This window comes from Benincasa hispida, chromosome 9, assembly GCF_027475165.1.
Source record: "Benincasa hispida cultivar pf3 chromosome 9, pf3_genome.v1.1, whole genome shotgun sequence".
In the NCBI taxonomy this organism is placed as follows: Eukaryota; Viridiplantae; Streptophyta; class Magnoliopsida; order Cucurbitales; family Cucurbitaceae; genus Benincasa; species Benincasa hispida.
The window spans coordinates 25,379,952-25,452,040 of NC_143486.1; the positions used below are offsets into that span (position 1 = coordinate 25,379,952).

The 72,089-nt window shown below is 36.9% G+C and overlaps 1 protein-coding gene across 1 annotated transcript; it reads right to left on the reverse strand.

Moving 5' to 3' along the window:
• Positions 1–26,245: 26,245 nt before the first annotated feature.
• On the reverse strand, positions 26,246–41,302 carry UVH6 (RAD3-like DNA-binding helicase protein). Its single transcript, XM_039042410.2, has 12 exons — positions 40,486–41,302; positions 39,852–40,132; positions 39,431–39,513; positions 38,938–39,341; positions 35,821–36,014; positions 35,453–35,633; positions 35,226–35,350; positions 28,793–28,882; positions 28,539–28,617; positions 28,379–28,455; positions 27,077–27,185; positions 26,246–26,692 (listed from the first exon to the last, which is right to left on the reverse strand). The coding sequence occupies exons 1-12, from the start codon at positions 41,017–41,019 to the stop codon at positions 26,573–26,575; spliced, it is 2,277 nt and encodes a 758-aa protein (XP_038898338.2). The 5' UTR covers positions 41,020–41,302; the 3' UTR covers positions 26,246–26,572.
• Positions 41,303–72,089: the final 30,787 nt, after the last annotated feature.

The following is a 72,089-nucleotide window of genomic DNA, read 5'->3' on the forward strand; positions in this document are numbered from 1 at the left end:
CTACTCATTGGGAATGATGTGGGTTTTCTGACAGATGTTAAGAAATGGCTAGCCACCCAATTCTAAATGAAAGATTTGGGAGAGATGCAGTAGGTTCTTGTTGGGATTGGTGTCTTAATTCCCCTGGAGTCTCGTTGTTTTGTAAAGATACACATTGTTCAATGAATAAAATAAGTGTTATTTAATTCTTGCATTTACTCATATCCAATAAACAAAGCTCATTGGTTATCTTATGTGAACTTAAGCATATATATGTGATATACAAATGGATCATTCCTTAAGTGATAACTTAAATAGGTCTGTAGTATAAAGATTAAGGTGGGATACCTGATCCTGGTGACACTACGGATACGGCCTGCTTTGTAGAGGTTTGCAAATGTTGTAAACTACTACAGATGGTAGATCTTGACGATTCATGTGGAGATGTGGAGCGGGGGTGTCCTATACAAAGAGTTTGTATAAGACCCAGACCACGAGATGACTAGACACTGTATATAACGTCATTGATACTAGAGACTTACATCTCACCTAAACGACCATAGGTGACATGACCTCAATCCTGAGTGTTTTGGGAACTCTTTCCTTTGAGAACGGTCCTTTGATTAGTATAGGTGAGAGTGGCCAGATTGTCAACTCAACATGCCTACCTTTTTGGGGACTTGTCTAATCTAGGAGCTAGGAACTCAATCCACAAGATGAAACTCACTTCTTTCCCGAAGTAGAGATAAGTAGAAAGATTACTCCCTTAAAGGCTGATTTTGGAACTTGAACATAGTGGCCACAGCTTCTCTTTGGAAGAGAAAACTTAGTCATAGTAGGACTATGACTTATGTTCATTAGAGGGATCACTGGTACTTAAGGAGACAGATGTTATTACAGGGGCATAACGGGTATTGGCCCATCTGTACTTACGAGCGATCTATGAAGGATTGTCACACTGCTGATTGGTTAAAATAGACACATAATATATCTGTGGTAAGGAGAGTTCAGCTGTCAGTCTTTAGTGGAGTGCCTAACAATTAACGGATGATGGATCCCATGACTAAAGAGTTTAGTCAGATATTCACGTACCGTTGGAGCTTCGAGCTACAGGTCCATGCGGTCCCCTTGGTAGCTCAATGGATTCAGTTGAGGATCAGTTCTTGGTATTGATTTGAAATGTTCAAATTGACAAGAGGTATTTGATTATATATGATATAATCAGTATGATGTATGAGATACATCTAGCAGACGATTGATGTAAATTAGATTTATATTAAGTACCATAGAATAGAAAAAGAACTACGGTTTGTATGTTTCATGAAATGAAATATTAAAACTATAGGTTATAAATATAGTATGATAAGTTGGTTATCATTTATATTTATATAATATTAATTATTGGATAATTAATTCTTTTTCTTTAATAACCAAGTGAGTGAGTGTTTATTGAATCATGGTAACTGTGAGTTTAAAAGGAAAGTGGTTTTCCTATTTTGAAAATTGAGTTTTTACAAAAGATTGAAAAGTTTTTAGTTTTCTCTCCATGCAAAAGAAACTCACGGGTTCGTCAAATAAATATAGACGATCACTTGCCCTAAGTAAACGATCGCTTAGCTAGTGCCTCCGCATCGCATACATGCGATAGAATAGTTAGTTACTAAGTGATAACAGGCAGAAATGCACGTTATCATAGTGCTAAGTTCTTAAACAATGATTGGATTGCATTGATAAAATATGTTACTTTGCGTTCATTAAGCATCAATTTCATAATATTGCAGTCGCATGCGTTCAGTGCATTAGAACGGTTGATTTTTGTATTTTTGGGCAGAATATGCGTTAACGCAATGCAAGAATTGCGATCATGGGAATCATTGGTCGAGCGAAACTTCACCGCAAGGATTTGCGTTGATTGTGCTCACAAACTCATTGGTCGAGCACAACTTCACTGCAAGGCTTTGCGTTTCGCCGCAACTTGGTCAGCGCAACATGGTGGGCGCATATGGGTGAAAGGCCAATTAAGCGTGATGAGACAGAAAGCTGATGACAGTCAAATCCAAATTAAGTTGACAGCCGATAATGGTCACAAAGTACATTCACCTTTATCGGTGACAATTATTCGGTGCATCAATTAGGAATTAAAGTTGTCCCATCTGTAGTCGCCTTTCACCATGGATGCTCTATAAATACCAAGGCCATTCTTCAGAGAAGGGGTTCACGAGTTCAACAGTTAGAGATTTCATACTTCAGTTCACACGCTTTTGTTTCTAGTTTTCTTTCATTTTAAGGCAGACGCGAGGGAGGAATTTATGTCAGCAGATCGTTCCGGTAAGCTTGGGAGAGCGCTGGAAGCTTCATGGACAGAGAGAGGTCTGACGCCTACGGAAGCAAAAACATATTTAGAATAGAATAGAGATTTCATTGTAAAAGCCTCGGTCAGCAAGGAATTGCTACCAGACTCTCTACCTTCAACTTCCATTTTCATTTTGTACTCAACTCATTTATAAAAATGGAATTTCCTTCTCTATATTTGTTCACTCTTGTTTATTCACGCATGAGTAGCTAAATCAGTTGAAAGGGTTGAGAAGCATTTAGCTAGCACAACTAGGGAATCTTTACTCTTTGCGATTATCTTGTTTTATGTATCCTTCATTCGTCCATTAGAGATACTCGGGAGGGTAGTCTAAGGACAGGATCTAGACTTGGGAAGGTCAGGTTAAAATCTAGACTTTGAAAAGCCAGATTAGAACGCGTAAACAAGAGATAGGCGCTTAGAAATGAGTACTATTCGTTATTAATGCATTGCATGCATCCTAGAGATAGGATATGATTGTATGCGGTCACCTTGCTTTCGTGCATTTTGCATCAATGCATAGGACAAGAGTAGAGACTTAGGAATAAGCTCTATGGACACTTTTGCATTCAACACATGCGTCCTAGACTTAGGAGCATCGCATTTACATTGGAAAATGACTTGCTGTGCATGGTTGTAACATGATCGCATAGTCTGACGCATTCCGAAGTAATGCTAGCTAAATATTTTCTCAACCCATTCATCGCATACTCATTGCATCTATCACACAACTGTCTTTTCTCAAATCCGCCGCATTTATTTATTTTCATCAATGCAAACAATAAACCCAAACAATCAATTTATTTACTCGGTTACCGCAAGGTTTTCATAAAAGTTACCAATGCAATCTGTTTTCAAAAGTCCCTGTGTTCGACCCTGAACTTACCAGGAAACTCAGAGAAATTTACACTTGGATTTCGCTGGGGAAACTTGAGTGCACAATGCAATTTCATCAATGCATATCATCCATATTTCCATTTCATAAAATCAAACATCACTAAGCGATGAAGCTTGCTAACTACACGATCATCTAGCGTGCGCCTTCTACTAAACGACGAGCATCGCATGCTCCCACTACGATCGTCTACCTCCAGCACCTACGCGATCACGCAACCAACGCTACGCGATTGAGTAAACAATTTACCCCATCGCTTAGCATTAACTAAACGATCGTTTAGAAAATATTACATGATCGTCTAGATAAAAAAAAATCTAAACGATCGCTTAGTTAAATCCCAATAATCGTTTACCTGAGGCAACACGATCCAACCAACGTTTGGTCTTCTTTTTCGTTGAGAACTGCACCGTCCTGCACCGAAGCTTCATCACGAATGACTCGACGAGCTCAAACGTTTTGAATTACAAACTCGATTGCAAAGTTAATTTTGTCCAAAAACACAGGGGCCCTTACAATTAACACTTCGTAAAATCGAAAGAATAAGAAGGCAATTTAAACCCGAAACATTCATCATATTCATCCATAAATGCAGAAAATGGTTAACCACAAATGCAGAAACCCACTGCAACTGAAAAATGCGTTGAATTCAGATCTGTAATTTAGAATATCAGAGAACCTGGCTCTGATACTAATTAAAGAAAATCATATTCGAGATTTTCATGAGCAGCAGAACAAGATTATTCCAAATCACAATCATAAATAAACAATAGATTTACAGTCGACTTCAAACAAACGATTATACAATTTATACAGAGAAATTACAACATGAATAAACTCAAATGAACAAGATAGGAACTCTACGAACATTTGAAGCCTCGTCTCCACGCTCCATTGCGTGACCACTCGAACAACAGCGATCACGAACGCTCGATCTACACAACCGCAGCACAGTATGAACTCTTTGCACTCGTCCTCAATGATCTCCTCGATCACGAACTCCTCCGCAACACGAACGGCCTCCAAAAAACTTCGACGGTGTCGAGTTGAGTATGACACCACCAACAAGGAGACCTTGGTATTCTCGGTGTGAGAATTCAGATGGTGGGTTCTTTTCAGACTTGGAATGAGGCAGATGAAGGAGGAAACACCGATCGCGTACACGACTGGATAAGTGGGAGATGGCGGAGACCTATCGTATAGGTCGATGCCCAATCGTTTAGATAAAGCTAAGCGATCTTCTAGCAAAAGCTATGTGATCATTTAGATCATCGTTTAGCTCGATCTATCGCCTATAGACACTACACAATCGTTTACTTAAGGCAAGTGATCATCTAGCAAAACTATGCGATCATTTAGTAAATACTGCATGATCGTTTAGCTCGCCACTACACGATCGTTTAGCTCGCCCAGCCGTTATTTAGTAAATCTTTATTTATCTAGATGATCATGTAGTATTTTCTAAACGATCGTTTAGCTAATGCTAAGCGATGGGGTAAATCGTTGACTCAATCGCATAGTATTGGTTGCACGATCGCGTAGGCACTAGAGGTAGACGATCGTAGTGGGAGCATGCGATGCTTGTCATTTAGTAGAAGGTGCACGCTAGATGATCGTGTAGTTAGCAAGCTTCATCACTTAGTAACTACCTATGCGACTGCGCGTATGCGATATGGAGGCACTAGCTAAGCGATCGCTTAGGCGATGGTGCTTCATGGCATCGTAGTTGCTTGGACGATCGCGGAAGGCAGGCACTATACAGAATGCGCTTAGCAATCGTGTACTTTAGGCTTCATCTCTTAGTAAAGATACACGATTGTGTAGTAATAGCTAAACGATCGTTTGGATTTTTCTATACGATCGTAGCTTTGGGAGCGCTAGTAAGCAATAGAACGAAGTGTTTGTTATATCGTGTAGACAATCGCGGGGTGCTTAGTACACGATTGTTGGAGAAACGATGCTTTGCTGAGCGGTTCAAGACTCGGTTTGCCTATTTGAACCGGAGACTCCTTGACTTTGTAATAGTTAGATTTCCTTTTTGTGTTTTAAGGAAATTTTACCCAGTTCATCAACTTTTATTGCTTATACATGTGATGTATGGTGCGTATATGCCAAAATTTTTGTCATATAGTTAAAAACTCACCTTAGGTTGTGCAATTATTCATGCATCATGTATTATAAATGTTATAATCAAGCATGAAGAAATTACTTGAAAGCATGTGCATGCATCATGAAATATAAGAGTTATATTCTCATGCATCGAACATTATCATGCATCATCCTTTTATTATAAATTTTATAGTCTAAGGGTGAATGGAAGCATATTTTGCTTGTTTCATTGTTGTTTTGTATAAGTGTTATATAAAAGAAGAATCAATGAATGGACAATACATTGAGCATGACATTTAGGCTGTTTATAATCATTCTGAATACCTTGCATGTGTTAGCTTAGCATTGTGGTTGTTTCCGTTTATAAGTGTTATAAAGGAAATTAGACCTAAAAACAATAATTCAAAGTTGCATGCGGACTTAGGGTGAACTCATGTTATTTTAAAAGGGTTTTAAACTTGGATTGAGATAGACCTAAGTTTGTACACTCGCTAAATTGTTGTTCTCTAAATAAGCATATGTGGACATGGACAATGATGAATGTGAATCATACAAGCTCATGTTGCTATAAACTTGATGACTTTGAAGGATGGAGATGGAGTGTGGATGTTGTGTTATGCTTATTTACACTTTATGCGATACTACTTCTAGATGTATGTGTTACTAATGAAATGCTTGTAGTATGCTATGCGTTGTTACAAGTTTCCTTGCGCTGAAATCAAGTATAATTCCAATGCAAGTTTCTCAGAGTAATCCGAGGTCGAACATAGGGATTGTTGTCGTTAATGTGTTACATTGGTGATATATGCAACTGGTGTTTTTACAATTAATAAAGATTGTGTTTGTATAGGAAAGTGAATTGCGGTAAAGTAAAATTGTGTAGATAAACTAAAGTTGCAGTAATAAAATAAAGTGCGATAAAAATAAACCTAAGTTAACGTGATGCAAGATACAAGATACATGATATACATGATGTTGAGTTCGAGACTGACTGTGAAGTTTATACAAAGGATCGTGGTATGCAATGGCAAGGCTTAATGGGTGAATCAGAAAGGGAAAGAATAATTAGTGCAAACATCGCAAGTTTGTTAATTACGTTAAAGATATAACTAAGGTTCCTCTTTCCCTTGGTGTACACCTTTCAGTGATCGGCCGCGTTCCCATATCTCTATGGTGAAACAGGGATGAACGTGGTGAATGCAAGGTTGCTTCCATCTCTGGAAGTACTTCTCGCTTTAGTGAACGCATTCTTCCAACCCTCTCCCGATAGGCGGAATGGCATCTTCACTTATGCTCTCACAGGTGAAGATGCCGTCTAGCATGTTTTGACTAAACTTAATTATTTCCTTAACCCAATTAATTCATTTGCTCAATTATTGCTAATTATCCAAGGGATTAAGAAAACATTGTGAAGAAAGTGAAATATGGATGAACGGAAATAGGCAAAGAGATGGAAATGAAAATGATCATAACATTTAATTATAGAATTAAGCGTCTGATACATGGTGTGAATGATAGACTTATAAGATTGATACAAGATGATAAAGAGATAGAAACAAATACAGAAGAGTGTCAACGTCTTGACATAGATCTGGACGGGGGATTTGTTTGCCGGCGTGTGGAGTGGATGAAGAGAAGAGCTTCCCTCTCAAGCTTGCTCGTCCGGTAGAAGTGACCTTCGTACAAAGCTTCAACGGCGGGGATCGGAAGGATTCTTGCCCTGAGACTCACCTCTCGGCCTTGTCTTTTAATTCTTCTCGGATCTACTCTGATTAGTTGCTCAACTAGTCTCTCTCTCATATCAGTATATACACTTTTCTCTGTATTCAAGCATATCTTTTTAGTGGAATGGCCGGAGCTATTTATAGGCTTTGACTCTCTACATTGTGGTCCCCACTTTATTGTTAAGGCAGTTCCTGAAATGGTGGAGTGAATATACCTTTTGTAATGCAATGAATCCCATCTGAAATGCACAACGGTCAGCTATACACGCGTCAGAATCCTCCGCATTTGCGTTGCTCTTTACATCTTCGATCATTTGTCCGCATGTGGTGTTGTTTTTTTATTACCGTATGCGGTTGAGATTTCGTTAATCGCTTAGCTCTTGATCGATTGTCGCATGCGCCATCATTGCGTTGATCGTCTATTCATTCCTGAATGATGGGCGCAATGCGACATAAATGCGTTGTTCTTTTTATCTTGAGCCTTGAACGCATGCGGTGACTTGATTTCATACAAAATAGACTTGAAATATTCTTTTCTACCATCGCAATGGTGTCAGTGGGTGTATGGACGAAAATTCATAATTCTTACATTTCTTAACTAATTTCTATACAATTGACGCAACTTTCCTTTCTTTTGGCCACAATATCTATAAAACAGTATAAATAACTTGTATTTCTACAAGTTATCAAAGTTCAAGTGGTTCTAAAGAGTTTAGTAACCTAGATTAATCTTTTAAAATCGGTTTAATAGGATTAAATTGGTTGAATAAAAGATTAAATTTGTTGTAAACCTATCTATAAGGGACCTTTTATCTAAAGTGGGTTTTGGCTAGGCTGGGGTTCTTAAGTTAACAGAAATGTAACACCCCTACCTTGGAACCTACCTGGAAAGGTGAATTAGATAGATTTTCAACAAGCATGACATTTTGGTCAAAGATTCTGTTAAAGAGATTAATGGATGATGATCAAAAGTTGTTCAACTATCCAAGGTAAATGTTACTCTTGGGAAAACTTAAAAGTCACGTAGGTAAATACTTAGCCGTGTTTTTTCTAAGTAAGCTAAACCCTAGGTTTTAAAATATTCAGTGGGAGGAAGAGGCTTATAAGATATGTCAATGATTCCACTCACATTTCTCCCTGTATGTTCACACTATGAGATTCATGCTTGGCCTCGTGGTGCCCAGAATGCATCCCCCTTCGGATGGTGTTTGCATGATTCAATATCAAGGTGGACGGAGAGAGTATTTATACTAAGTGGGTGAAATATGTGTGTCAACACGTCCTATGGTCTCCGACATTGGTTCACACCATGAGATCATTCTGTACGCCCTTGTGTCACCTTGGAGAATCCCCCTTCGATGGGTTTTATGCAATTGGTCAATATCAAGGTGAACTCCAGAAATGGATAGGGTCGCTTTAGGGATTAACTAGGAGAAATTTAAATCCTATGTTGAAGAAAAAGGAAATTTCTAAGTTTTGAATAGATTTTCCTTGAGTAGCTTTAATTGATAAAAATTGACTAAGTGTTGGACTAGGCATTTCTATGCATTGGCCATAAGATCTTGGAAAGATTACTTGGGTAAAGGGAAAAAATTGGAAATTTGGCTAAGTATAGAATGTTGTATGGTATATGTTGGTGAAGGAAGATGGTTGTGTGGGATGTTTTGGAAGGGACCAATGCATTGGAAGAGGTTGTGTTGATGCGTTGGAAGGGTTGTTGATAGGCATGCGGCTGAAGGAAGGAAAATGGAAGTGATGCGTTCAAGGGTTGGATGGCACAAGGGTAGGCGAGGACACGGGCAAGGCATGTGGTATGCGTCGAGCACCCATGCACAGCGCGCAACCCATGCGTTGAGCAGGCCAAGCGCTGCCAAACGCCCAGGCATGCGTCGATGCACCCAGACCATGTGTCGAGCGGTGCCGAACACTACCAAGCGCTGCCAAGCAAGCCAAGCGCCCATGTGCTGAGCGCTACCGATCACCCATGCGTCGAGCACTATCGAACGCTGTCGAGCGCGCATGCATCGTTGCTCAGCTCTCATGCTACACGCCCATGCGTTGGTGACCAGCGCCCATGCCAAGCACCATGCATCGATGTCAAACGAGCAATGTATTGATGCCGAGCGAACTGTGCGTCGAGGACGAGCGACCATCCTATGCATTGGTGATGGCTAGCTCTTGCGATGGCTAAGTTGGATTGCGATGGTAGTGAGATGGCTTGCACAATGGATACGTTGGACAAAGGCCATGCGATGAGCTAGGTAGGACGCGTTGGATGTGTTGGATGCGATGGATGCGTTGGAAGCATTGGACGTTGGATGTGTTGGTGATGTACTATGTGTTGATGGCCTACTATGCATTGATAGCTTAATATGCGTTGAACATCCAAGAAGTTTGTGCACGCATATGAAGGATGAACTCATGGAGGATGTCATCCAGACATGTGGCTTGTTAGAAAGAATTCTTAAACCTTAAGTAAAAAAGGTGGCAGCATAAGAAGACATACTAAGTCAAGGGCCATGCGTTAGTGAAAGGAGAAGAAGACACATTGGGTTTTGCTGATGCAAGATTACATTGATGATGTAAGGAAGAGACATTTGGTCATACATCCAAGTAGAAGGTGTCGGCCATGGAACGATCTTGGACGGCTATAAATAGAGCCAAAGACTTCATATGAAAACTTAAATTCTCTTCAAAATACATAAAGAATAGTGTATGGGGAGGAAACCATGCGTTGGTAGCAAGACCATGCGTTGGTCAAGAAGTTCCAAGAGGAGAGATGTTGTCTAGCAGAAAAGACAGGAAGTAGCATCAACTTGGAAAGAGAAGTTCTCCTAATTTACTCGTGCGTTTGATGTGATTCCAAAGCCATCTGAAATATAAAAGAGTTTAGTTTTCATGGTGGGCTGCAGGAGAAGAAGCTCCAAGGAATCGGGCTGGAAGATGAGAAAAAGACAAAAGGGTCAGGCTGTCGAGGAAGCTGGACCAGTATTGATGTTTTGAAGATTCCGGCTAAATCACGAGAAGTTATGAGCTAAAATTTTATGGTAAGCTTTTTGAGACATTTTAGAACGTGTTTACAGAAGGAAGTATCTGAAAATAAGGTCTAAAACTATGAGTAATCTAAGGTGACATTTGAATCTAGAATTTAGGATTCAAAAGGAAAACCAAGAAAACCTAAGGAACTTCAGAAAGGAAAGTTCCTAACCAACCAAGGTGAGTGGTTATTGTGTGTTGTATTGTTGATATAATTACTATATATAGGTAAATATATATAGGGGATAATGTTAAATTGGCATAATCAGGGATATATGTGTATCTGATTACTATGCTTGTTAAGATATTGCTTATATGTTTGTGTTGGAAACTAGAATTGTACCCAGGATATATAGTTAGCATGCTTGAAAAGGTACTTGGCAGGAAAATATAATCGGCCTCAGTCGCTGAAAAATTATAGTCGGTGACGACCGGCGGGAAATATAGTCAAGTTACCTAAGCATAACTAGCAGGAAAAATAGTCGATGTGCACATTGGCGGGATAATAGGGTACAGGAAAAGTTTCCACAGGAATTGTTGTTGTCTTAGTATATGTGTGAATGTACTGGGGATATTTTTATTATGTGATAATCAGCGGTCAAGCTGGGGTTGATTGTTTTAACCAGCGGTCGAGCTGGGGATTGTCCAGCGGTTTGACTGGAAAATAATAATGAACTTGTGAATGTTGACTATGTATTGCTTTCCAAAAAGTATATTTCTGTTGACAAAGTTATTTGTTTATTTAAAGATACCACTCACTGGGCTTTATAGCTCATGCTTTCCAAATGTTTTTCTTCCCCTCCCCCCCCAGGTAGCAGAAGGTGAGGAGTTCCAGGGTGCTGCTAAGGCCAAGGTCTGCCACATGCCACAGTTACACTTCCGGAGGGTTTTACAGTTGTTGTAAACTTTGTTGTTAAGTCCTGGAATTGTATAAACGTTACATTGTTGTAATATAAGATGGGCCTACTTAATCAGTTGATTTGTTAAATTTATTCATTGGTATCAGAGTTATTCCACAAGAGTTAAAAGGCAGTAAGTGTCAGCCAAAGGGTTAATAACTGTTGTAGTCATGCCTTTTCACAGGCTCGGAGGGTGGTCTGGGGCGGGGTGTGACATTAATGATCTCTTGGCCAAATCAATGATGGCTTGTCATTATAGAAGCAAGAGTTGTTCTGGTATTAATGACTGGTTGAGAACTTCTCAATTCAGAGGAGGGATAACTGACCTCCCTTTGACGGCTTTTGTCCTAAACCTTTGAAGTGTCATTACGAAACTAGATGTCACACGGGGTTCATCTTAGTTTTGCTAAAACCATATTGGATGTTGTTTTGTTTTAAAACGGGTATTTGCTTAAAACCTAACGTAGGTCAATGTGTTTTTCTTTTCAGCAACTCATTAATATTTCCGTTTAAAGTTTTTTATAATGATCTATTATATACAGTAGAAAGAATCGTGTGAAACGAATTTCGTGGAAAACGACCTCCATCCCACTACTCTCTAAAAGAGGAGACAAGACAGTAAATATAATTTATTGGTCTTGGAGATATGTCTGGTAGAGAATGATGATTCTACCTGGATCCTCAATTCAGGTGCTACCAATCATGTCAATTCCTCTTACCAAGGATTTAATTCCTAACAAACGTTGCCACAGGGAGAGATGACTCTTCGAGTCGGTACTGGTGAGGTTGTGCCGGTTGTTGCTATAGGTAGGTCACTCCTAAATTTAAAACAATGCTTGTCCTCAAGCATAAACTAAAGATTTTCTTTAAAGAGTCAATCACCTTTTCCCTACCTAGACTTCTCGAGGTGTTTTATTCAAATTTCATGAACTAATGCCTTCTTAATTTCTATCCTGGTCTCTTCCTAAAATATTTCTAATCTTTAGGGACCGCAAGTTTAACCTTCAAAAAGACTTTACTTGTTTCCAGGACATCACATGATTTATTTCAAAACTTTTTCAACTGGGGTATTTCCAAATGATTTTTTTATCCTTGCACAGTTTAGATATTTTTTTTGTGACCTTGCGCTAATCCAAGTGCCTAGCCTTCGTTTTGGCTTGCCCCCACAAGTGTCATGCGAGCATCCAACTATGAGCAAGGCTCTCTTTCTCAGTCTAAACTCATGCCCATTTAGCAATGGAGTTGCGATCACATGATTTATTCGTTAATCAAGATTCCCACCTTCGTTTTGGCTTGCCCCCACGGGTGTTATGCGGACATCCAACTACGAGTAGGATCCGATCTCAATGTTATGATTTTTTTTTTATATCTCTAAAAGTAGCCAGGTTGAAAATAAATACTAGCACCCCCAAATTTATACATAGCAATGTCTCATTGCTGATAGACTGAAATAACTCATGTGATGCTCTTAGGAAATTTCATAAAAAAATCGTTTTGAAAGAAAGTTGGTGGACCGCTAACTTTTAGAAATGTTTCATGAATTGACTATCCTGAAATTAAGTTGATTCTAGTACATGCGATGAGAAATAAAGGCATAAGTTTCATAATTGGTACGGGGAAGAATACGGTGACTAAATAAAGTAATCAAAATTTAATGATTGTGCCAAACTAACGAGGATGCGATGATAAAATTTAGCAATGTAAAAATGAAATGCGATGAAGTGCAAATAAAAGAGTCAAAGAAAGATACAACCCCCAAATTTGCTCTATTGCCCGCATCATCTGTGATCGCATCCTTGCATGCGACGGGTTAATTCCTCGATTGCGATGGGCCGATCGATCTGGTTGCATGTTTGCTGTTATCGCGTAGCTCTACCGCAATCGTTGACGACGATCGTTGCAAAATATTAAGAATGTAAAAAGTATGAAAGACAGAGTTGGAAATTCCAAAGAGTAATGGTGTACAACAAGAGTAAAGTAAGTTCATGAAACAAAGATATAAAAAGGATACTCAAAAAATGTGTCCCTGATGAGTTTATGTCGCCTATCAACACAGGGACTGCTTGTTTATTCTTCAATATGGATTTTTCAAGTCCACGGAGGTTTTCTCTCCTTTTCTTGATCCTCTGAGATCTTGATCGTCTCAATCCGAAGCTTCTTCCCATTAATGCTTATCATGATCTCTCCCTTGTGTACATCAATTCGAGCACGACCAGTCGATAGAAATGGTCGTCCCAATATGATGGGCGCATCTTCGTCCACTTCATGATCTAGAATGATGAAGTCTGCCGGTAGAATGAATTTATCAATTGAGACCAAGACATCCTTCAACTCTCCCTCAGGGTGTACTCGGGACCTGTCCGCAAGCTAGAGAGTCTCCGTCGTGGGCGTTAATATTCCCACATTCAATTGTTTGAAAATTGAAAGTGGCATTAAATTTATACTCGCCTCAAGATCGCATAATGCTTGACCGATATAAACCCCTTCAATTGAGTAGGGCATCGTGAAGCTTCCTGGGTCGCACATCTTCGGTGGGATTATAGTGTTTGATCTTTACATTACTGCCACCATAGCGATCTTTCCTTCATCATTCTGCTTCTTTTTCAATCCTTGCGGGAATGGTGGTAGCTGTACCTACTCTGTTCCGTGCTCTAGAGGCTTGGAGGAGGATGCAACTTCCGGTTTCATCTTCTCGGGCTCTTTTGATTCTTGTGTCAACGAGTTCTTCGATTCCATCACATTCGGATTGGTCCTGCTGGGCCCTTTCCCTTCTTCTGTTGTCGTCTTTCTTCTTAACAAGGAGACTTCTAGGCATTGTACCTTTCCTATGTTCCCGGGTTGCGAGGGAGCTCGGTTGAGCTCGACAACATCCCTTGCAGTCTATTTTTCATCTCTTCCGCAATCTGTCCTATTTGGATCTCAAGAATGCAGATTGAAGTTGCCTGATTCTGGAGAACCGTCTCGTTCTTTTCAATGTACTGCTTTAATAGGCTCTCTAGAGAGGAAAATGGCGACACTTGCAAGCTGCTGGCTTGATGTTGCAATTAACCGTTCGTTCACTGGAAAAATCCTGGCGGTCCTTCTTTTGGTGCCATAGGTTGATAACTCTGTTGTTGGTTATTTTTCCAAGCGAAATTGGGGTGGTTTCTCCACCCAAGGTTGTATGTGTTGGAGAAAGTATTATTCTTTACGAAGTATACTGACTGCGGGTTCCTTGGACATTTTTCAATCGCATGTGAATCCCACAAGTAGCACAACTCATGCTCATTTGTTCAATTGCGTTGACTTGCCCTCTTTGCATTCCACGGCTGTTGATTGTGATGCCCTGTAACAGATTAATTATCGCATTCATTTGATTCTGTAGAGATGCGATGGCCCCATTCTTTGCGTCACCTTCTCGAATTTTTAGTCGTTGATCGCTTTCTCACCAATCTTCGTGATTCTTTGATATGTGATCAAGGATATTCTTCGCCTCATCATAAGTTTTATCAAGCAGACCACCAACTACTGCCACATTGACAACTATCTGCGATGCAGGGTTCAAAACATGATAAAATATCTTCATCTGGAGACAGTCTGGTAATCCATTGTACGGACAGTCTCGCACCAATCTCTTAAACCTCGCCCAGGCATCGTTGAGCGATTCGTCAATTTCCTGTTCAAAATTTATGATTAACTTTCTCCTTCTTGCGTTCTCTGTAGGAGGGAAGTATTTCTTCATGAACTTTTCTACAACCTGTTCCCACGACATTATCTCCCCTGGTTCTAGAGATATGCCCATTTCCTTGCTTGATAGCATAACGAAAATGGGAACAACGTTAGTCGAACTTCTTCAGCTGAGATATTTGGGAACACAAAATTGTTACAGATTTCAATAAAACTCCGGAGATCGGCATGCGGGTCTTCGCCACGCCTTCCACCAATTCTCCAGTTGTCTGGATCATGCGACACCTGCTTCTTCCCTTACCAAAGGAATGGCAGTGCATAGAGGTCGAAAGCTGCAAAGTAAATCAAAAGGTTTACTATTAGCATAATATGTACTGTCGTAGTCCCCGGCAACGGCGCCAAAAACTTGGTGCGTTGTAAATTTTAATGCAATTATGGTATAAGTTGTGGTGATGTGTTATGCGTTGCACATGCAAGTTTTCCTAATAAGACCCAAGTATAAGCCTCACTAGGTTTCCTGGTAAGTCCAGGGTCGAACACAGGGACTAGTGAGTAAATATGCGACAATAAATTTGATTCCCTTGCGGTGGTGAAAATAAATAAGTTTGATGGTGTTTTGGTTAAGTATATTTCCTTTGCGACCGAGTTCGATTAAAGAGTTGATGAAATCAAGAATTACAATGAGTATGCGATGAATGGGTTGATAAGGGGTTTAGCTAACACTTCCTAAGATTACGTACAAGTTATGCGATCATGTTACACACAAACAATAGCATGTCATATATCAATGCAAATTCCATAACTCTTATTTCTAGGACGCATACGATGCATACGAAAAAGTAGTTCTAAACCTCTATTCTTGTCTATGCAATGATCAATGATGCACACATATACAAGGTGACCGCATACTATCATATCCTATTTCTAGGGTGCATGCGATGTGTTAATAGCAAATAGAACTTATGTCTAAGTTTCTATCTCTTGCTTATGCGGTTCTAATCTGACTCTCTCAAGCCTAGATTCTAGTCTGCCTCTCTCAAGTTTAGATTCTATCTTTAGACTACTCTATCAAGTATCTCTAAAGGATGAATGATGCATACATAAGACAAGATAATCGCATAAAATGTAAGTCCTAGATCATGCTAGCTAAGTGCTTCTCAACCCATTTGGAAATGTAGCTACTCATGCGAAGTGTGGAGAGGTTGTACATAAGTTGAAATGATATTTCAATTTTCTATAAGTAAAGTGAAGAATAAAAAATAGCAATGGAATGTAGAGATAAGAAGCCCAGTAGCAATATCTTGTTTCCCGTGGCCTTTTACACTGTCTTTTTCCCTCCAACTCTGTCCAAATGAATATTCTTGCTTTCGCAAGTGTTGGCCCTCTCTCCCTTCGTAGCGCTTCCCAGTAGTCTCTCGATCTTCTCGGGAATGATCTCTCAACTTCTTCGTCTCTAAGCTCGTCTCCGTCTTCTAAGTATAAATATGAATATAAACAGATTAACAGCTCTCTAACTTGTATCTCTGTTCTCTATATGGCTTGTTCTTTCTTTTATAATGGTGACCTTCGGTATTTATAGAGCTCAAGGTGAAGCAGCCTTTCTTTCTAATGATTGCAATGATGGTCGGTCATTAAATCTCCTGCTCTGATGCACCGATTAAAGATCACCGAAAGTTGAGTGTACTTGCTATAGTGTGTCTTTAACGGCTTGTCAACTATTCGACCGCTATCAGCTTTCCTTCCCATCATGATTTATTATGCTGTCACCTTGATGTGCAGTCTTTATGTGGCCACCTTCTTGAGCAACTTCTCACAATCGTATACGATCGCATGGTTTTGCAATCGTAATCTTTAAAGCGCACGGATGCCTAGTTCCTTGAATCGCAATTTTACTTGCACCAAAGCATTTTTCCTGCACAAAATAAGTAAATTAGCTACTTTTATGCGATGGGTGCAAGCGATCGCAATTTTCTCAGTTTAGCGCTTTGGGACATGATATTGTGTATTTTTACCGTCGTAATCTCTCATTGTTTTACTTAATTGAGCTATAATAACATGCATTTCTACCCGTTATCAGCAGGCTGAAGTTATTTGTTGACAAGAAACGTTATCTATTACAGGATAATGTTTTTGTAGTTTCTCATATTAAGAGAAACTTAATCTCGGTTTCTTGTCTCATTGAACAAGGCTACACTGTCTCCTTTTCTGAGAATAAAGTGTTTATTTTCAAGCATGGAACGGAGATTGGTTATGGTTCAATGCAAAATAACTTATATGTACGAAGGTTGTTAGTCATAAAAGCCTTGTTTAAGACCGAAATGTTCAGTATGGCAACAACAGCTAATAGACCAAAGGTTTCTCCAAAGGAAAACGCCCATTTTTGGCATCCAAGGCTAGGTCATATCAACCTCAATAGGATTGATAAGTTGGTGCAAAGTGGACTTCTAAAGAGTTTAGAAGAAAACTCCTTGCTGGTATGTGAATCATGCCTCGAAGGCAAGATGACCAAACGACCTTTTACTTGAAAAGGTTATAGAGCCAGGGAAGCCTTGGAGCTTGTACATTCAGACCTCTGTGGTCCGATAAATGTTAGAGCTGTTCGAGGTGGGCATGAATATTTCATCTCTTTCATAGATGATTATTCAAGGTTTGGGTATCTCTTCCTAATGCAATATTAGTTTGAAGCCCTTGACAAATTCAAGAAGTATAAGGTTAAAGTTGAAAACTTGTTAGGTAAGAAGATAAAAACACTACGATCTGATCATGGTGGAGAGTATATGGACCTCCAATTCCATAACTATATGATAGAACATGGGATTGTGTCCCAACTCTCGGCCCCTGGTACACCTCAGCAGAATGGTGTATCAAAAAGAAGAAACGAGACCTTGTTGGACATGGTTCGGTCTATAATGAGTTATGCTCATCTTCCAGACTCGTTTTGGGGTTATGCAGTGCAGAGTGCATATTATATCCTGAACAACGTTCCCTCGAAAAGTGTTTCTGAAACACCTTTTGAATTATGGAGAGGCCGTTAAGGTAGTTTATGCCACTTCAGGATTTGGGGTTGTTCGGCACATGTGCTAGTGACTAATCCAAAGAAGTTGGAACCGCGTTCGAAGGTTTTTCTCTTGTAGGCTACCCCAAGGAAACGAAATGTGGACACTTTTATGATCCGAGTGAGAACAAAGTGTTTGTTTCCACTAATGGTATCTTCTTGGAAGAAGATCACATAATAGATCATAAGCCACGAAGTAAGCTCATTTTACGTGAGATCTCAAGTGAGACTGAGACTGCTAAGGGTTCAACAAGGGTTGTTGAACAGGCCGGCAGATCAACAAGAGTTGTTGAGGTCAGAACGTCTAGTCCACCAGCTCAAGAGTTGAGACTGCCTCGACATAGTGGGAGGGTTATGAACTGACTGGATTGCAACATGGATTTAAATAAAGCCCAAAACGTCATTACGAATGATGGGGTCGAGGATCCGTTGTCTTTTAAGAAAGCAATGGAGGATGTTGACAAAGATGAATGGGTTAAGGCCATGATCCAGGAAATGGAGTCTATGTACTTCAATAACATCTGAGAGCTTGTTGATCCACCTGATAGCGTAAGACCTATTGAGTGTAAGTGGATCTATAAGCGAAAAAAAGGTGTAGATGGAAAGGTATAAACTTTTAAAGCTAGGCTCGTGGCAAAAGGTTATACCCAGGTTGAGGGAGTTGACTATGAGGAAACTTTCTCACCTGTTGTCATACTGAAGCTATCAGGATTCTCCTGTCCATAGCCACATTTTATGATCATGAAATATGGAAAATGGACGTCAATACTGCCTTTCTTAATGGTAATCTTGAGGAGATCATCTATATGACTCAACCAAAAGGATTCGTAGTTCCAGATCAAGAGCAAAGAGTTTACAAGCTTAATAGGTCCATTTATGGGCTAAAACAAGCATCTTGATCTTGGAACATCATATTTAACACTGCTATCAATTCGTTTAGCTTTGATCAAAACGTTGATGAGCCTTGTGTTTACAAAAAGATCATCAACAGCTCAATCGCTTTCCTAATACTGTATGTGGATGATATCCTATTCGATGGGAATGATGTAGGGTATCTGACTGACATTAAGGGTTGGCTAGCTGCCTAGTTCCAAATGAAAGATTTGGGTGAGGCACAGTATGTCTCGGGATCCAAATTATTCGAGATCGCAAGAACAAGTGGTTAGCCCTGTCTCAGGCATCGTACACTAATCAAATATTGATCAGGTACATGATGCAGGATTCCAAGAGGGGTTTGTTACCCTTCAGGCATGGAATCATTCTATCTAAGGATCAATGTCCTAAGACACCTCAAGAAGATGAGAAGATGAGGAGATGAGACGGATTCCCTATGCTTCTGTTGTAGGAAGCTTGATATATGCAATGTTGTGTACCAGACCCGTCATTTGCTATGCAGTAGAGATTTTCAGTTGATATCAGTCTAATCCAGGATTTGATCACTGGACGACAGTCAAGGCGATCCTCAAGTATCTTCGGAGAACGAGGGACTACATGCGTGTGTATGGAGATAAGAATCTGATCCTTACAGGATACACAGATTCTGACTTTCAGACCGTTCAAGATTCTCGCAAATCGACATCGGGGTCAGTGTTTACTCTGAATGAAGGGGTTGTAGTCTGGCGAAGCATCAAGCAAGGATGCATCGCGGACTCCACTATGGAATCTGAATACATAGCGACTTATGAAGCAGCTAAAGAGGTTGTTTGGCTGAGAAAGTTCCTTACAGATTTTGAACTTGTTCCAAATATGGATTTTTCGATCACACTGTATTATGATAACAGCGGGGCTGTGGCAAATTCGAAGGAGCCTCGAAGTCATCGTCGGGGTAAGCACATAGAACAGAAATATCACCTGATTAGGGAGATTGTGCATCGCGGTGATGTGATAGTCACGAAGATCACATCGGAGCACAACGTTGTTGATCCCTTTACAAAGGCCCTCACAGCTAAAGTGTTCGAGGGTCACCTAGAAAGTCTAGGTCTGCGGGACATGCGACATCTTGTCTAGGGCAAGTGGGAGATGATACTGGGGTATGCCCTGGTTTATTGTATATTGTACATTTTTATATTGTATTGTACATTAGTCTCCCGAGTCATTAGAACAAGTGGGAGATTGTTGGGATTGGTGTCCTAATTCTCTCGGAGTCTCGTTATTTTGTAAAGATACACATTGTTCAATGAATAAAATAAGTGTTATTTAATTCTGGCATTTATTCATATCCAATAAACAAAGCTCTTTGGTTATCTTATGTGAATTTAAGCATGTATATGTGATATACAAGTGGATCATGCCTTAAGTGATAAACTAAATAGGGCTATAGTATAAGGATTAAGGTGGGATACCTGATCATAGTGACACTACGGATATGGTTCACTTTGTAGAGGTTTGTAAGTGTTGTAAACTACTATAGATGGTAGATCCTGACCATTCATATAGAGACGTGGAGCAGGGGTATCCTATACAAAGAGTTTGTATAAGACCTAGACCACGAGATGACTAGACTCTTTATATAACGCCCTTGATACTAGAGACTTACATCTCACCTAAACAACCATAGGTGACACGACCTCAATCTTGAGTGTTTTGAGAACTCCTGCCTTTGAGGGCGATCTTTTGATTAGTATAGGTGAGAGTGGCCAGATTGCCAACTCAACATGACTACCTTTTTGGGGACTTGTCTGATCTGGGAGCTGGGAACTCAATCCACAAGATGGAATTCACTTCTTTCCCGAAGCAGGGATAAGTAGAGAGATTGCTCCCTTAAGTGCTGATTCCGAGACTTGAACATTGTGGTCACAGCTTCTCTTTGGAAGAGAAGACTCAGTCATAGTAAGACTATGACTTATGTTCATTAGAGGGATCAGTGGTGCTTAAGGAGACAGATGTAACAAAAGGGGCATAACGGTTATTGGCTCTGTTGTACTTTCGAGTGATTTGTGAAGAGTTGTCGCACTGCTGATTGGTTAAGATGGACACATAATATATCTGTGGTAAGGAGAGTTCAGCTGCTGTCGGTCTTTAGTGGAATGTCGGCAGTTAATGGATGGTGGATTCCATGACTAAAAAGTTTAGTTAGTTATTCACGTACCATTGGAGCTTCGAGCTACAGGTCCATGAGGTCCCCTTGGTAGCTCAATGGATTTAGTTGAGGATCGGTTCTTGGTGTTGATTTGAAATGTTCAAATTGACAAGAGGTATTTGATTATATATGATATAATCAGTATGATGTATGAGATACATCTAGTAGAAGATTGTTGTAAATGAAATTTACATTAAGTACCATGGAATAGAAAAAGAACTATGGTTTGTATGTTTCATGAGATGAAATATTAAAACTATAGGTTATAAATATAGTATGATAAGTTGGTTATCATTTATATTTATAATAATATTAATTATTGGATATTAATTCTTTTTCTTTAATAACCAAGTGAGTGGGTGGTTATTGAATCATGGTAACTGTGAGTTTAAAAGGAAAGTGGTTTACCTATTTTGAAAATAAAGTTTTTACAAAAGATTGAAAAGTTTTGAGTTTTCTCTCCATGCAAAAGAAACTTACGGGGTTATCAAGTAAATACAGATTTACTAAACGACGACTGGACAAGCTAAACGATCATGCAGTATTTACTAAACGATTGCATAGTTTTGCTAGACGATCACTTGCCCTAAGTAAACAATCGTGTAGTGTCTGTAAGCAATAGACCAAGCTAAACGATGAACTAAACGATCGCATAGCTTTTGCTAGACGATCTCTTAGTTTTGTCTAAACGATTGGGCATCAACCTATACGATAAGTCTCCGTCATCTCCCACTTGCCCAGTCGTGTACGCGATCGGTGTTTCCTCCTTCGTCTGCCTCATTCCAAGTCCGAACAGAGCCCACCCTCTGGATACTCACACCGAGAATACCAAGGTCACATTTTTTGTGGTGTCATACTCAACTCGACACCGTCGAGGTTTTCTGGAGGTCGTTCGTGTTGCGGAGGACATCGTTGAGGACGAGTGCGAAGAGTTCGTGCTGTGTTGCAATCATGTAGATCGAGCGTTCGTGGTAGCTGTTGTTTAAGCAGTCACGCAACAGAGCATGGAGACGAGGCTTCAAATGTTCGTAGAGTTCCTCTCTTGGTCATTTGAGTTTATTCATGCTATAATTTCTCTGTATGAATTGTATAACCGTTTATTTGAAGTCGACTTAAATGTATTGTTCATTTATGATTGTGATTTGGAATAATCTTGTTCTGCTGCTCATGAAAATCTCAGTTCCGATTTCCTTCAGTTCTAGGGATCCAAATAATAAGGGATCGTAAGAACAAAAGGTTGGTCTTGTCCCAGGCATCGTATATTGATAAGATGCTTGTCAAATATTCGATGCACAATTCCAAGAATGGTATATTACCTTTCAGACATGGGATTGTTTTGTCTAAGGAACAGTGTCCTAAGACACCTCAAGAGGTTGAGAAAATGAGACGGACTCCCTATGCATCAACTGTTGGTAGCCTTATGTATGCAATATTATGTATTAGACCTAACATTTGTTATGCAGTAGAGATTTTCAGTCGATATCAGTCCAATCCAAGATTAGATCACTGACGGCGGCCAAAACGATCCTCAAGTATCTTCAGAAAACAATAGACTATATACTCGTGTGTGGAGCTAAAGATTTGATCCTTACAAGATACACAGATTTTAACTTTCAGATTGATAGAGATTCTCAAAAATCTACATTAGGGCCAGTGTTCACTCTGAATGGAGGAGCTATAGTATGGCAAAGCATTAAGCAAGGATGCATCACGGACTCCACTATGGAAGCCAAACATGTAGCTGCTTGTGAAGCTGCTAAAGAGGTTGTTTGGCTTAAGAAGTTCCTTACTAATTTGGAAGTTGTTCCAAATATGTCTTTGCCCATCACAAATTGTGATAACAGTGGTGTTGTGAAAAATTTTAAGCAACCTCGAAGTCACCGAAGAGGAAAACACATAGAATAGAAATATCATTTGATCCGGGAGATTGTGCATTGCGTTGATGTGGTTGTCACGAAGATCGCGTCAGAGCACAACGTTGCGGCACTTTATCTAGGGCAAGTGGGAGAAGTTATTGTGGTATAGTGTATGCCTTAGTTTATTGTATTTTGCACTGTCATTGTATTGTACATTAGTCTCCCTAGCTTTAGGGGAGATTATTGGGAATGGTGTCCTAAATCTCCATGTAATCTTGTAGTTTGTAAACTCTGTATTAAAATATTGTTATTAATAAAATAGGTGTTATTTTATAACTATTTACTCAATTCAATAAACTAAGATCCGAGGTTATTTTATGTAATTTTAAACAAGTATGTAAAGACATACAAGTGGATCTTGTTTAAATAATAACCTAAATGGTATCTAGTAGATGGATAAGGTTTGGTACCTTATCCTGGTGACACTACGGATACGGCTCGCTTTGTAGATGTTACAAATGTTGTAAAGTGCTATAAATGATCTGATCCTGATCATTCATATAGAGACATACGAGTGGGGGTATCCTATAGAAAGAGTTTGTATAAGACCGGATCACGAAATGATTAGTCTCTTTATACAACACCATTGATAATAGAGACTTACATTTCACTAGGATGACCATAGGTGACATGACCTGAATCCTGAGTAAGTTGTAAACTCCTGCTCATAAAGGCGGTCCTTTGATTTGTATGGGTGAGAGTGGCCAAATTGCCAACTCAACAAGCCTACCATTTTGAGGATTCGTCTAATTGGGGAGTTGGGAACTCAACTTCACAAGACGGAATTCACTCATTCCCCGATGCAAAGGTAAGTAGATACATTGCTCCCTTAAAGGCTGATTTTGGGTCTTGAACATGGTGGCCACAAAAATATATCTGTAGTGTAAAGAGTGCAACTGTCGATCTTTAGTGGAGTGTCCGACAGTTAACGGATGGTGGATATCGTGATTAAAGAGTTTAGTTAGTTATTTACGTACGGTTGGAGCTTCAAGCTACAGGTCCATAAGGTCCCCTTAGTAGCTAAATGGATTCAAGTTGAGAATCAGTTTTTGGGTTAGTTTGAAATGTTCAAATTAACAAGAGAAAATTTGATTATATATAAATTAATTAAATTATATATGATATAATTGATATGATGTATTTGATACATTACTATTTGATTAGAGAAGTTAATATAAATATGATTTATATTAAATGTCATAAAATAAAAAAAAATAAAAAAAGAACTATGGTTTATATGTTGCATATGATGCAATATTAAAACTATAGGTTATAAACATAATATGATAAGTTAGTTATTATATTTATTTATAATTTATTAATTATATGATAATTAATATTTTTTTCTCAATAACCGACCTTAGTGGGTGGTTATACACAGTTTTATGGCAAATTGAGATAAAAAGAAAGTTGATTTCAAAAATCTAGGTAAACGACAACACAACTGATCAGATTCACTATCGAGTGTCTAAACGATAGGATCGAGTTTACTATACGATAGTACTCATTTACTAAATGATCGAGCGTCGAGTTTATACAATAGGCTTCTTCTACTTCACAATTGTGTGATTGCATACTCGATCGGCTACTCCAATCCATCCCTTTATCCAAAATCAGCCAAAGCTCACAACTTATGGATTCTCACACCGAGAATACCAAGGTAATCTTGTGGTAGTGTCCATCTGTTTGAGGTTCGAGTTATACTCGTTGCTGGTATTTGAGGGAGATCGAGTTCGAGTTCTTGATCATTGCGTTCAAGTTTGATCGAGGGAAATATGTGAAGAAACAGTTCTTCAAAGGTATTGTCTCTCTTATCCTTTGTATTTGTTTCGAAGCATGTTGTAATTTATTGATTAATGCATAATTGTTTCTATATGATTGTAATTGTTTGAGTTCTTTCACAATGGAACTTGGAACGATTCGCTTCTGCTCAAAGGCCCTCTATAATTAGAGTTCCTTCACGATCGAAGCATACTGAGATAAACATCCATAATGTTCGTGATCAAGTTCTGCAAAAACGTTGGAGGTCAGGTAGGTCCCAACAAAAGAACAACTCGTTGACTGCCTAACCAAGCCATTGACTCACCATCAGTTTACCTATCTACGTTTCAAACTCGGGCTCGTGGATCTCCTCTCACGTTTAAGGGGGGATATTGAAGTCCAAGTCAACCAATGATGTGGCATTTTATCTAATGAGTCAATTGTCATTCATTGAGGTGTCTACACACTCACGATGAGGTCTTTGGGAACAATCCAAAATACTTTGTTTCCCCTTTATGTTATGCTTTGTCCAATAGTCTCTGTAATTCTTGTCTTTTTCATTATTCTTTAGCAATTGTATATAACATCTTGAACGGCTCACTCGTTAATTATTCTAGTGAGCAACAATATAGAAATACATCAGAGAGGAATTCCTCATCTAATTACTTTGTCTTCCTCTTTTTTTTTTTTTTATTTCTCTTTTGGGGCAAGCTTCACGGAGAGGAGATTGAGGAAGAAGATGCATTGCCACTTCACAGCCTAATCACCAAAAATAAAAAAATAATATTAATATATTTTGCCACATAATTCTAATTTATATGACAAATAATGTCCATGTCACATTTTTGTCAGTCAACTAGCGATCAACGAACTTTAAGGATCATTTTAAACATTTTTTCATATTTAAAGGACTAAAAGTGTCCATTTTGAAACTTAAAGGATCAAATAGATACCTATCTCAAACCTCAAAGACCAAAAGTGTATTTCGTCCTTAAAAATATTATGAATTCACCAGAAAAACAAGTTGTTTCATACGTGAAATGTATTAAATGAAAAATAAGATCCTATTAAATGCATTTTCTCCCTCCAATTGGAAGTAGGAAGAAAATCTCAACTAATTAATATTATATAATAAATACATTTTTTTCTCTCCAATATTAAGGGTGTTTCGTAAATATGAAAATATTTTTTCAATGCATATTCTCTCTCCAGCCGTCCACTACAAAGGTTATTTTTATCCAAAAATTTCATTAAATCTTATTTATGAAAATATCAAAAAAGAAAAATTGGGCATTTATAAAAATAAGTTTGTAAATTTATTGTTAACCTAAAATTCACTATCCCTCCGCCACTCCAAGTTCATTTCTCTTTTTAAGTTTAAACCCGAACTCAAATTGAAGTTTTTTAAGAAGTCTTGGGTAAACAACTTTCTTTAACATCCTCATTAAAAACATATTTGAAAGTTATATGGTCTACTTGATAAAAACTCGATAAAACATAACCAACCAAACTCGTTGAGTTAGAATCATAACTGAACAAAACTTATTTGAATTATAAGAATCGACAACTCAAGCGAGTGAGTTGAGTTCAAAATAATACAACACAGATTATTTTGTCAAGTAGAAATAGGAAAATTTGAAGCTCCAATCTCATGATAGATACTTTAGCTTGTTGACAGCAGTCATCTTTCCAAATGAACTGCGAAAGACCTATTTTAACAAATAGTTCATCTCTGTTCTAATCATTTTCACTAGTAAAATGACAACAATTAAATTAATAACAAAACAAGCTCAGAAACTGGGTAGCATTGCAAGTCAAAAAGGGAACAAGAAGTCATTTATATACATATACTATAAGTTATTTGTCAAAATTTCTTTTAGGGTTTTTCAATCAGAAAGGTTATCAACCCTAGTTCCACAACCAGGCAGCGTTCAAGTTTGAATTCTTTCCTCTTCGGCAGAATCTCAAAAGGGAATTTCTTTTTCAAACTATCAAACCCAACTGTCAAGCCGATGAATCTGATGAACTTGGTAAGTAGGATTCAAGAATGTAAAACAGCACTCTGGACTAAGAAAATGTCCATTTGCAGTGTTGAGATCCTTAATACAACATCTCATTCATGTTGGCTTCAGACATCTTTTCTAAGTCTTCTTGGGACAACAAGGTCTTTTTACCGCTGCTCCCTGCCTTATCATAGGGTTGTGCCATCTTCCTAAGGAACTGCACCCACAGATTTAGTTTCGATTCAATTAATTTGTCGGTAACAGAAAAACCAAAAATGCTTAGACATTCTTAATAAGTTGGTAGTTAAACATGGAAAGAGATCTTATAGAAGATGCATTTAAGATAATAAACCAAACTTTGCTTCCAACTGCAAATTCAAAGGGGAAATGGCACCTCAAACTATTCAACATCCTTGTTAGAGCTCTAGTAATTAATTAGAACTTGAAGGAGACGATTTGAATGCCAACAATTTGTAGATGGCTATTCTTCCCCTTATACTTATCAATAAACAGTTCCTTTTACCAAAAAAACAATTTGTAGATGCGTACGAAAGAAAATATGTCAATATCTTAGACTACAAAGATGTTAACGATTACAAACCTCCCGAGCTATGTGCAGAGCCATGTCTGTGCTCAAATTCAAGTGTGCATCACGTAAATGTGACAATATCCATCCAGGCAATTTCGAGCGCTTGTCATGACGGCTATACCTGCACAAAGGTCAAAGAAATAAATCAAAGACTATTCATGAGATGAAAAAAATCAGTAAATCACATTTTCAATATTTTTTTTTACTAATAAATTGCAAATATCATGGTATTTCTTGAACATATCCGAAATACATGGTAGTTTCCCATTAAACCATCTTTTCAAGCATCTCAATTAAAATCGTCCTTTGAAAATATAATTTCATGCTAAATAGTAATTGTCAAATGTCAACATCCTGCCAACATTTCTCGAAGGAACTAATGATAATAAGAGCACATCTGGTAGAAGTAGAACTACAAATTTCAACTTACAATCATCATTTCAAATTCTTCTCAACTTCTATTCTCTAGCACTTGCATCAACTTGCATGATGCACACTTAATTGAAACAAGAAGCGCTCGGTGCTTAAACTGATTTTACACCTTCCATCTGGCGTGACAACCACTGGCTACATTCCGAAGCAAGCTCAATTGCATGTAAGTGTGTGGCAAGGACCCCCTCATTGGTCCATCTAATATGGTGCGCACCTTCAACAGGCACCCAACATGGTTGCCGTTTCATCTCCATGTTCATAAGCTCATGAAGACAAGATTATTATCTATGAAAAGAGGAGCGACTATTATCTTCTACAATTCTCCTTCCCAAAGAATTTCTTCTTCACGGTGAGAGAGAAATTTCTCCTAATATGTGGCTCTACTCTTTAGTTTAACCGCTAACTTCTGTCTTCATCCTAGGCCCCCCTTTTTTGTCTTTAGTAATTATGCTTTAAATTCTTGTTTTAATTACATACTACATTCTCATTACGACGAATGGTTTTATCTTAAAAAATTGATGATTGTTTCTCCAGCATTCTGTGTATGATTATTTTATTTATAAATTATTACTGGATAATTGTTTCAAATAAAAAAAACTGATGAAAAGAAGTTGGCCCATTTTCCTATATTTGAAAATGGCCCATTATTATTATAGACACCCTCTATTGCACTTTATCTCACATGTTTTAGAACTTGTAAAGTTGAGAAGGTGCAGTGAGTTGAATCAGTATGAACAATCTCATATATTTTGTTAAGATACATGTCATCCAATGAATTGGTGAATCGTGATTTGTGAACTTGGTGTAATAACTAAAAATCTGTTATGTAATCGAGGAATTGATTGAAACTACGTAATAATATCAATAAAGGAAAAATCAAACCTTTTATCAGCAAATATCATCATCCCGTAGTCAGCCTTCGATCGGATAACTCGACCAACACATTGTGCAGCTTGTCTCTGCTCAAATTGTCAGAACCAGTTATTTCCACCATACATCAAAAGAGCTTCTACAGATAGTAAGAAGAATAAGTTTCCCATACCAATGCATCAAAAGTTAAAAAATCCCCTTCCTTTATTTGAAATGTCTCACGTAAGTACTCCAGCCGAGCAAGCAAGATTCTGAAAATAAAATCATTATCTAGACAGTCAGAAACAACCCAAGCCCAAACAAAAACGACCACACCAGCCTCCTCACCCCAAGGGACAGCCAAAATTTAAAAATTGCTTTATTGCATTGGTTAATCATTGTCTAGTCCCATAAGTTCTCATTAGAAAGTCAGAATGTGAAACTCACTTGCTTAATGTGTACTGAAAAGGAACACCGAACATTATCACCAACCGTCCATAATGTCGATCAAAATCTATACCTTCAGCAACTTTTCCCCTGCATTAGCATAGATTGAATTCCAAATCATATCACTCATCTTTTAATCCGCATCTCTAAGAAGTTATATGAAAGTGATTTTTTTCTTCTGAATGAATCCAATAATTTTATAGATGGAATGAAATCACCAAAAGAGGAGGATAGCCTCCCAAGAAAGAACATGAAAATTCTTCCATTTGGTACAAAGATCACATAAACCATGGCTATTAAGTGGGAATGAAATTTGCACGATGAAAGGCTAAAAAAAATTACATGTTCAAAAACAAATAACTATGCCTTTTACTATAACCAAAATTCCAATAAATACCTAACCAACTGTAGCTGGAGAATATTTGTTTTGTTTTTGAAAGGGTGTCCAAGAGAAATGCTATCAAAAAAGCTAATAGCTATCTCTTCTGGATTCCCTTTGTTCTCCCAGCTTATGAAATATTTTGTAGAGAAGGGTTCGAAGATTTGTTTTTGAGAGGAATGGTGGGGGGTTTCTCTCCTCTGTGCTTTGTTTCCACGGTCTACCACCTTTTAGATAAGAAATTACATTTGGTGACTTCTTATCTTGCCTTCCACATCTCATATACCTCCTTAATGGTTTCTTCAGGCTTTTGTCGCCCTCTTTCTGTGGAGAAATAATGGAAGTGACGGGCCATTCTCTCTATCCTTTGTGATCTTCATGTGTGCCTTGCGGAAGGGGCTTTAAGGCTAGGACTCCTAATCCTTTTGGGGACTTCTCATGCCATTCCTTTTTTCACATTTTATGTAACCAGTCTCTCCCACATTGCCTTGGCTTTCTCCTCTCTTATTAAAATTGTCAAGGTTTTTGTCGCCCTCTTCTAGTAGAGAAATAACGGAAGTGACAGGCCATTCTCTCTATCCTTTGTGACCTTCATGTGCCTTGGGAGAGGGGCTTTAAGGCTTGGACTCCTAATCCTTTTGGGGGCTTCCCATGCCATTCCTTTTTTCACATTTTATGTAACCCTTCTCTCCCATATTGCCTTGGCTTTCTCCTCTTTTTAAAGATTAAAATTCCCAAGGTCAAATTCTTTACACAGGCTTTGCATGGGAGTGACCTTGGACCGAAAAGGCATTCCTCACATTCTTCTCATAGAACTCGGTTTATATATTCACTATTTAGGCAAAATTGCCAAGGAAGCCGAGACCCCTCCCCTTACAAGCCCTCTGAGCTTTACCCAATACAATGAAAAAGGATAATCTATCCCTCTCCCCACACAGCCTAAATATAGCCCTTCACCCAATCTAACAAAATGAATCTTTTCCTCAGGCCCACTTCCAATATGTTATTAGCCCTAACTAACTATTTGCAACAATTTAAGCCATTCACAATTCATTCTCCATTTCTCTTTCTTTTTCTCATATACCTCCTAATAACAGGGGGCCTATCACTACCCGCCCCCGAAAAAATCACCTTGTCCTCAAGGTGAAAATCTGGAATTTGTCTACCCCCGATGAAAGCGCTTTGTGTAGGAGCAATTATGCTTGGCATAATTTTCTTTAACGCTCGGCTAACACTTTCGCTACAATCTTGTATGTTATTGTAGTTAAGCTAATCGGTCTAAAATCCCATACAAAAATAGCATCTTCCTTTTTTTGAATCAAGCAAATGAAGCTCTAATGACTGGTGCTTTAGAGTATAATGAAGCGTAAAAACCCAATATTAGGTCTTCAAATTCCTTGAGTGATCTTGTTGGTGAACCTTGATCATTAATCAATTCTGAAATAAAATTCCTCCTCTTTTTTGCTGCTAGATATCTATGGAAAAACTTGGAATTTTCATCTCCCAAACTCATCCAATTTAGTTTACTTTTCTGTCTTAAATTTCTTTCATCAATGCGATAGAGTGATAACAATTCAGTTTTCAAAGATACTCTCATCTCTTTTTGAAAGGAATCTTTCTGAATTTTCTGCTTCAAGATCAAGTTTTTCAATTTCTTTTAGCAATGCTTCTTCTGCTTTTCTCTTTTGACTCTCAATATCTGCATTCCATGATTTCAATGCTGCCTTGATTTTCCTTAATTTAGAGGAAATAACAAACCCAACCCAGCCTTGTTGAACTTCAATATTCGATGCTCTTTTGATTACTCGGTAGCTTTCTTTAATGTCCAACCAACTGTTGCAAAATCTGAAGGGTGGAGGTCCCCATTCAAAGGCATCGGCTTCAAGTAGAATAGGAAAGTGATCAGAAAAGGTACGGAGCTTGTCTTGCCACTCTAGTATTTGCAAATAGATCATCCCATTTATTAGAGATTAAGAATCTATCTAGAAGAGAACAAGAAATGATGTTACCCTCATGTGACCACGTAAAACATTGCTAAGAGGAATTTCCATTAGCTTTATCTTAGCAATGAAATTACTAAATTTTCTCATTCCTCTTGTCAATCTCCCCATATGAAAACGTTCTTGAATTCTTCTAGTAATGTTAAAGTCTCCTCCAACACACCAAGGCTCCTCACAATAACCCGAGAGAGATACAATTCTGGCCATATGTACTCCCTTTCTCTATTATCTGTAGGTCCGTAAACCGTAGTGATCCAATAGGACTTCTTACATATAGTCAAGCATTTAACAAATAAGGAATAACCTCCTTTCAGCACTACAGTAACCGAAATTTTACTTTCATCCCACATGCTTCTCCAGATTTTCCAAATGCTTTGATAAAAACCCACCAATATCTTTCGAGCTCCATAACTCCTTGATGAAATCGACATCAAATGAATCTCTCTTTGTTTCTTGAATTAAAACCAAGTCTGGATTTATTTTCTTTAAGCTTCTTCTCAATGCCAATGTCTTGGAATCATCTCCTAAACCTCTTGTATTTCATGAGATAATCTTCATAATATGACAAGACGAGGTTGGAGCTCTTGAACTGAAAATTACCCGATGATCAGATCACAGTCCTCGACTACTGAAATCAAATTTTGAGGTATATCCTTCTTATCTACGGTTTGAAAGGAGGAGGTATCAGCACAGCCAACCATTTGTTTTTCTCCCGAGTGAACTAGATGTTGCAAGTCACTGTAATAACCATCGAAATTCCTTTCTCCTTTCTGAATTTCCTATTTCTTCGCTGCTCGCACTGACTATAGAATCGCCATCTGAATCATATTGGCTCTTTTGAATAACTTGTTGAGAATCAGGGGTACCTCGCACAAAAGGCACACTTGAGCCAACAATTTTGAAATCTGAATAAGAAAAGAACTAGAATTAAGAGGAGAATTAACAGACTTGACAAGGAAAATCCCAAGGATTTGTACTTTGATGCAACAACTTTCAAGCAAATCAGAATTTGTTATGGCTGTCCAGGAAAAGAAGTGTTTTTCCGAATGAAATGCTTTCTGAGAGGCTTGAATAAGTGAGGTTTTCTTGTGTAAATCAAAGCACGAGCAACCGAAGAGTTTTCACCTTTTTTAGAATTGTGTATCAATGAGCTTGTGTCCGATATCTTCTTTCTTCTTTCGTCTTTTGAAGTGTCATTTTGAGGGAGGCTATCAGTTGGCATTTTAATGTTATTATTAATGAGGGAGCTGGGGAGTTTATTCAATAAGCAGCCGCCTGATTTCTCAATATTACCATTTGAACCCGATCCTTCATCTCTATTAAATTGATGAGACCTTTGAACTTCTTTGGGCGATTTTTCACAAGACAAAATTTTAAAATTAGGCTCATTGGGTGGGATTTCGAAATTAGGCTCATTTGGCAGGATTTCAAAACGGTTTCTTAAAGGCGGCTCAGAATTCAAACGGCCAGCAGCTCTTTTTGTCGTATTTTGTTCCTCTTTCTGCTTTTCCTCAACCGTGTTCACATTGGTCTGATCTTGAGGATTCATTCTTTGTGTGTAATCTTCAAATTCTGGAATAGAAGAACCCCTCTTTTTAATCTCCGATTCAATCTAAGAGGTGTTACTCAAACAACTTTCAGCATTGACGGTTGGGCTTCTGGAATAGTTTGGTTTGATCCTCGATGGAAGGAGAAATTCGAACTTGGAATTTAATGGATCACATTCTACTTCCTCATCCTTCATAACTTGGTTTAGTCAAACAAATCTCCTTTTACCTTGCTGGGTGGGTTAATTGATGAAATATCACCAAAGTTCAAGAAAATATTACCCCTCTTTTCATTTGAAATTTCTAACATTGCAGGGATGAATCCGCATAAATTTTCCTAAACTTGGATTTTGGCCTCTGAGACATTAAGAAGATTTGGAGTTTCGGTAGCAATATTTTTCAATCCACCAAAATAAGCGTCAATAGCTTTAAAAGTTTGTTTGTTCCAGTAGTCAAGCGGGAGATTTTTAATTGATAACCACCCACTTAAGCCTTTTGAATACAATGGTCTACTATAAGTGAATCTATCCCATTTTCCGAATTTCAGGTGGAAACAACCAAACTTCTAATATTTGCCAAGATTCTCGATTAATTCATCCAATGGACCACGATCCATTTCAACCAATGCGTTTTCTGCATATAATGGGTTGATTATGACATTTGCTTGAAAGTAGAGTTTAAGTGATTTAGTGATTTCTAACTAATTATCGAACTCAAAGCGGCATGAAACAACCCATAAATTATTAAAATCTGCTTGGAATACATCTGAATTCTTGACGACCCATTATTGTTGCATACTTTGTTTATCGGGTACAAAACCAGAGGACTTGATGGTGGTCAGATGGGAGAGCAAGGAGCTGGCATGAAGGTGGTCAGATGGGAAGGAAAGGTCAGAGTGAAGGGTTGGAGATTAATCGGATGTGAAGGAAGATATCGGAAAAATGAAGAGAGGAAACGGACAGAGAAGACTAGTCGAAGAATGATTGGAGAAACGGAAGAGAAGAGGAGAGAGGAGAGAGAAGAGAGCTCATACCTTAGATTGGAGTTTGTTTCTATAGTTAGGTTTGAACTCCTTTTGTGGGATTTTTCTTTTTGGTATGTCTACAATCTTTCATATTTCTCTATGAAAGCACGGTTTTTTTAAAAAAATGAAAAAGAAAGTACAGAAAGATAACTACTCATACTTGGACATTAAGAATACTCAAAAGCTAAACTATCACAATGTTTGTCTACCTTCTTATATGCCTCATCTTCCTACTTCATGGCAATTTCTTCGCTACAAACTCTTAACAAACTACAGTGTTAATTACCATACTAACCTCACTATTATCCTAACAGAGGACTTGTGGAAAACCTTTGATGCTCTTTGGGAAAACCACTTGCCAATTAAAAATTCTAAGGTCTCCTAAAACCTACTGGCAAAGGGACTTCAGAGGAAAACATGGCCCTTCACAACTATCCTTGCAGATAACCATTCCAAATCTCCAAGTGTGTGGTGGATCAGGAGGAGGTGTTTTCCCAACTCCAAACAGAGGGAAATGCAGCAAAGAAAATGGTCATGAATGAGATATATCATGGGAAGAATGCCTAGGAGGCAGCTCCTCGGTGGAGGGGTTCCAATTTTAATGAGCTTTCGAGCAGAAGGGGACTGCAGTCTAGGAAAATGAATAAATAGGAGCATCCCCAGTGCACAAATTGAGCCAAGACCTGGTGGAATTTCCATTATTCACCTTGTGTCAGAATTCAGAACGAATAATAACTTCGTAAGTGTTGTGGTAAATGTGACAATGAATCGTCACAACCATGTGGCAAGAAGAGAGCTGTTTCTAGTAGATTGCCCATATTGACAGTGCCCATATCAACAGGGAATTGGACTTTCTTCCAATTGACAAGATGAATAATTTTTTTTTTTTTTAAGGAAACAACACTTTTCAGTGATATAATGAATATTATTTTAAACACTAGCTAAATATTATATGTTACACCCATAATACAAACTTCAGTGCAACAAATATAAAAACGTATTAATTAAATTTTGAATCATAAACTGGAATCTACAGTAGAGATCTTTACTTTCAAATAAGAAATTCATTAAAAGTTCTGGTGTCAAAGCACCATGGCATTTAAACTGCAAAATTTGAGCAAAGTCTTAACCCAAAATCACGAATAACTCGAGGAAATCAAACCTCTCTTAGCATGTCTTTCACGTTCCCATTCCACTATGATAACTGATAAATTTTGAGAATGAAAAAAATTAAATCATGGTTCAGAATATTCGATGCAACAGAATGAAAATTCAGCTTTTCTCAACTATTAGACCAAGTTTTATCAGACTTGGGAGTCATTGTCAATCATCTGCCACCTATCCAGTGATACACAAGTATTCACATATATCCATTACTTGTATGAAAAGGATAATACACGTACAATTCTTTCTGAATCACACTATTTTGCTGACTAAAAAGAAGCGGAAAAAATGGGGAAGCATTGACAGAGGACAAGGATACCTGGCTACGGAAAAAAACACAGCACCTCTCCCACAGTCACAAGCCTTGCGGTAATTGTCAAGAGCCAGCGTAGTCTCCACGACATCTTGGGTCTCAATGAACACAAGTTTGTGCTGCATTATTTCCTGAGGAAATGAGTTCAATCGTTGAGTATGATCAGGGTAGATCACGTTAAGACTACTTCCCACTAAAAAGCTGTTAGCAAGCCAAACATGAGTAATTGTCACCTTTAGTATGCCAGTTTCATTCCAACTATTTACAATGCCATCCATATACGAGTAACTGACGAAGAAACATACTATCCCATCAGGAACTGCTGAGACCATCTCAAGCAAGAGCCTGCCATAATTCCTTACTACACCAAGATCGCTTCTCATATCAAATTTAGTACTTACTGGAAGCTGATCACTAGAGCAACAAAACAAACTGTGTTCAGTACAGAAGATCCAACGTTTAACTAAAAAAAATAATAACTAGTTTTTGATAAGGAGGATAAAAACAAAAAAACTATAAAAAAAAAAAAAAAAAAAAAGACTAAAACTTTAATAACAATATATACAACGAAAGGGTAAGGTATTTCAACTGAACCACACACCTGCCACGAGTGAGAACCATTGGGCATATGCAATCTCTGGTCAAGGACATTGTAAAACTTCTGCTAACAACAGGATTAAAATTGAGCAAACGAGGGTAGAGATCAATTGGGCTCAGAGTACCAGATGTAATCACAACTGATTGAAATCGTTCAAACACAGGCTTAATAGCAAGTGAGGCATCATGACAGCTAAGCTGAGGAGAAATAAGGAATATTTAATAAATTTTGTTTAAAAAAAGCCCATGAATACTAAAAACGCAATATAAAGTTCAAATTTAAATTTCAGTTAATAGCATCATGTATGAGCTAGAGGCTATGCAACTAGGGAACAAAGATAGATGTTTACTTCTTCTTTAGGAATTTTATCTCTTTTCGCTCTTTTTTTTTTTTTTTTTTTTGATAGGAAACAGTTTCATAGAATAAATTAAAGGTACAAAATCAGAGCCCATCCATGAAGATTACAAAAAACTTCCAACTGGATAAAAATATATTTAAACTATAATTGCTTGATGTAGCCTCAAGGAGATAAAAGGAGAATTCTCTCCAAAAATCAAGATTGTCGATCTTTTATTAGAATAAGTAATGTATTTCATACAAGAGGGGAGAGTTCCTATTTATAGAGTTTTACTACAAGTGGGGGTAAAAAGGAAATTAACCTAGAATATTACCTAATTACCCGATTAACCCCTATTCTTCTTACATCATTCCACCCCTCCAAAAAGAAAACTCGCCCTCGAGTTTTAAAAAGAAAAAAATTATGAAGCAAACAAGGAATGAAATAAACTTGCTCAACGTAGCATGACCAAACCAACCTCCTACATTTTGAACAAAAATATTATGATCAAAAGTATAAATTCAAGACAAAAGATCCAATATTGCCACCAAAAGATGAACTTCTCCATCGGGCATAAACCCAAAAAAGATGTTTCCTTCAAGCTCATTCAAAGGACCAATCACTGAAAAACCACCTTCCAAGGAAAATCGTTCAAGAATCACGTATTCTTTATCATTCACTTCAAGTTCTTTGATAGTTTGGTGATCCATTTCCACCGCAACCAGTGTGTCATTGTTCTTGTTCGATTTTTGCTCGGTGTTTGATACTTCTTTTTCATCTTCTTCGTTGGATTTTTCTTCTTCATTTGAAACTATTTCCAAATCATCTTCAAATTCTTGTTTTTCTTCAATTTTATCTTTAAAATTTTCTATTTGAAAATTTCCCAATCGTGATTCTTTTGTTTTTTCTTCGGTATATGAAATCAATCCGTTCTTGAACTCTTGCAAATGAATTAATAGTTGATCAATATGTTGAACGTTAGATTTCTTTTGTTGTTTTCTTTATTTCCTCCAATGCTACAGGATCTAAGTAGTCATTTTGTTGGATTCTTGAATATGTTTTAATCTCATGATGGGTATAGGACCCATCCATTGATTCTCTTGAATCAACCTTTTTTTATCGTGTTTCATAACCAAAAGAGTAATTTTGAGTCTTGAACGTTTTTCTTGGGCTGTAAAAATCCATTCTTGATGATTCTTTAATTCATCTAACTCCCAATCTTTACGTTGATATCTTGAAAAATGGGTTTGATTGGATCTTTGGGCCCTTTTCCGATATTGTCGCCTTCTTATTCCGTCCCAATCTGCCCTTGATACATCATCGGAATTACTAGAATCACTAGAATCAAACTTCCAATGTGGAGAGTGATAGATTCTTTGGGAAAATCGAGCATGGCAAAATTAGTATGTTGAAATTCTTCTTCGGAATCACTTGAGTCATAATTCCAGCATTCTTTTTTAAGTAAATTTGATTTTCTTGCCCATACCAATTGTTATATTTTTTCTTGGACGCCTTCTTTGGTCAGTAATAGTCCATTCTTGCAAAATCTTGAAAAATCTTTGGTTTCTTCTTTCTTTCTTAGAATTTCAAGGGTTCTCCCTAGTTAGATGTGTGTTTGTTTGGCAACGAGCACGACTCAGGAAGCTCCCTCTTGTGATCAACATCGCCAAGAGTTTCACAGTCTTCCACCAGCGACAGTCAATCTTGGCCCAGGCGGTCGCTATGATACCAATTGATGTAGCCTAAAGGAGATAAAAGGAGAATTCTCTCCAAGAATCAAGATTGTTTATCTTTTATTAGAATGAATAATTCTATTTATGGAGTTTTACTATAAGTGGGGGTAAAAAGGGAATTAACCTAGAATATTACCTAGTTACCCAATTAACCCCTATTCTTCTTACATCATTGCTAAAAGGTAGACCTTCTTTACACCAATAGAAATCGAAAAATGAAGAGAGTCGAGCAATTCCTCCGAGGATCTTTCCTTGTTTTGAAAGACTTTTGTATTCTTTTCATTCCAAATCACCTAAATTATGGCCTTTTGTAAAGATTCTAGGACTTTCTTATTTTGATTTGTACGTCTGGTCCAATGCAGCTAATGAGCATCTCAAACATTATGGTTCAATGTAAAAAAAGGCTCTTACATCCAAAATTTGGTTCGAACGTAACAGAGGGGACAAACTGCTGATTGGATAGATTGATTAGATTCAGCACATCTTCTTGCTTCATGATGGTGTTCTCAATCTAAAGCTTTTGCCAATTATTTGAGTCAGGCATTTGTTTGAACCGGAATGCTTTCATTAATTCAACTTAATTTAGGATTTTATGCCCTTGTATTACTCGACATGTATCCTCATCAATTTTGTTGTTCCTTGTATCTTGTATTTTGGAGCACTAGACTCTTTTCATTATATCAATGAAAAGAACTGTTTCCATTTCAAACAAAAAATGATTAGTACTTCTGGACAGTCTCAATATTGATATAGGAGAAGATGAGAGAACCTCCAACCTAGAGAAAGGGAGTTGAAAAGGCTGTGTGTGGATCTCCTAATCTACGACGCCTCCACACTTTAAGATCAGAACCATAGCTAAATACTAAAACCGTGTACCTATCTGTGAAGGGGTCCAGCTCAAACTCCTCTCCACCATCAAGGGATCATCTTAGCCTAAGATTATAATTTTTAGCGTCCAAATTTCATACTACTTTCAAGAAGGATGTGTGTGTGTGTTTATGCACACCCTCATGTGTGTGTGAAAGAGAACTAAAGCAAATATAAACTAACCTGCAGTACAGGGTCAGGGATATGGGGCATTCTCTCATCAACAGGCTCAATTATAATTGAGAAACCTCGTGCATATGTTCCAATGAGTGTTGCAAAGTCACATATGGTCTGTATGTGCAAAAACTCATCTGTGTCAGTAATTTCAAGTGTCAGCATGAGGGAGTGGAGACGATCATAACAAAACTTCAAGGTTTTTTGGTCAATTCCAGCCTGTGAACCAATAGAGCCAACAAAAGTCACAAGCCCTTCCTTCTCAACATTTTCAGTGTCCAAACGTCCTTCAAGATACTGAACCAATCTCCGCAACACATGTATAAAGTGTTCAGCTCGGCGTATATTTCCTGGCACGGCCTCCTTCAAAATATCATCTGGAAGGGCAGGGTTTGAAAGCCACGTGTCCGAAACTGCATCACAAAATTAAAGAAAGCTAGGATATTATACAAGGAAAAAAAACCATACAATCTTGTTTCAACTACAATAATGCACAACATACTAGGTAGGTTTCCTCTTTGTGCCAAACCCTCCACCAGCCTGTTATATTCTGCACGCAGTCTACCTGCATCAGTTTCCTTGAACCTTCCTACCATATCAAGGAAATATACTGATTAAATTTCAATTCAAGAGTAATAGAAACACCTAAATACCTAGACAGTGCATAGAATCTCCTAGCGCATCTTATTGAGATTTAAGAAACCTAGACAAATCTCTCAATAAGAGATATTTGCACATTAACTCTTAAGAACATTAGAAACAAATGAACCAGTGACCTTTCATAATATGGTATAAAAATAAGAGAAAGTTTGGCTCTACTGGCATGCGTATGTGCTAATGACCAAGAAGTCTATAATTCGAATCCCCCACTTTCCATTGTACTCAAAAGAACAATAAGAGAGCAATTTCGTATCTGATTATACCTATCAATCTCCTGCCGCATCTTATTGAGATTTCTTCTGGCACCTTCAATAGTCTGCCTCCTCACACTAACACTAAGGGCTTCAATACACACATTATCAATGTTGTGCGCCTCATCAAACACTACAACAGATTCTCGCTGCATTTCCTTGGATATAATGCTAGCCACTTTGGGATCAAGCAAGTATTGATAACTATATACTACAACATTTGCAAACTGTACCATATGCCGTGCCAAGAAGTAAGGACACCAACCCTTCTTTGTCCCGAAAGCTCTCAGGTCCTATAAATTCAGTGAGGAAATTGCATGAATTATCCATTCAAGGTACTAACGATTTCCGTCCAGAGAATTGCATATTAGAAGAATTTAGTCAATAAAGCCTGGTTTATGTAAATGATTTCAGAAACAATTCGTCTCTAGACAATAGTACTAAGTAAAGCCGTATGTGAAACTCAAACTTTATCTGGCAACCCTCAACAAATTAAATGCTACGGAATTATAATCTCAACACTGTTTCACGAACTAAGCCCCGAAGGAAGAGACTGGAATTTTAATTTTTCATAAGGCAATTTCTCAGGAAACCAAAGAAATACTGTTCCAAATCATTCAGAAATAAATCTCAATTCAAGCAGTACCTGCAACGTATAAACCCCCGGCGGCAACACCGCACTGGAACCCGCCTTTTCATATTGCTCAAAGAACTCACAAGTAGGCACATTGGGATTCTCAGCCGCCATAGCCCTAACCCAACTCGCCGTCAGCTTGCGGCAACCAGCGTCGACAGAATCCCGACTCTCCGACGCCAAAACCTTCGGATTGACACACAGATTCTTCCTGGACGAAAGCCCCACAGCCAAGATCTGAGCGCGAGGGCCAAGCTGCTGAACCTGGTAATCATGGAGCAATCTAAGCTCGGCGAGGGTCTTCTCCATTTCGTGGACAGTGCGAGTGCAGTAGATGAGCTTGACAGGGTTTTGGGGTTTGGAGAGGGCGTAGCTGGTGATGAGGGAAAGAAGGGCGATGGTTTTTCCAGTGCCTGTGGGCATTTCGAGAAGACAATGGCCCTTGGCGTCGAGAGCTCGCTTCAGCTCGAGCATGTAAGCGTATTGCTCGGGGTAAATGTGATCGTAAGGGAAGTAGACTGTGACATCCTCCAATTGAAACTTCATGGTGCTTGCTCCGCCGGAGACGAGCTAATGGCGGAGAAACAGAGACGCGGCGACAGCGACGGCGACGGCGGCAGGGAGATTTCAGATGTCTGGCTGAGGGTGCTCGTTCTCACGCGAACAGAGTATATCCCCGAACTTCACAAAGCCTCCGTCTCTTTCACCCGATTTTCTGTATTTGAAAATGCCCTTTTCCTTTTTTTTTTTTCTTTTTTTCTTTTTCTATCTTTTTCCCTTCTTTCTTTTTTGTATCAATGCAAATAATAATACAGCCTTATAGGAGGCCGAGTAGGCATAAGATCTGAGTCCTCTTTAAATATAGAAAAATAAATCAAATATTTATAAAATATGGTAAAATTTTAGAACGTTGATAGATACGGATAGATTTCTGTAAGTGTCTATTAATAATATTGATAGATACTGATAAAAGTCTATTAACGTCTATCATTGATAATTCGAAATTTTTGTTATATCTTATAAATATTTTCAACAGTTTTATTATTTGAAATAATTTTCTAAAAAAAAAACCAATTTCTTTAAGTTTAAATTTAAAGGGAAAAAATCAAATTGATCTTGGAATAACAATTCAATTTCAACAATTTTTAAGTAAAATTCCAACAAAATAGATAATTTTATCATCTAACAAATAATTGCAAAATATCACAACTTATCTACGATAGATTGCGATAACTATCTATGTCTATCTAGACACAACTAGGCACAGATAGTAGTCTATCATGGTCTATCGCAGACTATAACAGATAAAAAGTAAAAAAATGGCTAAATTTGTAAATATTTTTGTTCATTCTCATATATTTAAAAACAATCCTTTTAAAAAAATGCTAAATTTTGGTTTAGAAAATTTTTACAGATAAAGAAAATATCAAATTATTTACAGAAATAGCAGAAAACACATTGATAGATTTCTATTAGCGTCTATCACATAGTATCAATGATAGATTTCTATCAGTTTCTATCACGGATAAACATTAATAGATTTCTATCAACCTCTATATTAAATTTTACTATTTTATATAAATAATTTCCTTATTTTTCTTTTTTTTTAAAAAATCTTCCATTTGGTTTTTGTTAAAACTTGAGTTTGGGTAATTTTAAGGCCAATCTTGTATATTGCTGAATTTAATTTTGTAAAAGTTTTACTTCTATTAAAATTAGTTAGAAATTCGTATTTAGAACTAGATGGTGAATGGAGTAGAATTTGACGGCAAAATTTGTCGAGTTTAATGTAAACAATGTTATGTCTTAATTATGTTATATTTAAAAATTAATTTGCATCTGAGGCAAGTGTTCAGAAATGATTTTGTTAAATGGTTTATTAAAAAATACTTTTCACATGATTATTTTAATATTTAGTTTTGGATCTTTAAATACCATTGGTTAGGAATGATCAAGAACATGTTTGGAGTTATCTCAAAATAAAAATAAAATAAAATATTTTTAAAAAATAAAAGAAAAAAACATGTTTCGTGTTATAAAATAGAGAGGAGAGATGAACAAACAAAAAAGATAAATTGAGAGAAGAAAGTAGAGAACATATGTATTATGCTCAATTCAGGTGTGTTTTCAAATGATCTCTACAACCTCTATTTATAGGGTTGTGAGAATGGTGGTTACAAGAATGAAACGAGAAGACAAGATAATTATGGAGATTAGTTAGAGATGTTAATTGATAAGTTTTAACTATAAAGGTTATGCTTAGACATCTACATAATTATCATATGTATAATACTCTCATTTAGAGTTCATTGTATATAGAATATGTCTCATAGTATATCCTGATGGTATCCATGTTTTGGAGGGAGTGAGGAGATAGACCAACCTTATAAAAGGCACAATTGTTCAATGTTTGAGAGTAGATCATTTTTTTGTTCTCTCAATCTCTCCCTCTCCTCTATCTTTTTTGTTTTTCGAGCAATCCAGTTTGAAAGGTGTGTATTTCGTTCGGTAATGGTGCATTTTTTATCGAATTTTCCTTTTTGGGTTGTAGGACGACGTAGCAGTATTCCTGACCTGCTTGCACACTTGGACAGAGCCACGAAACATCTTAAAGAGAGCGAGCTTCGCGACTTAACCTATAACGAACTTTTGTTTTGTAGGTTTCATTCTTTGCCTGTTCGCTGGTTCCTGACCGTTTGTTGTTGTCCTGTTCATCGTCTAAGGGTGTTGCCGTTTCCAACAATTTTAAGAGGATCCTCTGCTAGTTTGCTAATGGCCCTCACTAGCAACAATGACATTATGACATCTGACCTCAACCGTCCATTCCGGTTCGAAGGAGCGAACTTCAAATGGTAGAAGCAAAAGATGTTATTCTTTCTTACCATCAAGAATGTTGCCGACGCATGTACCAGGGATAAGCCAATCGTCCTGTTAGAAGAACCAAGTGAACAACAAATAAAAGAAGCTATTGGCTAGGAAGAGAAAGATTTTCTATGTAAGAACTTTATATTAAATGATTTGACTAATGATCTGTATGACTAATACAATACAATGAAGACTGTAAAGGAGGCCTGGGACGCCCTACAAAAGAAGTACAACACCGAGAAGATCGGGTCAAAGAAATATGTTGTCAGCTGTTATCTCAAGTTCCAAATGATGGATGACAAATCTGTGGAGGCCCAGTCCCATGAACTGCAGAAGATAACCCATGAGATAATAACTGAAGGTATGCCTCTAGACGAACAATTCTAAGTTTCTATTATTATTGATAAATTGCCCCCTTTGTGGAAGGATTTTAAGAACACTTTGAGGCATAAGACCAAGGAGTTTCCTTGGAGATTCTTATCACCCGGCTAAGGATTAAGGAGGAAGCCTGGAAGCATGACCAGAGGAAGGAGGTGAACTTTGTACCTGGGAGATCTGCCTCTGCCGTGGTAAAACCTAACCAAAAGTCAAAAATGACAAAGAGGAAAAGTCAAATTTGTGGTTCTAGCAACCAGAACCAACAGAAAAAGCAAAAACTCCCTTAAGAAGAAACAGTACAGTTCCTTTACTTTAATTGTAATAAACCTAGACACATGTCTAAGAACTGTAGGCATAGGTGTCGTTCTACTGGTCAGGCGAACCTAACAAAAGAACCGTTAGTTGCCATTATCACAGAAGTAAATGTGATCGGTGGTTCTGAAGAGTTGTGGATAGACACTAGCGCTATGCACCATGTCTATCACAACCTTATTAAAACCTATACTAAAACTAAGGATAAGAATATTCTATTAGAGGATCACCACTCTACGAAAGTTGCTGGAACTAGTGAGATGGAGCAGAAGTTTACCTCTAGGAAGACCCTCAAGTTGAAGGATGTCCTGTACACTCCGAAGATAAGAAAGAACTTGGTCTCAGGTTATCTTCTCAACAAAGCCGAATTTACTCAAACCATGGGGCAGGCTTATATACGCTTACCAAAAGTAATATATTCGTAGGGAAAAGGTATGCAATTGAGGGACTGTCCAAATTAAATTTAGACCTTAATAAAATTAAATCTTCTGTGTATATATTTTGTTCTATAAATGTTTGGCATGCTAGACTTTGTCATATTAATAAGAATTTAATTAGTAACATGATTAGGCTGGAAATGATACCTAAGTTATCTACGAATAAATTTGATAAATGGGAGTATTGTAGTCAGGCTAAAATTACTAAAACTATACATAATTTTGTACTTAGGATTTTTGAGCCTCTAGATTTAGTTCATTCTGACTTATGTGAACTTGATGGCATCTTGACTAGGAACAGTAAAAGATATTTTATTACTTTTATTGATGACTTCTCTGATTTTACTTTTTTTATATTTGCTGAAAAAACAAAAGTGTTGCATTTGATGCCTTCAAATTATTTGTTTCTGAAGTAGAGAATCAGTTTAATAGAAAGATTAAAAGACTTCGTAGTGATAGGGGAACTGAGTACGATTCGGACAACTTTAATGAGTTCTTTAACTCACATGGAATAATACATGAAAAGACTGTACCTTACTCTCCTGAAATGAACGGAAAAGACTAAAAGAAAAATAGAACTTTAGCTGAGCTAGTAGTTACATTTTACTTAGTTCAAGAGTAGCGTCTTATTGGTGGGGTGAAATCATCCTTACCATGTGTTATGTCCTAAATAGAATCCCAAAGTCTAAAAACAACTTCACCCTACAAAATCCTCAAGAATAAAAAACCAAACTTGTCATATTTTAGAACATGGGGTTGTCTAGCCTATGTAAGGATTCCAGACCCTAAAAGAAAAAAGCTAGCTAGTAGAGCCTATGAGTGTGTCTTTATAGGTTATGCCATAAATAGTAAAATCTATAGGTTCTATGATCTAGTAAACTAAGTTATCATTGAGTCAAACGATGCCAACTTCTTTGAGGATAGATTTCCTTTTAAATCGAAAAATAATGGGAGCTCGGGATCTAGTAGTCTAATCCCAATTAGAAATCCTACCTCTATAGAGGAAACCGACCAAAAACCTAGAAGAAGCAAAAGAACTATAACCACCAAGGATTTTGGGGTTGACTTCCAGACCTATAATATAGAAGAAAATCCCAAAGATCTAAAAGCTACCTTGTCCTCTGTAGATGCCAACTTATGGTAAGAAGCCATAAATGATGAGATGGATTCTCTCGAGTCAAATATTACTTGGCACTTAGTAGATCTACTCCCAGGTTGCAAGGCAATAAGGTGCAAATGGATCTTAGGGAAGAAATTTGACTTGATAGAATAGTTGACAAGTTTAAAGCCAGGTTAGTGATAAAGGGCTTTAGACAAAGAGAAAACGTAGACTTCTTTGACTAATTCTCCCCTATCACTAGAATTACCTCAATCTGTGTCCTGTTCTCTCTCGTTGCCCTTTATAACCTCATAATACATCAGATGGATGTAAAGACCACCTTCCTAAACGATGAACTTGAAGAAGAGATTTACATGGAACAACCTGAAGGTTTTGTAATCTATGGTCAAGAAAATAAGGTTTGTAAAATAGACAAATCTCTCCATGGTCTGAAACAAGCTCCTAAGCAATGGCATGAAAAGTTTAATGACCTAATCCTATCTAAAGGTTTCAAGGTTAATGAAAGTGATAAATGCATCTACCATAAGGTTGAAAATAATCTTTGCACTATCCTATCTCTATATGTAGATGATTTGTTAATCTTTGGGTCGAACTTGCACGTCATAAATGATGTGAAATCTATATTGAGTGCAAACTTAGACATGAAATACTTAGGAGAAGCTAGTGTAATCTTAGGCATAAAAGTGATTAGGTCTAAAAAGGAAATTTATTTGGATCAATCTCACTATGTAGAAAATATTCTAAAGAAATATAATTACTTTGAATGTAAACCAACATGTACTCCTTATGACCTTAGTATTAAGTTGTTCAAGAATACTGGTGACAGTGTTAATCAATCTGAGTATGCGAGCATCATAGGCAGTTTTAGATACATTGCTGACTGCACTAGGCCTGACATAACTTATGCTATAGGATTACTTTGCAGGTTTACAAGTAGACCTAGTAAAGAGTATTGGAATGCTATAAAAAAAGTTATGAGGTACTTGAAGAAAACCCAAAACCTAGGATTACATTATCAAAAGTTTCCCGCTGTCCTAGAAGGGTTCAGTGATACTGACTGGAACTCCCTTTCGGATGATTCAAAGGCTACAAGTGACTATATCTTTAATATAGCAAGTGGAACTATCTCTTGAAAGTCTAAGAAACATACTATTTTAGCCCAATCTACGATGGAGTCAGAAATGATAACACTAGCGACAACTAGTGAAGAAGCAGGTTGGCATAGAAGCCTACTATCAAAGATTTCCTTATGAGAAAATCCGGCATCAACCATATTGATCCATTGCGATAGTACTGCAACAATCACAAAAGTTCAAAACCATTATTATAACGAAAAGAGACAACAAATACGTCGTAAGCACTATACCATTAGAGAGTTTCTCACTACTGGTACAGTTAGAGTGGATCATATACGAACTGATGAAAATTTGGCAAATCCTTTGATGAAATGACTGACTAGAGAGCAGGTTTTCAGAACCTTAGAAAGGATGAGACTCATGCCTATAGAAATATGAATCACTGTGAGGAAAACCCAACCTGTAGAATGGAGATCCCAAGAAACAAGTTCAATGGGTAATAACTGATTAGAAGTGATATATAGTGAATCATGCTAAAACAAACATAGAGTTCCACTCCTATGTCTTAGAGTCCGAGCATGATATCCTGAAGCGTAAGAGAGGTTGAACTCAGCTCTTAATGAGATCTATACTTGATGACAAATAGGGTACCTAGCTATAGGAGTACTTTTGATAGACTCATCTATGTGAATATGGAAGTAGGGGTCGTTTCCTATGGAGCTTTTTAGACAAACTCTCTAGAGCGTTCACTAAACCGAGATACACGTGCTAGGCCTTAAAGCATGGGCTTTCAAACTACACCCTAATGACACTGTGTGTGAGATGTTGTTAGAGATAGAGTTCAAAATCAAGGGTTATTCTAGTATATTCTAAATCATCTACACTATGTAAAGATTCAAGTCGTAAGACACCTTTGCTTATGCACAGTGTTGTATAGACTGAAACTACTCAATGAAAATTTTGTTTTTTCTTATGTTTAAATTATCAAGTGGGGGATTGTTAAGTGAAATTTTAATTTTGTTTTTAAAAATAAAAATAAAAGGGAACAAACTTTGGTTGAGAATCCCATATTAATAAATTTTGAAAGGGGAGTTTCTTTTTTCTACTCCAACCTTGGGTTATGGGTTTGGACCCCAAAGAGTACCCATGTTTTAGAGAGACTGAAGAGATAGACCAATGTGTGTTCGGTGGACGTTCCACATGCGTATCGTCGCCGTTCGTTTGATTGGATGAGCGGGCGTAGGGAGGCACGCGCGTGTGTGATTATTTTTTCAAGAAAAATATAATTTTTTTCATTATTTTTTATTTATTAAAAAAATTTAGTCGTTGGTCTTCGACACGTATCGGTCTTCCGTTTGTGCTGATCACATCGCACACGTTCTATGGCTGGGAGCGTTTCCCTTCTTAGCAGCTTTGCACTGTAGTTGGGTTCCCAACCTTATAAAAGGCGCAATTGTTCAGTGTTTGAGAGTAGATCATTTTTCATTCTCTCAATCCCGCTCTCAATCTCTCCCTCTCCTTTGTATTTTCCATTTTTCGAGCAATCGAGTTTAAAAGGTGTGTATTCTGATCGGTAACGGTGCATTTCCGATCGAGTTTTTTTTTTTAAGTTGTTTTATCTTGGGGAAGACGTGGTAGTATTCTTGACCTGCTTGCACACTTGGGCAGAGCCGCGAAACGTCTTAAAGAGAGCGAGCTCCGTGACTCAGTCTATAACGAGCCTTTGTTTTACAGGTTCCCTTCTTTGCCCAACCGTCAGTTCCTGACCGTTTTCTGTTGTCATGTTCATCGTTTGAGGGTGTTGCCATTTCCAATACATCTAATCAAATCTAAAATCTAATATCAAATATATCGTAAAAATCAATTCACAAACACATTAGGGGGTGTTTAGTGCATGATAAAAGTAGAGAGTTCAGTTAAATTGAGTTGGTATTTATTATCTAAAGAGTTAAACTATCTGAAGATTTAAATTGTCTGTGTTTGTTGTGCAAAGTTGAATAGATTCTGAAAGTTTTTGTTTGGGTGCAGAATTGAGTTGAGTTGGGGTATCTGATGCAACTTTTGTAAATGATATTGTTTTTTTTTTTTACTATTTTTTTTTTGCTTTGCTGTTGTTGATTAATTTTCAACTATACACCTATTTTCTCGACTATTTTATGACATAAACTAGAAAATCTCAATTTTGTTTCTCAATTTTTAAAACATAACAGATTCTTTTCAACGTATTCTTTTCAAAAAACTGTAAAAATTATAATCATATTGTTGCTCAATTACTTATGAATAGGTATATTGTATGTATGTATATTGAATCTTGCTAACTTAGCATTATTATTTAACATATTGTACACATAAACATTGAATAACTGAATAATTTAACAGTTTATGTTTATATAATATGGATCGTATATGTGGAACTGAAATTACACATAGAATAATTACCTTCTATTTAATAATGATGGTGAGAATGTGATAGCGTAGTACAGTTATATTGTTCTGAACATCACAAAAATTATATCAAACGACCGAACATATGGTCGTTCTAAAAATAAATTCACATAATATATGTTTTCGGGTTGAAATATTAGGTGGTAAGTCTAGTGGGTTTGAGCAAGTAGTGTGTGCAATATTGTAGTTATTTCTCTTCTGGTACAATGAGGAAGAGGTTTGTCTTTTGTATGTCTATGCCAATTATATCAATTAGGTCACAAGTCAGCCCTTCAATACTAAATATGGCCTGAACTACCTTCTTCCGACATCCAAAATCCATCTCATAGTTCTCGGTTTGTCACTCAATAAGTTTGCCCATGTGTGTTGACTGCATATCAACTGCTGATCGCATGATGTCGATCATTTTGTTCTAGAATGCCAATTATTTCCTCTTACTTTCTTTGGATGGCTCTGCTGATATGCTTCCTCTGTTGGTGGAAATATATGGTACATTTGCTCTCCCCGTGGACATATCCACTTGATCTTCTTCCATTATATCCTCAGCCAGTTGGGCTTGTTCATTATTTGGGGTAGGATATTCTTGTGATCCTAGCTGAATCTCGTCCTCCATTTCCTGGAACAAAATTGACGCCACCATTGAGGGGCTCGCAAGACTATCTGATTGCCCTGTCCTTCCCAAATACACTTGATAGTTCATCATACTTGGGAAATGACTTGTTCCACAATCCCTTCGCGTTAGGATGACTCTACATTGGTATATGGAAGCAATATTAGAAATTATACAAAAACAGGTATGGTGTACATTGTTCATTATTTTAGGAAACTTACTCGAACCCAAACGTCGAAGAACTCCCTGTCCACCTGAACACACTTGAACTCCCCGTTCCATCCAAATCCTGATTGATTTAACATCTTTATTACTGTTGAATATTGTGTCTTCAAACTTATAACCTTGCATTCGATGGTATTCTGGTTTAGGGCCACATCTTGGAAACTTCTCCTCCATCATTCACTCCAAGTGTTGTAAATTTCCCGGTCGAAAGGTTCCATTGTTGGACTTCCAATCGGACTCCACCATAAAGATTAGGGCATTCACCAATTCAGCATCCTCAGCTTTTATCCATGTGTTTCGATCTTTTTCCACCACCTGCCATTCTGATTCATGCATGTGTATGTCATAAAGATACTACTCAAGATTAAATAGCTTCGTGCAACATTTAAAAAAAAAAAAACCATGAAGTCAAATAATCGAATTAAAAATGTTCATGACATAAATGAAGTATGGGAATATTGTTCAACAAGTAGATAAGATGTTCAAATATGTTTTAGTTTAGAAACACATGATCTTTGCCATTGGAAAAACATTTCTGTTGCCAAATCATCTCTAAATTGGGTCCATTCGTCTAATGTCTCAATAAATTTAATATTCTCCCCCTTCGTAATAGTAGAAGCAGAATTCTCATTCAGCGACTCATCAAGTAAAACACCGATCACCATCTCCCTTGTGATGAAGTTGTGAATCAAGCAACACACGGTTATTGTTTGACATTGGACTTATACTGGGTAGAAGGATTTGCCTCTAAGAATTGCCCATCGCCCCTTCAATAGTCTAAATGCCCGCTCGATAACATTTCTTGCTGACGAGTGCTTCATGTTGAAAAATTTTCTTGATGTTGTCAGTGTGTTGCCCACGCGCATGCTAGTCTGAGAGATGGTAGCATTGCCCTCTATACGGAGCCAAAAATCCTCCAGCATTAGAGTAGCCAGCATCACACAAGCATTGGTATCTTGTACCTTTTTTGGGATTGTAATACATGTCTATTGATGGAGTAACTCAAGATTGCTTATGTACACAAGTGATTGTTATACCCTTTTGTTCGTGATTTCGTGATGTGTGCTAGGAGTGTATTATGAGTGGAAATGGAAGATAAGATTGATGTGAATAAAGATGAATGGTGAATCTTCTCTAGGTGAGAAGAATAGATGATGCATTACACTCACTAGATGATGTGTACAAGCTTTACCTGAGCTAGATCCAAGTATAAATCTAATTCAGGTTCCTGGTAAGTCCAGGGTTGAACACAAGGATTTAGGTTAGACTAATGCAAGTCTTGCGTTGCACTGATGTAGAAGGGTTCTAAATAAGTGCTGAAAAAGTTATCTACACTATTTTAATACATGTGTACAAGAAGAAACAGGAGTTCAAGTGAAATATAGGGTTCAATGAAGGAATGGTGCTAAGTGATAAATGAATGTGTTGATCAAGTAAGATGAACACGAAAGAGTGTGGGTGGGAGATGGAAAATGTGTGTTTACAATCAAATGTATGTCAATGCATTGGGTTTCTGTCTATCTAATCATTTAACATTTCTCAATGTAAATGCCACATGTTCTTATCTCTAGGGTGCATGTGTTGAATACAGAAAACAGTGAACCACAAGTATCTTTATCTAAAGCTACTGTGCATTCTGACTTGATGTGCTCTAGCTATCCTATTCTCTCGAATGATTTAGCTGAGATAACTTCAACCAAATGATCAGAATGATTAAAACTTTTAAAATTTTAGCATGCACAAAGTCACAAACACATTTAACACGGTAGATTGTAAGCAGAGGCAAGTGTGAATGGATTAAATGCACGATTTTATAAAAATTGAAATTGTCTTTACAATAACACACTTAATCGCATGAATGATGAATAGAAACAAAGAAAAGAAAAGAGTCAAGTAGCAGAGATCAATTTCTTGTCCTCTTTGGCTTGATTTTAATGTATGTATAACTAACTTGTTAAAGAAATGAAGAAAAGTTCTCTTTCGAACTTGGTTCTCTTCAATTCTCCTTGATCAACAACGGTAATGTTTCTTTTCCTCATGTGATCTTCTTGCAGTAGCAAAACTACTCCATTCTAAGCTCTAAGATGCTTTCTCTATGTTACACTATGTTGTATTTTATGGTTGCAAGTCTTCTATTTATAGGTGTTTTTTCTCAGCAACTTGTGATATGACAACATTAATTTCCATATCTTGGTCAGCTGCCTGCCATTTCAGTTGCTTTTCAGACGTTGAAATTAAGATACTCATACTTGCAAGTGGTGATTTGACAGGAACAGCTTGGACCAATGAATTTGCTATGCGTTGGAATTCTTCAGACGCATGCCTTTGCGTTAGTTGCACCTATGAAACTTAGTGAAATTTATTGAAATCCTACGATGAGATACGTTAGTGACGAAATTTTATAAAAAATAATGCTTTTGTAAAGGTTAGTTATGTTCGAAGGATTCCATGCGTTTTTCTTTACGAAAGATGAGATTTATCATTAAGAATCCGGATTGTTCCAACTTTCGAGAGACAATAACTTGTATTTCTACAAGTTATCACCTTTGGAACCCTCAGTGCGGTCACGCAACTACGTCCTGTAGGACCCTAGAGTCGGCGGTCGAGCCCTCCCATCTTGGCATAATAGAGATGAATTCTCCATTTTGGTCATAGACTACAAGAACATTTGTGGCGATTTCCCCCTTCCTCGTCCTATATCGTGATCGATCTACGTCACTGACATTCACTTTCACGTATGTGCTGTCCAATGCACCCAGGCAATTCTGTTGAAATTGTTTGATCATGATAATTCGAGAAGATGTCAGCAGAATTTATTTCGGATGCATTAATAGAATGGTACTGAAACTTTTTTCTACTTTAAACCATTTCCATTGTCCATCAGTACATGCGCTTGTAACCAGCTCGGGGGTTTTCAACAAGACTATGTGTAGCTATATTATTGCTCTGAGAACTGCATTGAAGTATCTCGAAACCGTCTTGCCAGATCTTGAAAAATGTGTGTGTGCTACTCTATTTTTCACATTGTGAGCAAGAATGTGTAGGAACATTGCCACCATCTCTTCAATACCAACACATCTACCTGGCTCCAAACATCTCGTCATTCTAATCATGTTGTACAAAATCATAAATGTTGTTCCGTTCGAGTACTCTTGCGACACGCCAAGTCACTCTTGTAAATGAGGCGAAAGAATGTCAATTGCCGAATGTAGTGTCTAACGTTCGCTGGTTGTTGTTTTATCCTTCTCTTATTGTTAAGCAACGTTGCCAATGTCAAGAATAATTGTCTTTGAGACTCTGTAATACTTGTCATGATTTTAAATAGCTCCTAAACAGTCTTCATCTTACTAGGGTAAGGGGGAAGTATGTCAACCCTGAAAGTATGAATTATGCTTATAATTAGTGAACTTGGGTTTAGTTACTAAATGAAAAGTTGTGACAACCGAGTACATCACTCATATCCTACTATCTCGAGCCAAGTATACATTACGATCATCCCAAAAATGAAGCCAATTACAATTGCAATAGTTGTACTACATTGTCCTACGTCCTAGTTATTAACTTGTCCAATGTGTGTTGTACTGTAAGACCTATACACGTGCTCTACTTCATCAAATATTTCATACGACTTGTATAATTCCCCTTTGTACTCATTGACTTGTCTATGACATTCGTGCCAGGATAAGTAGATCTCTGGGTTATGATCAATGAAAACGACATAGAATTTGTGTTTTCCCATCTACCTATACTTTCAAAACAGGGGTAGTCAATACCAGTGATCAACATTGAAGTGAATAGTTTTTTGGGGAGTTAGGATATAGAGGTTCTAATGGTTATGGTATAAGGGTTCTCACGTAACACTTTACTACCTATAAAAAACTAAATTGTGCAACTAAATATTCTAGTTGACAAATTATAAATGTATCTATGTAATAGTGAAACAAATCTGCATAAGTATTATAATAGTTGAGATATTTGGATTTGTCTAAAATTTATTATAATAGTTGAGAACACATTAGCCTACAATTTAAGCATAATCTAAAGTTGGTTTGTAAGGGTAGTTTCAGGGCTTACTTAATAACATTACCTAGAACAACTCTATGTAATTAATATAGAAAATATCACCTAAAGATGTATGTGTGTGTGTATATATATATACATATATTAAAACAAGACACTATTTTCATATTATAAAACAATTTAGACTATTGTTTTAGTCAAAATTAGAGAGTTAAAATTTTGGAAAAAGTTATAGAGTGGAAAAAAAATATACGAAAATACCAAAGTACCCAAAATTAATTCTAGGAAGACCCTTGTCATCTCACACCCAAAGAATAAAAAATAATAAAATTTGATTTTTAAAAGCAGTTTTTTTTTTTCTCATATTAGAAATTAATGATTGAAAATTTGAAAATTTGATTCTCGTTAAAAGCAAGTTCAATACTTGTTATAGAGCAATTTTAAGACCCTTTTCATCTTATTCCTATGTTTTTTATGTTGAAAAAGTACTTTTGTTACTATACTTATTCCTATTGGGTTCTATGTCCTAAAACTCGCAGTTTGTAATGTTAAACATATTCTATTATCAATAAATATGTTATTGACGTTTATTCAATAAAACTGTGATTGAATATGTGAATTACACGTGTAAAGTCTAAATCCAATAAGCTAAAGATCTAGGGCTATTATATGAATACATGAGCTTTATGTGGAGACATAAGAGTGAATCAAGTTCAGTAAATAGCCAAAATGGTCTATAGTATACGAATAAGACTAGGTACCTTATTCTGGTAACACTATTGGATGCGGCTCACTCTGTAGTTGTTACAATTTGTTGTAAAGTGCTACAAATGAAGTGATCCTGATTCGTTCATGTATTGACATGAGAAGTTGGGGCGTCCTATCCAATGAGTTTGCATAAGATCAGACCAAGAATTAAGTCACTCTTATTTTATAACGTTGTTTACTGTTTAAGACTGACTTTTTCAAAGCGGTGACCTAGGTAACTTGACCTTAATCTCGAGCTAAGTATGAACTTTTGTTTATTCGAGATTATCTTTAGATTTTCATGGGTGAGGGTTGGCTTAACAGCTCCAGCTTAATAAGCCTCCCATTTCAGAGGTAAGACCAGGTAGATAGCTGGGGACATAGGGTGCAAGACGGAATTCACTCATACCTGCTTTTAGGGATAGTAGAGATGTTGTTCCCTTAAGTGCTGACTCTGAGTCTTGAGCAAGGGGTTTCACCCTCTCATTGGCTCGAGATGGACTCGGTTTAGTGATTGGATCACAAAACAATTATTCATTAGAGGATTAGTAGAACTTAAGGAACGAGATGTAATCTCAGGGGTAAAACAATTTTTTACCCAGCCGTTATTACGAACAACCTGTGAAGGGTTAACTTAATCAGGGTTATATTGAGTGGATATAATATATCTACAGTGAGGGGAGTGCAACTACTAGGCTTTAGTGGAGTGACTCGGTAGTTAATGAATGATGGTTAATTAGGTTAAAGAGTTTAGCCGGTTAATTACGGATCGTTGGATCCCATGATCTGTAGGTCCATGAGGACCCCTTACTAGCTCATATTGGACTAAACCTTATAACAGTGTGACGAACAAATTTAAAGTGTTCAAATTTGATTTTTGGAGCAAAGCGTTAAATATATACGATATATTTAACCTAATGTTTAATTGTGAATTAAACATAAAGAGAGAGAAAATAGGAGATATTTAAATAAGATTTAAATATCAAGATTATGAATAGAAATTCATATTGATTGAGATTTTTGTTGGATTCGATATTAAATTGAATTAATTAAAATTTTTAATTAATTATTTAATATTAATTTAATTTTAAAATGATTATTAATATTAATTTTGAAATTAAATAAAATTGGTCAAAATTACATTAAAAGTCAAATTGTTGACTAGGTAAAAAATGCACTGGAAGTCAAATTGTTGACTTTTAACTTTTGAAAGTCAAAAAGTCAAATTTGATGACTTTGGACTTTGAGAGTCAAATTTTGTTCAAGTTAGTGGAAAAATCCAACATTTGTGAGTGAGAAATGCCAACATTTGCATGGTTAAGTGTTGTCTTCATTTGAAGACACTTGTTCCACTAAATTCCACTTTGAGTTAGTAGATTTTTCAGTGTCAAATTCTCATTAAACACAAAGTTGTATGTTTTCATGTAATGGTATTTAAAATGGAGTGTTTATTGTTTTTGAAGAACTCTTGGCCACAGTGGAATTAGATGAAATTATGTGATAACCTCATTGCAATTTTCTCTCAAAGTTTTAGCTTTTTCCTCTCCAAATTAGTCACTCGTTGGATCCCACCATCCCGTTTTAAGGCTGGAGAATAGTCAAGAAGACTCTCGTGGTGATCTACGAACCGTTCGTGAGGAGATTGAAGCTAATTTGGAGAAGATTCAAAGACTACAAAGGTTATATTCTTTCCCCTCCCCTCTTTCTTGTTTTATTGCATGCATGCTTATCTTTGTAATTAATCTAATTAGAGTACTTTAGATCCGTTTTTCTTCCGATGCGCATGTGTTCGTTCCATCAATTCCTATACTTATATTTTCTTTGCCGTGGAATTTATGCCATATTAGAAAATATTACACGTAACTATCCTTTAGAATTGGTCATCATTCATTCATATTTTTTTTGTATTTACAGATATTTTAATGAAGATTAATTTTATTTATTTACAACTATTATTTATATAAATAAAAATAATTTTTTATTCTATATAGATTTGAAGTGTACTTTTTAATTAAATAAAATAAAATGAATATAGAATGCACCAAATTAAAATTATAAATAGAATTCTAAATCAAAAATTAAAGATTGAAAATTAAAACAAATCTCAAAATATCTGCAAAAACACAAAGTCCACAACTAAACAATCCTCAACAAGTTCAACATACAAGTGAAAAATACAAAACCATAGTACATTACAACTAAACAGTCTTCAACAAGTTCAACAAATAATAGACTATAACGAAGATCATTTCGAACGTCGAACTAGTTACGAAAGGTATGTTCGATTAGTTTGGACTCTACACGGGAGAAAAAGAAGTATAGTTAGACTATAGGGTATATCAATACGATTGAAGTAGAAACAAAATATAATAAATCATACCTTTGATTATGTTCGAAGTGAATGAATGTCGAGACAGTCCACAACTAGGAGGTAGAAAAATCGGTTCAGGGCCTAACAAAAACATAAAAATGTTAGTAAAAAATCTTACTTTGATTATAATAAAAAAAAGGAAACATATCTTATATGGATGAATAAGTTGAAAGATGTGGAAGAAGGAAACAAAATATATTGCAACAGCCAAACAACACATATGAGAATGTAAAATGGTTTAAGAAAAAAATTGAAATAACAATGTTAGAGCAGGGATGTATCAATATAGCTTATCGGAGAAGGATGTGGAGAAGTCATAAAGAATATGAGGAGGGATTAGTATACAATAAGGATGGTTGGTGAAGAAAGTTAGGTACATTTAAGTGCACCTAACCTCAATAAGTTGAAACAGTACACCGATAATAAAGAGAGTCAACTCATAAATAAATAAATTAAGTAATGGTCAGGTCAATATTAATTAAGTGGTTGAGCTGAAAATGGACAAAAATACAACATAATATCTCACACATGAATGGACATAATAATAAAGATTAGAAGGCCTCAGGATTTGATATAGCTATTTCATTGGAACAAATCTAACTCCAAGCAAAGAAAATAAACAGTTTCAACACTTGTAAAACTGAAGTTAAATTTAAATGTACGAAAATTGAATTTAGTTGAATACTAAAAACAATTTCAATGGAATAAAGAAAAAAAATCCATTCATCAGATGTAGAACACAAAACAGATTGAATATGTATGGAGGGAGAAATTACAAAGCAGTCCATAAAAACATAAGGAAAAACAAAGATGCATTCCTTCTTTAATCTAAATATCTAAATGAAATAAAATTAAATTAGAAATCATACTCAAATATGAGACTGCAGATTTTTAGAACAAATTGATGCGTTATTTTATGATGTGGAATTATGGATGAAATGCGATGATGAAAATGCGTTGAGCACTCAAGTTTTCTCAATGGAATCCAAGTGTAAACCCCACTGAGTTTCCTGGTAAGTCTAAGGTCGAACTCAGAGACTTGGGAAAACAGGTTGCGGTGGTAAATTTTAGGAAAACCTTGAGGTAACCGGTAACTCAAATAGTTGTTGGTTTTGTTTGTTGTGGTAATGAAATAAATAAATGCGATGGATTTGAGAAAAGTTTGATTGTGTGATAGATGCACTGAGTATGTGGATGAACGGGTTGAGAAGGTCTTTAGCTAGCGTTACTTGGGAATGCATCAGACTATGCGATCATGCTACACCCATGCACAACAAGTCATTTTCCAATGCAAAAGCGGTGCTCCTAAGTCTAGGACGCATGTGTTGAATACAAAAGTGTCCATAGAGCTTATTTCTGGTCTCTACTCTTTTCCTATGCAACGATGCAAGATGCACAAAGGCAAGGTGACCGCACACAATCATATCCTATCTCTAAGATGCATGCGATGCGTTAATAGCAAACAGTGCTTATTCCTAAGCTTCTATCTCTTGATTATGCGTTCTAATCTGACTCTTCCGAGCCTAGATTCTAACCTGACTTTTCCAAGCCTAAATCCTATCCTTAGACTATCCTCCCGAGTATCTTTAATGAGGCATACATAATACAAGATGATCGCATCGAATGAATATCCCCAGTTAAGCTAGCTAAGTGCTTCTCAACCCATTCAACAGATTTAGCTACTCATGCGTAAATAGCAGAGAGTGAACAAACATAGAGAAGTAAATTCCATTTTTTATAAATGAGTTTGAATACAAAATAGCAATGGAAGATAAGGTAGAGAGCCTGGTAGCAATTCCTTGCTGACTGAGGCTTTGATACTGGTAATCTCTATTCGATTCAAAAGATATTCCTGCTTCCGCAGGAGCTAGCCCTTTCTTTAATTTTGAAGCTTCCGGCGCTCTCCCAAGCTCACCGGAATGATCTATCGACACAACCTCCTTCTCTCGCTTCCCCCTTAAGGCATAATAAAATCTAAGAACAGGGCTAAACTATGAACAGAACCTGTGAATTCGTGAGCAGTTGAACCCCTTTTCTGAAGGATGTCTTTGGTATTTATAGAGCTTCGGGGTGAAGGGCGACTTCTCTCTTATAATTGCACAGATGGGATGGCTTTAATTCCCTGACTGATGCGCCGAATATTTTTCACTGAAAAGGAGAATGTACTCGTTATCGTTAGCGGGTGTCAACTTAATTCGGATTCGATCATCATCAGCTTTCTGTCCCATCGTGATTAAGTATGTCTTTCACCCAGATATGCCCAACAAGTTGTACCGGCTCTATGCAGCAATCCTTCTTAAGCAGATGTTTACGAACAAAAATCTCTGCAAAATCCTACGGTAATGTTGCGCTCGTCCGTTGATTTCTTGTGATCGCTCTTTTCGCCTTGTGTCAACGCATATTCTGCATAAAAATACAAAAATCAACTGTTTCTATGCAATACACGCATGCGACCGCAATGTTATGAATTTAATACTTTTTGGACGCAATCTAACATATTTTATCAATGCAAGCCAACATTGTTTAAGAACTTAGCACTATAATAACGTGCATTTCTGCTCGTTATCACAAATCATCATCGACCTTCAGGGGAAAAAAAGATAAAAAACAGACCTATTATTGAGGTGGATTGACCCCCCACAAAGCTCCAATAATATGCTCAGTATCCCCTACCAAGTATTCACTCGTCGTCCAATTTTGATGGAAAAGTATAAGAAAAACACAAGAGAAGGACACATGGTTTATTATTGAAGCGGCAGAAGAAAATTTGGAAGAAAAAAGTATGGAAGACAGTCAGGAAACAGAACAGATATCAGCAGGAAAAAGAAGAACAGAGACAAAGTAAATACAATATAAATGGATAAAAAAAAATATAGCTCATTCGAGCCAGTGGAAACAAATTGTAAGTGAAGGAAATCTAAAACTAGGGGACCCGTGGGTAGAAGCGGATCATTCCAAACTCTATTGTGAAAGAACATAAACATTTACAATTAAACGGAAATGATTGTGCATTAAAGATAAATTACAACATGCTTCTTAAAATAAATACAAAAGATTGAGTGACAATACCTTTGAAGAACTCTTTCTTCATGTATTTCCCTCGATCGAACTCGAATGCAACGAACAAGAACTAGAAATCCCTCGTGAAGGAACTCTTATAAAAAAAGGACCTATGAGCGGAAGCAAGAACGTTCCAAATTTATTGTAACAAAAATACCGCATTCACAATAAAACAGATAAGTTATGCATTTAACAATAAATTACGACATGCTTTTCAAACTTAAATGCAAAGGAATGAGAGATGTACCAGTTGAAGAACTTTTCTTTACTTTAAATCTCGCTCTCGTCAAGTCAGCAACTCTCGGTATCGCTGAGATTATCAAGTCTAACGTCCACCAAATCTCGTTGTCGTCTACCACCAATGGACTTCTCACGAACAGGCAGCAAGAAGGACACAATCATTCGAAAACCTCTGTATTCTCGAAGTGAGAATCCAGAAGGTGTGGGCTCTATTGGATTTAGTAGAGGGGAGGTGGAAACAACGACTGTTTACCACGACCAAGCAAGTGGGAGAGGTATGAAGTCTATCGCATAGACGGATAATTGATCCTTTAGTAAAAGGTACATGATCATGTAGTAAACTGGGACTGATAGTTTAGTCGATCATTTAGGTAAATCGCTTGGGAGTTGTTTAGAAAAGACTATGCAATCGTCTAGGTAATCCACACGTGTACACGATCGTTTAGGACAACTTAATCTATCGTGTAGGCTCTCGTTTACTAGACGATGGGTAGTGTACTAAATTGTATCTCTTTACAAAATGAAAACTATTTTGCTTTTATCCTTCAGTTATGAAAACTGATTGCAACCTCACACTATCTCATTCGGTTATGGAGAAGATAATTGTTTAATAAAATAAATAAATATAATCATATTATATTTATAATCTATAGTTTAATATCACATAATATGTAACATATATACCATAGTCATTTTCTCCTCCACTAGATATAAATCATATTTATATCCATTTCCTCCAATTAATGTATCTCATACATCATGTCAACTGTATCATATATAATTGTCCAGTTTAATCATATTATATATAATCAAACTCCTTCACAGATGCTCCAAAAATTGACCCATCCTCACAGATATAAACTCCCTCACAATTTAATGTATCTCATATCATCACTTGTCAATTTGAACACTTCAAACTGACCCAAAAACTTATTCTCAACTTAAATCCATTGAGCTACCAAGGGGACCTTATGAACCTATGGCTTGAAGCTCCAACGGTACGTGAATAGCTGACTAAACTCTTTAGCCATGAAATCCACCATAAATTAACTTTCAACATTCCATTAAAGACCGACGGCTGCACTCTTCTCACCAAAGATATATTCCTGTGTCCATCGGATATAACCAATCAATAGTATGATAACCCTTCACAGATGCTCGCAAGTACAGTTGGGCCAATTTACCTTTTTTCCCCTGTAGTTACATCTAACTCCTTAAGTATCACTAATTCCTCTAATGAACAATATAACATAGTCCTACTATGTGTGGACACCTCTCGAGCCATGAGAAGGTGTGTGACGCCACATCGTTCAAGCCCCGGAATCAACCCTTAAGGGAGCAATCTATCTACTTACCCCTACTTTAAGGAAGGAGTGAATTCCATCTTGTGTAGCTGAGTTCCCAGCTTCCAAATTAGACGAAACTCCAAAGTGGTAAGTTTGAGTCAGCAATCTGGCCACTCGCATCCATGTAAATCAAAGAACTACCCCTCAAAGGCAGGAGTTCCCAACTTACTCAGGATTGTGGTCATGTTACCTATGGTCATCCTAGTGAAATGAAGTCTCTGTTATGAACGACGTTATATAACGAGACTATAACACTTCGTAGTCCGATCTTATACAAACTCCTTTGGGAGAAGCACGGTATGTTCTTGGAATCCAAATAGTTCGGAATCGCAAGAACAGAACTTTAGCATTATCTCAAACATCTTGTATAAACAAGATGTTGTCTAGGTATAAAATGCAAAATTTCAAGAAAGGATTTTTACCTTTCAGGCATGGAATTCACCTGTCTAAGGAACAGAGTCCTAAGACACCTCAAGAAGTTGAGGAGATGAATCAAATTCCATATGCATCAGCAGTAGGGAGTTTAATGTATGTAATGTGTGTAACTCGTCCCAATATATGCTATACCGTAGGAATTGTCAGATTTTAGTCCAATACTGATCATGATCATTGGACTGCTGTTAAAAACATTCTCAAGTATCTTCGGAGAACGAGAGATTATATGCTCGTGTATAGTGCTAAGGATCTGATCCTTACTGGATACACTAATTCTGACTTTCAGACCGATATTGATTCAAGGAAATCAACTTCGGGGTCAGTATTCACTCTAAATGGAGGAACAATTGTGTGGAGAAGCATCAAGTAGAGTTGTATTACGGACTTCACAATGGAAGTTGAGTATGTAGCTGTAAGTGAAGCAGCAAAAGAAGCACTATGGCTCAGAAAGTTCCTGACAGATCTAGAAGTAGTTCCTAATATGCACTTGTCTATCACTTTCTATTGTGACAACAGTGGAGCAGTTGCAAATTCAAAGGAACCATGAAGCCATAAAAGAGGAAAGTATATCGAACGGAAGTACCATCTTATCAGGGAGATTGTATATAGAGGAGACGTAATTGTCACCTAGATTTCTTCCCAAGACAACTTAGCTGATCCATTTACGAATACCCTCTCGGTTAAAGTGTTCAAGGTTACATAATAGAACTAAGTCTACAAGTTTTGTATCACTAGGGAAAGTGAGGGAGTTTATGGGTATTGTAATGGCCTAGTTTATTGTATTTGCACATTTTATTCTCTCCATGTAAACTTAACATTGTATATATTTGTATATATTGATCCACTGGAGTTTTAGTCCAAGTGGGAGTATTGTTGGGTTTTATGTCCTAAAAACTCGCAGTTTGTAAAATGATAAACATTTTCTATAATTAATATACTTATTATTGATTTCATAAATTGTATGAAAGTCTAAATCCAATAAACTAAGACTCATGACTATTGCATGAGTATTTGAACTTTATGTGGAGACATAAGAGTGGATCAGGTTCGAGTGAATAGTCAAAATAATCTATGGTATATGAATAAGGTTGGGTATCTTATTTTGGTAACACCATTAGATGTGACCTACTCTGTAGTTGTTACAAAGAGTTGTAAAGTGCTACATACGATGTGATCCTAATTCGTACATGTTATGACATAAGGAGTGAGGGCGTCCTATGCAATGAGTTTGCATAGGATCGGGACCAAGAAATAAGTCACTTTTACTTTATAACGTTGTTTACTGTATGAGACTGACTATTCACCTAGATGACCTAGGTAACTCGGTTTTCATCCTAAGCTAACTATGAACTCCTATTTATTTGGGATTGCCCTTAGATTTGCATAGGTGAAGGTTGGCTCAACAGCGCCGGCTCAATAAGACTCCTATTTCAGGGGTAAGACCGAATAGATAGCTGGGAAAATAGGGTGCAAGATGGAGTTTACGCCTATCCGGTTTAGGGATAGGAGAAATATTGTTCTCTGAAGTACTGAATCCAAGTCTTGAACAAGGGACCCCACTCTCTCACTTGGCTAAGAAGATCAGTAGGAACTTGAGGAATAAGATGTAATCTTGGGGGTAAAATAGATATTTGACCCAGCTGTTATTACGAACAACCTGTGAAGGTTCGACTTGCTGATTATGGTTAAATCATGTGTACATAATATATCTACAGTGAGGGAAGTGCAACTATGGGCTTTAGTGGAGTGACCCATTAGTTAACGAATGGGGATTAATTTGGTTTAATGAGTTTAGCCATATAATCTCGGATCGTTGGAGCCCATGATTTGTAGGTCTGCGAGGTCTCCCTACTAGCTCGTAATAGACTAGCTCTAGAATAGCGTGATAAGTTAATTTGAAACATTCAAATTAGAATTAAGGGAATAAATAATTATATGAAAAATAATTACATGTTTAATTTGAGTATTAAATGGAATAGGATAATTTATATATTTAAATATGATTTAAATATATACAGATGAATATGTTTAAAAATTAATTTAATATTTGATATTAAATTAATTAAAATTTTTCAGTTTTTAAATCAAAATAGATTTTAAGAAATCAAGTTTTGATTTTTGATAAAATTGGAAAATAGAAAAGGAAAAACACAATACGGAAAAGTCATGTTGTCCATTATCCATCTTTACACTTGCTCACACAAAAGCATCGATCTTTGCCTTGTCTTTCTCCAAGCATGAGCTGCAACTCATGCAACTCTCTCCTTTGCATGTTGATATGCAATATAATGAAGAGTTTGGATTGAAATTTGGTGATGCATTCTATAGAGAATTTTAGAGAAAATTCGGGTTGAAGAAAGGGTTCTTCACCAAGATTGCTGTTGTGAGCTTTTCTCCTTCATCCCTGGATTCAAGCTTGTTTTGAGTCCCACAACTCAATCTAGAGCACCAAGAGAATAGTGTGGAAGATCTTGAGGTGGTCTGCAATAAGATTCGGAGAAGATAGCAGCTGGAGAAGGAGCTTTGAAGAAGTTCTACAAGAGGTATGTCTTGAAACTCACTTGTTTTCTGCAAGGGCATGCTTTATATTTTTCCAAAACTAGTGAATTGAAATGTTTAGATGATCCCTTGTACTTCCGTTGTTGCTGATACATTCTTACATAAGGCATGATCCACCTGTCTGTATCCACATACATGCTTAAGTTACAACGACAATCAGGGATCTTCGTTTATTGGTTTGTGGTAAAGCAATTAAAATATCCCATGTTTCATAGACAATAGTGAAGAAAAATATCATATATTATTACATCACAAGCATTTGTTCAATACAATGTTTACAAACTACAGGACCCAACGAGAGTTTAGGGCATCAACCCTAATACCTCGAACACCAGCAACGAGTAAAACTCGATGCTCGATCTTCGAACAGAACAAGACACCACCACAAGATTATCTTGGTATTCTCGATGCGAGAATCCAAGAATTGTGGGCTCTGTATGATTTTGATAGAGGGAAGGAGGAAGTAACAACACTATCGTGTAGAAGAATAAAGTCTATCACATAGACTCGACGCTCGATCGTGTGGTAAACGAGTACTATCGTGTAGTAAACTCGATGCCTATCATTTAGTCTCTCGAAAGTTATCTGATAACTTATTGCCTTATGAGATTTTGAAATCATATTTCTTTTTATCTCATAGTTGCCATAAAACTGTGTAAAACTATCCATTAAGGTAGTTATTTAGAAAAAGAAATATTAATTATCATATAATTAATAAATTATGAATAAATACAATAACTAACTTATCATATTATATTTATAACCTATAGTTTTAATATTACATCATATGCAATATATAAACTATAGTTCTTTTCCTATTTTATGGCATTAACATAAATCATATTTACACTAATTCCTCCAATCAAATAATTTTTGGGATTGGTGTCCTAATTCTCCCGGAGTCTCATTGTTTTGTAAAGATACACATTGTTTAATGAATAAAATAATTGTTATTTAATTCTGGCATTTACTCATATCCAATGAACAAACTCCATGGTTATCTTATGTGAACTTAAGCATGTATATGTGATATACAAATAGATCATGCCTTAAGTGATAACCTAAATAGGTCTGTAGTATAAGGATTAAGGTAGAATACTTGATCCTGGTGACACTACGAATACGGTCCGCTTTGTAGAGGTTTGCAAGTGTTGTAAACTACTATAGATGATAGATTCTGACCATTCATATGGAGACGTGCAAAGAGGGGTGTCCTATACAAAGAGTTTGTATAAGGCTTGGACCACAAGATGACTAGACTCTGTATATAACGCTGTTGATACTAGAGACTTACAACTCACCTAAACAACCATAGGTGACACGACCTCAATCCTGAGTGTTTTGGGAATTCTTGCCTTTGAGGGTGGTTCTTTGATTAATATGAGTGAGAGTGGCCAGATTGCCAACTCAACATGCCTACCTTTTTGGGGACTTGTCTGATCTGGGAGCTGGGAACTCAATCCACAAGATGAAATTCACTTTTTACTCGAAGTAGGAATAAGTAGAGAGATTGCTCCCTTAAGGGTTGATTCCGGGGTTTGAACATAGTAGCCACAACTTCTTTTTGGAAGAGAAGACTCAGTCATAGTAGGACTATGACTTATGTTCATCAAAGGGATCAGTGGTAGTTAAGGAGTTAGATGTAACTATAGGGACATAACGGTTATTGGTCCAGTTGTACTTACGAGCGATCTGTGAAGGATTGTCGCACTTCTGATTGGTTAAGATGGACACATAATATATTTGTGGTAAGGAGAGTTCAACTGTCAGTCTTTAGTGGAGTGCCTGGCAGTTAACAGATGGTGGATCCCGTGACTAAAGAGTTTAGTCAATTATTCACGTACCGTTGGAGTTTCGAGCTACAGGTCCATAAGGTCCCCTTGATAGCTCAATGGATTTAGTTGAGGATAAGTTCTTGGTGTTGATTTGAAATGTTCAAATTGACAAGAGGTAATTCGATTATATATGATATGATTGGTGTGATGTATGAGATATATCTAGTGGAGGATTTTACATTAAGTACCATGGAATAGAAAAAGAACTATGGTTTATATGTTTCATGAGATGAAATATAAAAACTATAGGTTATGAATATAGTATGATAAGTTGGTTATCATTTATATTTATAATAATATTAATTATTGGATAACTAAATCTTTTTCTCTAATAACCAATTGAGTGGGAAGTTATTGGTGGTTCATAGTAACAGTGAGATAAAAGGAATTTTTTTTTCCTAATTTTAGAAAGTTTTTTTCAAAATTGATCTTGAGATTTTCTCTTTCACAAAAAGAAATCTCATGGAGCTTGTCAAATAAATATAGATTTACTAAGTGACAGCTTGTTTTAGTAAACGATTGTGTAGTGTTTGTAGGCGATAGACACGCTGCTAAACGATCGCTTAGCTTTTGCTAGACGATTTTTTAGCTTTTGTTAAATGATTGGGCATCGACCTATACGGTAGGTTTTAGCCATCTCCCACTTGCCCAATCCTGTACACGGTCGGTGTTTTCTCCTTCGTCTGCCTCATACCAAGTCCACACAGAGCTCACCCTCTGGATTCTCACACCGAAAATACCAAGGTAGTCTTCTTGGTGTCATACTCAACTCGACACCGTCGAGGTTATGTGGAGGCCGTTCGTGTTGTTGGGGTGTTCGTGACCGAGGCGATCATTGAGTTCAAGTGCGAAGTGTTCGTTTAGTGTTGCAATCGTGTTGTTCGAGCGTCCACGAGCAAGGAGCATAGAGACGAGTCGACAAACATTTGTAGCTTTTCTCCTTGATTTCTTGTTGTATCATGTTGTAATTTATGTATTCATTGCATAACTATTTGTTTTGTTTACGATTGTAATTGTAATGTTCATACATTATTGTAATTTGGAATGATCTATTTTCCTCTGCTCATGGAAATCTAGGATTTGATTTCCTTCAATAATATATCAAATACATCATATCAATTATATCATATATAATTTAATTAAACTTTTTATGTGAATAACTGACTAAACTTTTTAATCACGATATTCACCATCTGTTAACTACCGGACACTTCACTAAATATCGATAGTTGAACTCTTCGCACTACAGATATATTTATGTGTCCATTGGATATAACCCATCAACAGTACGATGACCCTTCACAAATCGCTCGTAAGTACAACTGGAATAATTTACCGTTTTTCCCCTATAGTTACATCTAACTCCTTAAGTACCACTGATTCCTCTAATGAACAATAGATCATAGTCGCACTATGACTAAATCCTTCTCGGGCTAAGAGAAAGTGTGGCGCCACATTGTTCAAGCCTTGGAATCAACCCTTAAGAGAACAATTTATCTACTTACCCTTGCTTTGAGGAAGAAGTGAATTCCATCTTGTGTAACTGAGTTCCCAACTCCCCAATCAGACGAATCCCCAAAATGGTAGGCTTGTTGAGTCGGCAATCTGACCATTCTCACCCATGCAAATCAAATGACCGGCCTCATAGGCAGGAGTTCACAACTCACTTAGGATTAAGGTCATGTTACCTATGGTCATCCCAGTGTAATAAAAGTCTCAATTATGAACGACGTTATATAACGAGACTAAACATTTCGTGGTCCGATCTTATACAAACTCTTTCTTATAGAGTATCCCCACTCGCATGTCTAATACACGAATGATCAAGATCAAATCATTTGTAGCACTTTACAACATTTATAACATCTAGAAAGTGGACCATACTCGTAGTGTCACCAGGATAAGGTAACCCTCATTTATCCATATACTACGGACCATCTAGGTTATCACTTAAAACACGATCCACTTGTATGTCTCTACATACATGCTTAAGTTACAACGATAACCATAGATCTTATTTTATTGGTTTGTGGTTAGTGCAACTAAAATATCTCATATTTCATGGACGGAAGTGAATAAAATATCATATATTATAAATCACAAAGTGTTTTTTCATATAAGTGTTTACAAACTACAGAACCCTACGAGATTTAAAGCATTAACACAGTAAGAGACCAAGAATAATTTATAAGAGTAACCCCAATTAGTCACTGAAGTAAATCGAATATGAGGATTTCCATGAGCAGTGGAAGGATCGTTCCAAATTTCACTCGTATATGAACATTAACAATTATAGTACACAAACGGAAACAACAGGCTATGCGTAAAACAAAAATTACAGCATGCTTTTCTAAAAATCAAGGGAAAGAATTGACATACCTTTGAAGACTCATCTTCAATACCCTTAATCACGAACGCTCGAAGAACCAACAACATTGTAACACTTAAACGCTCGTACACCACAAACTCTACACTGCACGATCATAGCAAACTCGAACACCACGATCTCCAAGTCACGAACACCCTAAACACCACGAATGGCCTCTACATAACCTCGACTGTGTCGAGTTGAGTATGGCACCACCAAAAAGATTACATTGATATTCTCGGTGTGAGAATCCAGATGTGTGGGTTCTATGTGGACTTGGCTAGAGGCAGAGACCGGAGGAGAACAATCGTGTAAACGATTGAGCAAGTGGGAGATGGCAGATGTCTATCGTATAGACGATGTCCAATCGTTTAACAAAAGCTATGCGGTCGTTTAGCTCATCGGCCAGCTGAGAGTCTATCGTATAGAAACTCTCCACAATCATTTAGTCTCTCCAAGCTGTCATTTAGTAAATCTTATTTACTTGACAACCTTTCTATGAGAACTTTCCGAGATTTGAATTCTCAAATCAACATTTTGCAAAAACTTACTAAATTTAGGAAAACATTTTTTCTTTTTATCTTACGGTTACCATGAAACCACCAATAACCTCCCTCACAATTGGTTATTAGAGAAAAAGAAATAATTATCCAATAATTAACATTATTATAAATATAAATGATAACCAACTTACCATACTATATTTATAACCTATAGTTTTAATATTTCATCTCATGAAACATATAAACCATAACTTTTTTTCTATTCCATGGTCTTTAATGTAAATCTTGTTTACATTAACCCTCCACTAGATGTATCTCATACATCATACCGATCATATCATATATAATCGAATTACCTCTTGTCAATTTGAACATTTCAAATCAACACTAAGAACTAATCTTCAACTTGAATCCATTGAGCTACCAAGGGGACCTTATGAACTTGTAGCTCGAAGCTCCAACGGTCCGTGAATAACTGAGTTAACTCTTTAGTCACGAGACTCACCATCCATTAACTGTCAGACACTCCACTAAAGACTGATAGTTGAACACCCCTTACTACAGATATATTATGTGTCCATCTTAACCAATCAACAGTGCAATAACCCTTCACAGATTGCTCGTAAGTACATCTTGGCCAATAACCGTTATGCCCCTGTAGTTACATCTAACTCCTTAAGTACCACTGATCCCTCTAATGAACATAAGTCATAGTTCTATTATGACCGAGTCCTCTCTTCCAAAGAGAAGCTGTAGCCACTATGTTCAAGTCCCAGAATCAGCCCTTAAGGGAGCAATCTATCTACTTACCTCTGCTTCAGGGAAGGAGTGAATTCCATCTTTTGTAACTGAGTTTCCAGCTCCCATATCAGACAAGTCGCCAAAAAGGTAGGCATGTTTAGTTGGCAATCTGGCCACTCTCACCCATACTAATCAAAGGACCGTCCTCAAAGGCAAGAGTTCCCAAAACACTCAGGATTAAGGTCAAGTCACCTATGGTCGTTTAGGTGAGATGTAAGTCTCTAGTATCAACGACGTTATATACAGAGACAAATCATCTCGTAGTCCGGTCTTATACAAACTCTTTGTATAGGACACCCCCGCTCGCATGTCTCCATATGAATGGTCAGGATCTACCATCTATAGTAGTTCACAATACTTGCAAACCACTATAAAGTGGGTCATATTCGTAGTGTCACCAGGATCAGGTATCTCACCTTAATCTTTATACTACAGACCTATTTAGATTATCACTGAAGGCATGATCCACTCGTATATCTCATATACATGCTTAAGTTTACATCCGATAACCATGGAGTTTTGTTTATTGGATATGAGTAAATGCCATAATGAAATAAGTTTTATTTTATTCATAACAATGTGTATATTACAAACTACGAGACTCTGGAGAATTAGGACACTAATCCCAACAATCACAAATATGCAAGCCAAAAAGATGCCCAAAATGGAACAGAAGCTAAATTAGAACAGTCCAGAATCGAACAAAGTACAGAGCCAACAACAATAAAAAAATCAAACATGCAAGGATAAATAAAACATGAGGAAATCAAGACAACAACGTACAAATCTTTAGTGAGAAACCAAATATTCGAATTTTTTTTAGATATAAATAGAAAAAACTAGATCTACTATAAAATTGTGCATATATACTAAAAAATAATTAGATTTACCAAAAAAATGGTTAGATCTACGAAATATCGTTAGATCTACTAGGAGATCATTCGTATATACCCGATCTAAAAAAAGTAGACATACAAAGAAACCAAAGAAGAGAAACACATTGTTGAGCAAGAAAATTCGAATATAGAATGAAGTTTGAGAGGAATATAACCCATTCAAGTCGGAGGGAGAATGAAGAGACGAGATGAAGAAGACAAATTGAACGGCGAAAGAAGAGAGAAGATGAGAAAAGTGAGAGAGGTGAGTAATGAAAACACATGACGGGAATAGAGAGAGAGAGAGAGAGAGAGAGAGAGAGAGAAAATGGTGAGCGTAATTAAAACGCATAAAAATGGAGTGTGAAACAAGAAGAGAAAATGGTGAGTAAAACAATGGGTTTTAAACCCACCATTTTCTTTTAAGCGGGCATCAAACACGAGGTGGGCTTAACCCAACTCCATGGAAGCTATCAAACAGCCCCTAAATCACATATATGGTTTAAATAGAGTACTCGCCTTCTTTGAACTAGTTTTAAATACCTCAATAATATGTAGGGCCTTTATTGTTCTTGGTATTCCAATGAATCAACTCTAACCTCAACAAAATCTTGTAAGTGGTAAGTGGTAGGGACTCGTGTTGATAACGTGTTATAAAATAGAGAGGAGAGAAGAAGAAATATAAGAGAGAAATGAAGAGAAGAAAGTAGAGAACGTATGTATCATGCTCAATTGAGGTGTGTTTTCAAATGATCTCTACAACCTCTATTTATAGGGTTGTGAGAACAGTGGTTACAAGAATGAAACATAAAGAAGAGACAAGATAATTATGAGAATTAATTGGAGAGGTCAATGGATGAGTTTTAATCTATGGAGGTTATGCATAAACATCAACATAATTATCATATTTATAATATTTGGAATAATGTTAAATATAAGAAATATTTTAGTCCACTCTATTCATTTACTTTTCTCCACAATTTTTTTT

What these genes read in the sequence shown, in the direction of transcription:
- UVH6 (XM_039042410.2), bottom strand. Translation starts at nt 41,019, where the DNA reads ATGAAGTTTCAATTGGAGGATGTCACAGTCTACTTCCCTTACGATCAC. An exon ending in ATGAAACTGGCATACTAAAG is followed by an intron (nt 35,351 to 35,452) that starts GTGACAATTACT and finishes TCATTTCCTCAG; the next exon opens with GAAATAATGCAGCACAAACT. An exon ending in GTGTTTTTTTCCGTAGCCAG is followed by an intron (nt 28,883 to 35,225) that starts GTATCCTTGTCC and finishes ATGCTAATGCAG; the next exon opens with GGGAAAAGTTGCTGAAGGTA.